This window comes from Poecilia latipinna, unplaced genomic scaffold (assembly GCF_001443285.1).
Source record: "Poecilia latipinna isolate Pla-1442-1.1 unplaced genomic scaffold, P_latipinna-1.0 Scaffold109, whole genome shotgun sequence".
Lineage (NCBI taxonomy): Eukaryota > Metazoa > Chordata > Actinopteri > Cyprinodontiformes > Poeciliidae > Poecilia > Poecilia latipinna.
This window is the reverse complement of record NW_015112725.1, coordinates 41,022-107,814: the sequence shown is the minus strand read 5'-3', so window position 1 is coordinate 107,814 and position 66,793 is coordinate 41,022. Positions and strand designations below refer to the sequence as shown.

General features: G+C 38.7%; 1 protein-coding gene across 2 annotated transcripts; it reads right to left on the bottom strand.

Moving 5' to 3' along the window:
* Positions 1 to 6,079: 6,079 nt before the first annotated feature.
* Positions 6,080 to 40,906, bottom strand: nkd1 (NKD inhibitor of WNT signaling pathway 1). Of its 2 annotated transcripts, XM_015027907.1 has the most exons (10): positions 40,204 to 40,906; positions 40,062 to 40,094; positions 39,737 to 39,876; positions 18,428 to 18,485; positions 14,643 to 14,746; positions 14,442 to 14,537; positions 12,806 to 12,953; positions 11,862 to 11,943; positions 9,713 to 9,840; positions 6,080 to 7,531 (listed from the first exon to the last, which is right to left on the bottom strand). In XM_015027907.1, the coding sequence occupies exons 1-10, from the start codon at positions 40,226 to 40,228 to the stop codon at positions 6,999 to 7,001; spliced, it is 1,347 nt and encodes a 448-aa protein (XP_014883393.1). In that variant the 5' UTR covers positions 40,229 to 40,906; the 3' UTR covers positions 6,080 to 6,998. The 2 variants fall into 2 exon arrangements, with proteins under 2 accessions (XP_014883393.1, XP_014883394.1); XM_015027908.1 differs by lacking the exons at positions 18,428 to 18,485; positions 39,737 to 39,876; positions 40,062 to 40,094; positions 40,204 to 40,906 and adding an exon at positions 16,399 to 18,415.
* Between the last annotated feature and the right edge of the window lie 25,887 nt (positions 40,907 to 66,793).

Here is a 66,793-nt window from a genome sequence, read left to right as displayed (position 1 = left end):
GTACGTTTTTGCCTGTGTATTTGTACTTTTACTTAAGTACATTTTTTGAGTACTTTCTCCACCACTGACTGTATGCAGGGTCCAAATATTTTACAGCAAATTGATTTTAAAAAATCTTCTAGTTTTAATACAGATTGATCGATGACTCATTCGAAACCAGATTTTTTTGTGTATGAATAATTAACATAATAATATGTAATATATTTTCTCTGTGGCAAAATGTCTTATTTACATTCTAAATGTCAACTGGTTTATTTCCAGTTGGTGCTAAATGGTGTTAAGCTGGACGTCGCGCTAATGACAAACTGATGACATACAACAAAAATTTGTTCATTTTGCAAAAACATGAATATAGAAGAAATTTTAAAAAATAAATACAGGATGGTTGAAAAAAAGAGACATTTTCTATAGACTGAAATATAAACAGTTGTTGCAGCAGATTAAATAATCATCTTGCAGCAGATCAGAATCAAAGTTAAAGATTTAAAAGTATTTTGATAAAGAACCAATGATCTTATCAAATGTCTTATGTCTTTTATGTACTTTTTAGGATACAGATTGCAGCAGCTTCCTTACATCCCGACTTACCATACTCCGTCAGTCACAGAGCCCCTGCTCTAATCTGTGTGCAGATGTCAATGCATAGATGCAGCCAAAAGTCATAGACAAAGTCAGACAAAGGTAAGATAATGTATATGAAACTATAGATATAATAATATTGTAGTTAGTGAGTAAGATAAGTATTGCATCAATTAATGCATCAGTGCTTTTCTAAGTAAATATAATTCTAAAGGTGCAATTAACATGAAACTATCACCAGATGTCAGTAACAATCTGTAAAGTTAACCCACTGAAAGAAATCCCATCATAGATATTCATAAATTATGCATTATGAAATGGTATAACACAAGGAAAAACCATGAATCCTTTCATTTCAACGTTTGGCTGCCAGTAATAAAGTGTGGCATGTGAGAAGTGATGCTGGATTTACTCAATGAACATCTGGATCCCAAACATTATCTCAGGCAGTAACTTTGCAGATTTTTTTTCTCCCTCTTTGAGAGAGCTGGAGTGTCTCCACTTTACAGGGAATAAGGGATATTAGATAAGTTTTACTCCAGTTTTGGTAAAACTATGACATGCGGACATCTTAAAAATGAGGCTAGGTTGTTTTGTGTAACAAGATTTATAAATGACTCCTTCTCTATGCCATGTTAGGACCCACACTTTTTTTCTTTTGAAAGATTTTGAGTTGCAATAACACTGCCATGAAGAAATACTTTCATTGTAGCACTTTATTTTTCCAGATATCCATTGAACATAAAAAATAAGTTCTATTCTCTGTAAACTTATATGGAGAAAATATGTTTTCCCTTATAAGCCATGTCTCATTTTACCAATGGTTTCAAGTAAAAAAGCTGCAGGATATAGAGCGAAAGAGGGCAGTCATCCCAGATTCCCCAAAGCTAATGGGTTAACAAATAAAAGAGGATTAGCTCATTAGATTAATGACGACATTAACTGTAAGAGGATCCAGGAGTACCGTAGAAAATGCACAGGATGAAGCCACAAAGTGACTCAAACATGGAAAGGATTGCTGTATAATTAGAAAAAGCTTGTCGGAGCCAAATAGAGAGCGGTACTTAGCTGTTGAAATGGATGGCGTCTCTTTAAGAGCAGGCTGTTTAAGGTCAGCCCGCGTAACCGTGCGTGTGTGCAACTGTGCGTGTGTCAATCAGCATTTAATTGACAGGAAGATTAAAGCTCACATCTGAGGCCCTCTCTTTCTGCTGAAGCATGCCAAGTTGAAGGAGTCTGGTCTCCAGCGTCTGCCCAAGGTTTGGGGTGCTGCGCTCAAGGTTAGCTGGGGCGCCCCGCTGAGCGTGCACTGTCTGAGATGGGTCCTACTTGTTGGACATTCATTATCAAACTCTGTTTGCTCCTTTCATCTGCAGCTCTCTGCAGCACTCAGCATAAACTACAGAGGCACCTTGCAGCTTGACATCTCTCCATTCAGTCTGTACCTTAAACAGCATGCTGCCACATCAAAGAGCCGTGGCTGCCTTTGATGTTGCAAAAAAGAAAGAGCTCCAATGATCTGCTAAAAACCAATGCAACTTTTTGAAGCCTTGTTTTATTCATTTGCTATCTCTAAAGGTCTGGAGTCAGTTTCTTAAAGTCCACACGACAAGCTCTGATTTTGAAGAAGTTGGACAGCAGCTTTTGCTTTATAATGTGAAATAAGAAAAGTTTAGTAGCACATTATATCCCCGGAGTATAGATTTCTTTTTCCATGAATATCCTATTAAAGGCCACATTTTTTCAGTTTAAAGGGATTACCTCAGAGCTTGAAGAATTAAGTATGTGTGAAATAGCAAAGCAAAAGCAGATTTCTTTGAAATTACTATACAGGAAATTTTATTTCACATTCAAATTCAAAGAGTTATTCATATAGTTTGAATTTTGATTTATATGAAGGTTTGACACCTGATTAATTTTTACACAGGACGTTCAGTTAACGGAGTGGGGAGGGATGAAACATTAGTTTGCTTGGTAGGACATACCTCAGAACACTTGCAAGTGTAAACGCAAAATTTTACCAATCTTACTGGTTAAATAACCAAAACTTTTTTCAGTTGAAAAGCTATTTTGATGGGTATTAAAAATGTAAATGCAGGGAAATCTTAGATGAATGCCTTTTTTCTGTACATGAAGCCCTCATAAACACATCTCAACATTCACATAACATCCAGCACTTCACTATACTGCAATGCTTATTTTAAAATACTATTAAAATGTTAGCCATTATTCACTTAAAGTGCGAAGGAAAACAGCTGCCTAGCACCAAATTTGATTAGCAACTTTCAGTGCCAGCATGAACAGAAAGTAAAGTCTACTATGATGTATCAATGGAATAAACCTTGTCTATTTGGAGTTTAAAATACAAAGCAACTTACCTGAAGAATAACAAAAGAAAAAAGCAACAGCAAAAAGTACTGATCCGTTTCCTCATTTGTCATTTTGGATTATAAAGGGGATGTATTATGCAAAATTCACATTTTGCTATTTTCTGTACTGACATTTGGGTTTATACTGCTTCTAAAAACAGGCCAAGTGCTTAAAAAATAAAACACCCAAGTTGAGCTCCGTCCGTCACTTAGCAACCCAAGTTGAGCCCCAGGACGTTTGGTCAGCTGGATTTTCCACTGCACTGTTCAATGGCTGCTGGAAAAGACAAGAATTTTGTTGTTGACTAACCATTCAGAAAGCACTTGCTTCATTCTTGTTGGTTGTCCAGAAGGCTCTCCTTCTGCTTTTCAAAGATGTACCGCTGTATAATTGCACATCTGTTTGCAGTCATATTCACATGCGAGAGTAAATATTGAGTTGGGAAGGCGTGGCAAGGAGCAATTCTTTTGTATTTAAAGTGGCAAGTGGCCCAAAACAGTTAATTCTGAAAAAAGCTCAAAATAGGCAGGACTGAGCAGACTAAAATCTCATTCTTTAAGAATGATTTTGTGCAAAAAATATTGTGAATATATTTTGTATAGCCCATACACCTATCCTAACTTGTATAAGGAAGCACAGGACACCTTTAAATACAAATTAGGTTTTCTTTTGATCTCTGAGCAGTTATTCAGTCACAAAGTAAAGAGTTTCAACAAATTCATCATATGATTGAATCAGTGAATACAACCCATAGTCCAAAACAGATTTAGAAGTAGCCTGTCTCACCAGTATCAGCATGAGGATTATAGGCTGAATTTAATCCTGTTAATTATAATTTCGTCAGATATAAGCAAGAACCAAGTGGCAGCTCAAAGGAACATTTAATGTAAACGGCCACTGGGTCAGAAACACTGAAACTTAGCACTTTGTCAGCTTATTTCCTAATCGTATGAACTTGACAATAATTGAAGTATTTTATTTCTGCCCTTCTTTCCACACATAAAAGGCAGCCACAGCAATTAGTTTTAATTTTCTCTTTCCCACTCTTCCTTTTCATGTTCTTGAGGAGGCTGGAACCAGCGTATTCTGATCATTTGCATTATCCAAAGCAAATCTGCTTTGAAGTTCTAAGATTCTCTGCAGAAAGGGAGCCACTTATCCAGCATGGAGGGAAATAAGCGTTAAAGGCTCATAAATTCGCTGGAACAGATGTACCTTATCACTGGATTTGCTTTTTTTTTTTTTCTTTCTTCAACCTTTCTCAGTCTATATTGGTAAGAGACTATCTCATATCCCCCTGATCCCTTAACATTTAGCATCCTTCCTTTGCAGAAGCTAGCACCCTGCTGTGCCAATCCACACTTCAAAGCTCTCTGCATATCAGCTGGAAACAAAACAAACAGGACACATTATGGCAGTCTCTCATTTCCCCACATTAAAGTCAATATCCCAGTATTCTTTGTTTGTTTATCATTTTAGTTTTTATGCTTTCATATTTGATAGTGGGGAAGTTCAAATTTAATCCATTATTTAATATAACGCATTGTGTTCCAGCAACACAAACATAACAATTTACATGGGATACAGCAAAAATGTATCCTAATAAGGCCCTCTTATTATAACTGCTGAAGTATGCAAGCTTTTCATAACTTGACATTTGAAAAAGCAAGTTTCCAAAAAACAAAAAAAAACAAAACAAATAATAAGTGGACTAAAAAAACATAAAAGTGACACAAGACAACTATATACCAAATATAATCCACATTATGTTCTGGAATATCTTCTGGACTTGAAGTTATTCTGTTCTCTTCTGACTTTGTTTGGACCAATATCAGTGTAACACATAAAAGTATTATGATACTCACCTTAAAATATCTTAAACCATAACTTTGTAAATACGTAAATGCCTTAAGCGGTGAACTGAAAAAAAAAAAAAAAACCTTTAAGATGTTGACCTGACATTTTACAGAACTGACAGGATCCCCACCTAAAATCCTGGTGCAAGACACCAACAGGTCACCTTCATGGGTCAGGAGTGCTTTCCCCTCAAAGGGGGCAAGAACACATTATTAGCCAGGTGGTTATATTTTATGTCATATGTGAGCTTTTTACCATGAAAAATATGCAGCCATCATTATCTGATATCAAAGTTCCCTTACTGGTAAGGAAGTTGCATCAGAAGCAACTGTTTTAAAAATTAAAAATCAGTAGGAGTTTTTTTTTTTTATCCTGGTAATATAAAGGTAAAAAAAAATGTGTTGGTTCTCCTGTGGTACTCCAGTGATCGCTTAGAAAAGTCGACTTTTCTAAGTCAACTTAGAAAAGTTGACTATAAAGGATTAGAGTCCCTCCACCTTCCAATTGCACAGTGTGTTGATTCATCATGACATCCTAAGTTTGTGTCTGCAGCATTACAAAATGTGAACAAATAAAAGTGTGATTTTTTTTTTTTGCTAAAATGACACACAGATGTGCCTAAAAGAGCAAAAATCAATGCACAAATAAGTTACAGCAACATATTATTTAAAAGCGAGGGTACCCTCAACATCTATTTTTTAGGGCTTCTGGGGACGGGATGAATGTTCCTACTGCCAGCAGGGCAGTAGTCGTGAGATATGAGTTATGTGCTCAGTGGAGACTGCAAGCTGGGCTCCGGGGTTAATCGGCACCAGAGGAATGAGACAGCTGAGAGCGCCATCGCCCAGCCGCATCACAAACAGAGTTCTGTCAGCTGAGCAGTGAGGACACATGGCGGCGCAGCGAAAGACCTGCTGACAGGCGTGGGACAGGCTGATGGGGTGGAAACAGAGGGAGCAGCTAGGAGATCATGGGACATGGCGTCAGGGGGGGATGCCAAAATCCAGCGTGCCAACATTCTGCATGCTGAATGAAAAAAATATGTGAAGACAAAAGAGAATGACACATAAGTCAAACTTTATCTGGACTGATTAAAACATCACCTGCTAACAGAACAAGTTTACAGTAAACGCAGTCCTATTTAAACAAATCTGTGCAACGGGTCTGGAAGACTGGTTCCACATCCAGGCTTTTGGGTTAGAGTAATAGACGTCACTCTGTTACAGTTAGGAGTAAAGGTTAGAGCAGAGAGGAAATTAATGGAAATCTGAGACAGGGTTCAATTACATGTTTTACTGAAGTTCCTAGTGGTCATAATAAAAATGTAGTTTCCACAATGAATACATGAATAAAGCTTATAAAATCGATGACAGTATAAATACCTTATGTACAGCAAATGTTAGTTCATAAATCAGAGGAGGCTTTCTAGTTTTCAGAGCTGCAGTTTGTGACATGATTTATCTTCATTCAACAAAGTTTAAAAGTGATTTTGAAAATGAATGCTTGTTTAACGTTTCCATCAGAACAACAATTCGGATAAAAAACAGAGGTAGAAGCGGATCTGGGATAAATTATATTGTTTCAAAGTTTTCCTTCCTCTTTATGCCTACAGTGTATTACGGGTTATTTTATTTTCTTCAAAACTCTGCTGTGGAGCTTGCTTTAAATTCTGAGCACACTTTCAGTGGTTTCCAACACACACAAGTGTCGTAACGCTCCGATGTGCGCACACCGTCATTCTGTTTTAGACACAAATTTTTCACAAATTGCTCGTCGCCCATTTTCCTTCATATATTTTTGTATTACAGTCACAGCTTCCTCGTCGTGTCCCTCCTCTTCCTTTTGACTTAGTGGTCTGGGGAGTGTTGGGATGCTGGCCTGATGGTCTGCAGGTCAGCGGGTCTGAACTGGATTGCCTCCTGAGCCTTTCTTGTGATTTTCAGTTCAACTACTCAACATTGGCTCTTACTCACTGTCCTACTGCATACCAAAGCTTCTGTATGTCAGACCAACATTTTTGTAGCACTGGTTACTTAACATTCCAGCCTTGGCACACGCTGGCTGTCGCCCTCATGTCCTCCCCATGTCCGGTGCCTGTGCTGCCAGGTGCAGCACTGCAGTCAGAGTCTGCTGGCCTGGTTGTTTTCTGTGGCAATGCAGGGGCGCTGAGTCATCCCAGGCAGGCCAGAGCTTCAGGACTGGTAAAAGTGGTGGTAGTGGTGATGGTGTTCATGGTGGTGGTGATGTTCATGCCGCTGGACCACTTGTGCCAGTCCACCCTCATACAGCAACACACTTGGGAGGTCCCTGACCTGCTCTTTCTCCACTATAGGTCCCGGAGAGCCAAGAGAGCCTAAGGCCCGGTAGCCTTGGCTCTCCTTGGATCGCTGTTTGTACTTGCGGTAGGGGGCTGCTGACTGATGAGGGGGCGTCTGGGAGGGCAGAGCCGGGGGAGGCGGGGCGCCTCTACTCCTCATCACCCTCCCACTGTTCTGTGCAGGCGGTGTGCGGCTGTGAGTCTTCGGAGAGCGAATGCCATGCCGCCCGGCGTCCTGGCCTCTGGGCCGGGCTGAGTGGAGGCTCTCTGCAGCAGGAGTGTCCACAGCCGACTGCAGCCTGCGGTGGTGCGCGTGGGTGTGTCCGTTTTCTGGTTCATGTGAGCGAGAACGGGCCTGGTTGGATGAGCGAGCCTGAGCCTCTACCTTTGCTGGTTCTGCAGCAGGACCTGTCCCAGAGAGAGAGAGAGAGAGAGAGAGAGAGAGAGACGATGATATTATTCTAAACAACTCTCAGCAAAACATTTATTTCTTGACTGAACTGTTTGATGTTGGCAGTCAAAACCTGGGAAAGTAAACTAACAATTATTTCAGTATTCAATTATTCTGATGATTAATTGGGTAACAAATTAGTACATTATGCAGATTTTTCATTTAATCACTTCACCCTTTGTATGCAACATTAACAAAACATTATAAAATGCAAATAAACAATTAAATTCCTTTTGAGAAAATATTATTTTATATAATGCCATAACATAGCAGATCCTTTAGCTTTTTGATCATTTGTAGCTAAAAAAAATACTTGTAACATCAACATGTGAAAAGTTCACCGCTTTCTGTTTGACTTAACATCAATTTTGTATTAGCAAATACTGAAATAATTTGCTGACTGAATTTGTACTTTTAATATAACTACAAAGCTTTCAGTGACCTTAAAACCAAAACTGTAAATGCATCACTGTTCATGCTGTTGATTTTTAGGTTTATAGATCAAAACTAGTGAGAGTTCTTCACTTATCTCTATACACTTACAGTAAACTAAGTTAACTCTTCATAATAACATTGTCATGATCCGTGTTTCTGTGTATTTATTTTAAGGTTTTTCTGTGTTCAGTTTCTGTCCTGAGTCTCTGTTTCTGCGTCTTCCCCGTTGATTGTTTCCCAGGTGTGTCTCATTCCTTGATTACCCTCCCTGTGTATTTAGTCCCACCTGTTGTCTCTGTCTCTTGTCGGATCCTCGTCGTACGTCGAATGTCGTTTGTCTGCCTGCCATCACAGTTGAACTGTAAAGCCCTGTGTTGGTTTAGCTCTCTTATTCAGTCCTCTGTCTTTCAGTTGCTACCAGTAATTAGCTGTGTGCTAACTCTCTACCGTGCCGCCTGTGTTGGACTGTGCTTGAGCTCTCTTTATTAAATCATCATCATCATCTGGGTCTCAGCGTTCGCTCTCACTGCCACAAACCACAACTCTTGACAAACATATCGTCAACACAAACTTGCAGATACATTTCAGATTATTTTGAGACATTGACTTTGCGGCAATTCCTTCTCCACAAGCATGTAGTGACCGTGTACAGTTGATTGCATTCACTCCCAGACAAAATGACGACATTCTGTTTTGATTTGAGACTTTTTGCAGATTGTTGTTCTAAGCAGAACCTTTTTTTTTGCCTGGTGTTCAAATATGAAGGTCTTGTGATGTAAAAACACTTTGTGGGAGTTCTGCACTTTACTTTTTGTGAAGTATGAAATGTCCTTGCTAGCCCTTAACAGTAGCTACAAACCTTGGTTTAATTTTTTTTATCACAATTTCCTAGAATACTTCCTAGAATAATAAAAGTATCAGAACTCTCCTTAGATTCCTAAAAGACCATAAAACTATTGATAGATGTTAGATGCTTCATCAGTTTAATAATTACTTGTTCAGTTTCATAATCACAAAGCTTCCTCTCTCAGCAGTAATTAAAAGAGAAAAACCCCCAGAGGTATTAGTTTGATTAATTTTAAATTAAGTTGCTTCTCAAATATTTTTCTTAAGATCTTTGGTTTAAAAAAAGAGTTGTCTGAATTTCCAGATATCTATGCCTTATCATCACAGTCTGCCAAAGTCGCAGATGTTAGAAATTTAGCTGTGTCCTTAGTGTTAACCTGGACTTTTTGTGTAATTCTTCTCACAGACAAACAAACAGGCATTGCCTCTGGAAACACACTGACTCTACATTAACACAAAATAGGTAGATACAAATTAGGTGTGTAAAGCTCAACGCAAAAACTCTCCAATCTTATTTCAGGATCTTTCCCTTTTGAGATCCCAGACACAGAGGATTCCTGTTAGCACTTTTCCTACAACACAATAATGGCATGTCATCACTGACTGGCAGATCAAGGCTGAAACTGTTTCAACTTTAAAAATTTCCCCTCACACCACCCCGTCCTGTTGATGGACTTTCCCCTCAAACACTCGCTGTATTGTGCTTGCCTGAACCCAGATGTTTGTGCTGGCGAGGTGCGCAGAAGGCTGGTCGTCCCACCTAATGGCCCTAAGCAGGTGCGGCAGTAATGACGGGCTTCAAAGAGCCATGGTCTGCCTCCCGTCCTCCCCACCCGTCTTTGCCCCGGTCCACTCACCAGCTCCAAAGCGGGATGTGTAGTTTTCAATGCCTGCAAGGTCCAAGTAGTGGTTCCTGCGTTCCAGGTTCTCGTCCACACAGTGGCGCTGGCAGCCAGACTGGGTGTGGTGGTCGCTGTGGTGGCGTCTGTGGAAATGAGTGGCACCTCTCATTAGGAAGCAGTTTGGGGAAGATAAACAAGCGTTGCTTGTGATCAGGCAGAGACGGGACAACTGTTACAGAGCTGGAACTGTTACATCTCAAGTCGCTGAATGTGGACAGATGAAAAACAACAGAGGTTTTGTTGTGCCAAACAAATGATTGAAGGTTAGAACCTCTTAAAAAACAAAACAGGACATTTATATCTCCAGAAAGAAAAGGATGTACAGGTACTTCATAATAAATAAGAATATAACTTAAAAGTATTTTCACAATTCAAATCAATTATTTAGATTAATTACAGATAAAGTGATATAAGCATAATAAGTTCTATTTTTGTGTGTTTTTATGTGATGGCAATGCAATGGCCTCCACAGTCGTACCGCTGTAACTGGAACTTTTCATGAGCATTATAAATGACAAAACATCTCTCTCTCAAGCACAATAACATGAAATTTGGTAGAAGGAAAAGTGTGGCAAAAACAAATGTGAATCAGCAGGATGGATAACTACACATTAGAGAAGACTGTTAAGTAGTTCTCACTTAAGAGTTTGGGGTACAGGTGCATCAATTTATCGGTCATCCGATTTATCTGTGCCGATTTCCTTAATTTTGGGAAATCCATGATTGACCGATTTTTACATATGAAGCCGATCATGTCCACCAATCTTAGCTACCTCGGCAAAGGTCTAAAAAAGTTTAGGCTTTATAAAATCAGTGAACCCCTAGTTTGGGGGAACTTAGCATATTGGTGACATCAGCTACAGCTGTAACATCACTAGTTAAATCACTCATAAAACACATGCAACATCAGAAGTGTCTTTAGTTTGCTAAAAAGAAAAGTGTTCAGTGTTTTAAAATCACATTTTCTATTTACGGTAAATACAGCATTTGATTTGGACACAAAGCTCCCAAACTCTGAAACAAAAGTGGAGAGCAACAGAATCCAAGGGGCTTGAAGTCCAGGATGAAGTTTCCATAGATAATCTGAGATAGAGGTTTTATTGAATCTGTTTTAATGTTTTGTATCACTGCCCAGTGCGGCAAGTCATCTCTGGCCAATAAACCAGACTTTGGACCCAGGTTAAAGTGGCTGGTAAAGTTCCAGAGAGGAGTCAAATTCAGCTTGTGGACTTTAATAACAAGCTGCTGCCGTGGAAGGCAACCTCTGTCATCGTCTCCTTAAAAACTTACAACTTCTTCCTCAGTTCAATGTCATAAATGATCTTCAGTAAAAACCAAGAGTAACAGACTTTCTTTTTGTACCTGCTCCTTTTGTTATGCTTAGTCGGACTTGACAGGATTTACAGAATTTTATGGACTGCAGATTTATTTTCCATGAAGGATAAAGAAATCCAAACTGATCCCTCTTCTGACAAGCTTTAATGAAATGCTAAGTTCATCTTCCAGGATGACTTGCCACTTCATCGCACTGACAGAAGTGTATAAATATTTCAGTGGTGGTATTTTTATTGTTAATCCTTTTTGACAGGTCTTATACAATTAGTCAAGTATCTTCTCTTAATTTGTTTCATGTTGTTTTGAAAGATTAAGCCATCAACATTAAAACAAATAAATGCTTAATGTATAAATGTGCATTGTATCCAAGCACATTAACAAAAAGTTGAGTGGAAGGAAAAAGTGTACATAAACACCCCAGGAATGCTACTGGTCAGTTACCTAAATGCACTGGTGGAGTAATCACTGCAAAAGGATCACTGACCAAGTATTGAGTCAATTTAATATATACTGTATTACTACTCAGTAGGTCAATAGTTCTGCACTTTTTATAAAATATTTTTAATTGACCTAATGCAATGTTTAAATATCTGATAAACTAAATGTTGTGTTTCATTAGATGCAAACCATCTAATGTATTTCAACTAAATTGTTGAAATACATTAACCTTTTGATGAAACTTGGATTTACAAGGATGCAGATGTAAGGTTTCTATATTGTAGAGATACCAGAAGCTCCAGAACGTGAGTTTACAGGGAGCTGGGCTTACCTAAGGAGCGCTCGAGACTTCTTGTCTGCACTCTTGAGATCATCGATGCACTTGTCATTTTTCTCCCTGGAGTGGGACACGTCTGAGAATGCACAAAGACACAGGGGGCTATTACCAAAGGGAGCAATGCAGAGAAGCCACACACACCCCCACACAACACCAGGCACACAAGACTCGGAAGAAAGCAACCTTTGTTTTAGGGTTTCACTTTGAAGATCTATAGATAAGGAAAAACAACAGTGCTTCATTTATTCTATTTTCAACTCCCAGCCTCTTATAAGGAGCAGAATACCATAAAAACCAGGCTGGTTTCAGCAATAGTATTATTAGGATGTGGGATCTGATGCGATTTGAAATTAGCATGAAGGCAATCTTTTCAAAGCTTCCTCCATCTGAATCTCCTGACAGATATTTATAGACAAAACAATAGGACGCAAACACTCAGGAATATATACTTTTTGAGATATTTTCCTCTGACTACTTGTTTGCCAAGTCGTCAGTGAGGAAAGTTACGTCGAACGCTGCTATATTTTCCCCACAGCTCTGAGAAAGGAGGACAAAGAGAGGGGGAGAAAAGGGGTAAAAAGGGGAGTACTGGAAAAAAGAAAAATGGCTGTGGTTATCAAAAGGACTTGGCACATCTCTTAAGGTTTCTTTTAGGGTATTTGAAGGCGGCAAGGGAGGGGAGGGGGCGCTCTCTCTCTCTTTCTCTCTCTCTCTACGCAGTCACCCCCCATCATTAAAAATGAACCCCATTGAGTGGGAGGGATGGAGCGATGCAGAAACTGCAAGGAAACAAAGCTCTGACAGGCCTGAAGCGACCGCCTTTCTGCATGACAACAAACAAGTCTCTGAGTGAGCTGTCAGCACAGATCCACTGATGGAACTTCAGAGTCGCCTCTTTTCTCAGCAGCTGCCCCACACTGAGTTAACGTGGCACTTACCTGTGGCACCCTGAGCACAGCTCCTCCACCGCTGGCTTGAGTCTGGAGCGACGGAGAGCTTGACCCGCAGAGTCTTGCTTTTGCCAGGAGAGTGGTTGACCGAGGCGTCCACCACCTCGTAGATGGTGTGGAGCAGGCTGGTGATGTCCTGTAGGGAAGAACAGGGGCTAAATCTGAGAGGGCCCTGGAAAAATGTGAAACTTTTCACAAACCTCGATGGACGTTATTGGAAATTTTTTATAATATACAACCACAAAGTACAGCATAATTGTAAAGAGGAAGAAAACAACACCTAATTCTCAAAATTATTTTACAAATAAAAACCTGAAAAACTTGGCATATATTTTTACTCTTATATGTATGTATGCCCTCTATTGTTGTGAATTATGCAAGTGAACCTGGAACAACTGGGGTTAAACTAGAAACAGAAATGTTTATAACTATCTTTCTGACATTATCTGTATAACCCATATTTTTTAGAAAGCGGAACTGTTGGTTTTTCTGTCGACAGAGCTGTGGACAGAGTTACCACTTGTCTCTCGACTTCTCCTTTCCTGGTCTACACATTGTTGTGGGTGGTCATGTTTCACTAGGCTTGCAGTTGTAACATAAGCTTTCCATTTGCACATAATGCATTGAACAGCTCCCTGAAATGTTTAAACTGCACAAAGTTGTTTCAAGCATTTGTTTGCACTGGATGGCTTTCATGGGCAGATCTGAGTGCACTTGCACACCGCACAATTCAGATCTTCGTTTAGGAAACTCAGAAAACCACGTATAATTTGCTTCCACCTCACACTTGTGCTGATCAGTCTCAGTCTAACACGTGACAAACACTTTGAAAAAAAAAAAAAGAAGTCTCAATACTTTTGTATGGAAATATATATGTTTGTGTTAATTATTTTCAAGTAATGCTTTTTGTATCAAGTAATGCTCACATGCTGAAAATCATGAAAGATAAGAAAAGAGTGAAAAAGTTCAATGTTTCAGTGTTTTTTTTAAATTATCTGAAATTTTAATCCACAAAAGCAAAGGACATTAAATGTCTTTTGGTATGGATTTTACAAATACTTTCAGAACACACAAAAAAATTAAACAGTAAAATAAATGCTTCCTGTGTTTCTCATTTTACTTTTTTCTTCAGTGAAGTGACTAATAAAAGCATCATAGTGGAAGAGAAAGCTTTTTCTCCCTCACCAAGTCACTGTCTGCCGTCTCAGGAGCCACAGAGCCACAGGCAGCGCCAAAAAACTGCACAACCAGCCTCACAGAGGAGTGCTGCAGTCTCTCTTCACCGATTCAAGTTGTTCTAAAAAAAAAAATGCTTTTCTGGATGTTTTCTCAGATCTCCATCCGGCAGATGCAGGCCACATTGAGCAGCACCTTCGCTGAATTTAGCTACAGGAGAGTGAACGCCACTTTCTTCTGGCTTTGTTTTATTTGGGGGTGGTTAAGTGTTAATGTTAATGGATGTCTTTATTCTCCAAGATGAGGTTGAATATTGATATTTTTAATTAAATAAAAAAATGCTTCTGTAATGCAGAGGTTGAAACCTAAAACTGAATGCTGGTAAACATTTGGGTGGACTTCCTGTCCCTTTAAAGAGCTACAATCAGCTGTTTTAAGTAAATATTACCTCTCGTGTAACTTTGCCGTTGTTGTCAAAATCATAGAGGGTAAAGGTCCACTCCTGTCTGTTGTCCTCCTCCACAGACACAGCACACTCCAGCTCCTGAAACAGTTTCATAAAGTGCGCATGTGAGTGCACGTCCTGCCACTGCCCCAGTTTTACCCGCAGGGGGAAGTGATAAACCTCCCGCTCTGCGTTGACACTCACTTCAAACTGGAGCTGTTTCTGTGGCCCCGCGGGAGACCGGCTGTCCCTCTTCTGCATCTTCTCCTCCACGCAGCAGCTGTCTGTCTTCTCCGGGGGTAGAGCCACTGCGGCAACACACACAAACGCACACAGCAGTGAGCGCCCGGGCACAAAGATAAAAGGCAGAGCCTGAGGACAGAAACGGTGGGTGCAGTCTTAACCTGAGGACATGTCGTCCCTTTCTAGTTTTACTTGTAAGCTCACGCTTCCACGTTTGGCAGCTGAAATTAAGATGCGGAACATCTTAAAGCCTGCCTTAGAGCAAAAATGTACAACACAAATCTGACTTTTTTCTCCAACTTTTTTATTAATAGTGTGTTTAATAAGCGGAATCGCTGTTCGGGGACTTTTGCATTACTAAACAACTAAATCAGAGGTCATTACTTTGGCTTTGCTGGGATGCTCAGATCCACAAAACTTGTAGTTATTTACAGTATTCATGATCCCGATCAAAGGCTGCAGGAAATCAAAGCACAGTTTGGCTTTCACAGTTCAAAAATAGTTTTCATGTCAGCAATCAGAGAAAAACAGATCTGAGACAGAGTGTGGTCAATCTGAAACACTTTTAAAGATTCAAAAAATGTGATGCCTGAAACTCCCTTCAGGTGCCTCTACCAGCACTGAATTCACGTTTATGCTTCCAGAGTAAATTAAATAACTTACAATATAATGAATGCATCAACAAATATGACTCAATAATTTATATTAGTTATAACCTAAAAGAGATAGAGGTAAATACTTTGCAGTGATTACAAATTTTCCAGTTTCAGGCAGAATTTACAACATTTCTATTTTAAATGCCTTGGTAATTCAATGACCTGGTGGTGTCATAAACTAACAGCCTTAAAAAGCATAAGACACACAAGCCCTCATCATCACCATCCTCCATCATACCTAACAATGAGCATGAGATGTTTTTCCCATATATCCATTCTTTGTTTTATGACAGACCTAAATGTTTGTTGCCTTCCAGTGAAGTTAAGCAAACAGAATAAACAAAGAAACAAGAGCGACAGCAAATGACCCTGACAAACTCAGTCCAGTGTAGCTGGTGCCAATTACTACCATGGTGGAGGTGTCACTGGAAACCAGTATTGAAGGATGGCAGACCCAGAGTCATAAAACACTGATTAGATGGTCACATTACACACAGCATTATTGAGTTAAAGATTTGAACAGTATGTCAGGAAAGAACCCAGAATCTTAGCATATGTGTCTCTCTGATTCCTAATAGAACAACAAATCCTTTGGAGACTCAGTAAAGGTACTGTCTGAAATAAAGTCAAAATAACAATGAATTACATGAATGGGGAGTTAATAATCCAATCTATGAATTTGTGCAATCCTTGTTTTTCTTCATTACAAGGGATTGATTTAAAATGTCCAAAATGACAGATCACACTGGCATGCTATTGGATAATTCAATGTCACACGGATGCCTGTTTATCATGCTGGATCAAAATATTACAAGGATTCCTATATTTCAAGGGTCTTATCATGGTTGGAGTTTGGGTCAGAGCTAAAGGGGGGCATTAGCTGTCTCTTGTATGTGGGTTTCTTCACAAGTCCACATAAGTTACAGTTAAGCAGGAATTTTCATGCTCAATCCTTGCAGATTTCTGTAGGTTTGTCTCAGTCATGGCTGCTTTATCAGCTCCGTTTAACATGGATTAAAAACCTATGCAGTACGTTCACAGTAAACAGAGGCAGCACACACCCATTAAGTCACACAGACCACGCCCTTCTCCCCCATCCTCTCATCCTGCCGCACTTTGAAGTTCCATTCTCAAACCTTTTGGAAGAGGATCAGACCAGCTGTAAAACAGAATCATTAATTAATTAAGCCAAGTCAAATTTGAAACGCTGTTTGTTTGTTCGCCAATAGAGCAGACACAACAGACCAATTTCTTTCCTCCTGATCCAACGAAGATCAAAGCGGACCTGGGCGGGGGAGAATGCCAGAAATGAAAGGCTTCATCCCAGGGAGCTTTTACCAACTTTTTGAAGAGGAGCAACACTTGGGGTCCTGCTGTCTGATCGTTTGAGGTGCTCAAAGGGAACATTGTGTGCAGGGGTAAATATGTTCAGTAGCAGACTCAATATGGCGAGGAGATACTTATCTTGGAGCTAATGAAATTCCGGGCGGAGTAACAGTAATCTGCTATCACCCTCCTTCCTCGCTGACCCCTTCCCCGTCACAGACAGAAACCGGCTCCCTACAAGTGAAACTGCAGCCAAGGAATTGGCCACACATCAGATCCGAGGGGCGAGACGAAAACAGCAGAGGCTGGCACCCGCCGCGCTTTCTACACACGTGCAGGATTATTTTTCACACGCATGCAAACCATGGCAGGTTGGGAGAGCTGCCACGTACTATGAGGAGTCGGCTGATCTGAAATGCCGTGTTAGACATAACTGGGTCTCATAAACACTGACAGCGGTAAATTACTACGAAACTCTCCAGCATTTGAAGAACTTCTTTCAAAATATAACTTTTATTTCAATCACTGAGGTTCTTCAAAGGCTGTTTGTGCGTTTGCATATGAATCCAGGTAGTAATTTTGCAACATATCCTTTGGGTTCTTTCATCTCAGATTTCATCTCATTTCCTTTGCAATTTTAGTAGAAAAGTTCTCTTTTAATCCCCCCAAAAAACTTTCTCCGGATGTACTTCTTTCTGCCTTAAAGAAAGAAGTCTTTCATCTCCCCTCAATGTTCTTTTGTGCTGGCTGTCTGTATTTCCTCCTTAGTTGTTTTTTTAATTTGCTCTACTTTTTATTATCACTGAGTTATCTGTAAACCATGCAGGAGTTCTTCATAGTTCCCTGTATGTGTTAACTAGTATTTGTTATGTAAGAAGTCAATAGAGGTTAAAGGCTGGTTACAGGCATCAAGGTGTAGTAGATTGATTGACTGAGACTTTTAGAAAGACAGGAAAGTTCCCAGATTCTCACTTTGCCTGTTAATCTCATGGGATGAATAGAGCAGTGTAGACTAATTAGCAACATCTGTCTTCAGGGGAGGACAGCTTTTACCAAGACACATTATCTCTCCTCTTTCTGGTACAACCCAGGGAAGCTGAACTAAAACAAAGGTAAAATTTATTTAACTTTTCTTCCAAATTCTGGGCCTGTCTCGTTAAATGGTAGATATCAGCCTGCACCTCACGTCCAGCACTGTCTTTAAATGGGAGGGAGACTTTCTCCTCCCAGAGCACTTAATCCAGGATCACATCAGAGAAAAAGATGGAGGAACTGAAGCACTCTGCCTACAGCAGCTGAAGAGTGGCAGATAAGAAGTGAAGGGGGCCTTTGGGAAGAAGGCAACATGAGAGTTTAAAAGGGGACATTAAAGTAAGTTAAGGTAATTTTATTTATATAGCACATTTTCAGCAACAAGGCAATTCAAAGTGCTTCATTAGAGAGTGGATGGGGAAAACGGATGACAGACTAATTAAACTTAATCAACAACAGAACTGAATAAAACTGAATTAAAGTGGAAATTGATACAATGTTAAGATTTGTATTATTATCGGTACTTGCTCATTTGTTTATTAACTTGCTCTATTTTTAGTTTGCTTTCAGGAGAGAAAAGGGGAGAAAACGTTTGCTTTGGTGAAATATTATATTGATGTTTGCTTTGCTGTAATTTGCTAACTAAAAACTAATGAACATATCTAATTAAAAGTGTAAACTGAAGCGAAACCAACTAAATGGGTTGGTGTTTTACATGAGAATCAGGCTTACCTTCTAAACGATAGTGTTCATCAATGATCCCCTCACCACACGGATCAACCAATGAGTCCTACAGAGACAGAATAAAAACAAGACATACAAAATCACTGTTTTGCACTCATGTAAAAGAAGTCATTACATTTATGTCAAACAAAGAGCAAAGAGCAGCCTTCTCAAAAAGTTGCCCTTACATCACCAACAAAACACCAGCATTTAAATTACAGCTTTTGCATATTTATATATGAACAAAGTTTGACAACTGCAAGCTGAGCTTAAACAGCAGTGGAAAGTTTAAAGGCACAGTAATTGCAGGACTCCAGCAAAATGAGCACGAGATTGGCAGTTAGATTTCAGATGACGAAACAAGCATCTAAATCACCGTCTCTGACTGTACTGGACTCTGAGCGAGAGGTCCGGTAGTAGAGCTATTTCTGTGGGTCACTATCATAATCGAGGGATATGTCCAGGCGGGTTGTTTTTATCCTTACTTGGGACACCATGCCTGTTGGTGCATACCACAGAGACCGGAGGGACATGTGATCCACAGGCTTAGCTGTGGAAAATATCTGGCTCCGGTATCCGTGTGGTGCTACAGTCATTTGGCTGGAAAACCATTACTCACATACTGACAACCACAAAACATTCACACGCAGGCAAAGATCTACCAGCAACATTTCTAATGTAAACAATCGGTCTGCTAGTCCTAGAGTCAGATTGCTGGTTAAACAACGTGCCTAAGCATGTATTTGCAATACGTCCATGCATTAAACACAATTTGCTGCAAATAAAGCATTTTGCACACAAAACATTGAATTTCTGCCCATTCTTCTTTGCAAAGCAGCTCAGATTGGATTCCAATGCTAAACTTATATCATAGATCAAGGATCCTGGTAGCATGATGCTGCCACCATGGCTTGTTTAGGCTGATCTGAAGTATTACTTTTCCAGCACACAATTGTTGAATGCAGGCCAAATACAAAGGAGACTGCTTATTTAACACATAAAATCCCCCCAAAATACTTTTAAAATTCTTGTTGTTAGATAAGGCAACATGTAGAAGTTCAAGAGGCTTACATACTTTTTACAAGATTGTGTAAATGCTGCATCTGAATATAAAAAAATAAGACATTTATTCCCTAATCAACAAACACTGTATCCATTTGCATGCAGGTATTTAAAACAGTGATGTAAATAAAAAATAATTCAAGTTCTAACAAGGTACCACAATAATAATAAATAAAAGAGATTCCTTGTAGGTTTATCTGCATGTTTTTATGTTTATCAAAACATAAACACAAAATAGTTATAAAAATAGTTGATAACAATCAAAATTAAATACTCATTGAAAAATTATAATTATTAACACATTAATAATAAAAACAGGTTTCTACCACTAGCTTTGTGATCTCTAACTATGTTAATGGTGTCCTTGAATGCCTATTTAAGTTCAAAGCCAATGTGGTCATCGTATAAATGCTGGTTTATGTGTCAGAGTGTGAGATCCAGAAAGGAAGGAGGTCAGATATTACTATTATAACCTTCTGGGTTTGATGGTGGCCACAGTGCAGCACTGTGGGTGGCCTCAGTCAGAGAACAGTGCTGAATGAAGACATAAAGGCTGATGCACCAAAACAAGCAGCTGGGATGTTGTATTTCCTGTTTGTGATGTCAAGTCAAGATTTTTATGACCCTATCTAGATTTTAGCACAGAACTGACCTAAATATAAGTGGTGAATAGTAGATAAAAAAATACTTTTACTATTTCTTTATAAATACTGTTTATCATTATAATTTCAGCAATGCTTAATGTTTATCTGCTTCAGTTTGAAAGGCAAATATAGATGCAGATAGAATAGATTGCCTTGCTTTGAATTTGGTTTAACTTATAGAAGTTTTAGCCTCAGTGCTGTGTGTGTCTGTCTGGAATTTGTTTAATTAACAATACTTTTTTTATTCACTCTAATATTTGCACAAAATCATTTTGTAAAGCAAATCTCCAGCGTCACAAAACCCCTCAGTCTCTGATGGGAACCGTGAACCACGCCAAGCCTGCTAACTACCTAAATCATTCAATTAGCTTTCTAAACTTTGGCATACTGGATAACCAGTGTTGACTTTCACAATCACCCAATTCAACAGAAATAATCACATCAGGTTGCCTGGCATCAAAAGTATATATTAGGAATCAACTAATATAGGGGAACATGTAAAACTTGCATGGCAGCTCTGATTGAAAATTCACAAAGAAAAAACACCAAAGAAATTCCCATCTTCAAATTGATTTTTGTGTTTTTAGAGAAAAGGTTTTGAGAGGTTGGACATTGTCATGAGAAAAAGGGACAAGATGAATGTACTAACTGGTTTTTGTCAGTGTTGATGGATGAGAGTTTTATTGTTAGTAAACTGGGGTTACGTCGGGATTTACTTTGGTCATTATACAAATACAAATGTCATTAATTTAAAAAATTATAGGTCAGGATATCACTTGATAGGCATACTTCAAGTGTTTCAAGCTTTTGCAGAGGTTTACCAGAAAAGCACAACAGACCAGACCGCACAAAAATAAGCCATGATTATTTTTAATATTCCTGCTCTTACTGTAAAACAAGAAACAAATATGACTTGTAACAAATTAACTCAATTTTTTAAAGATAGGTTTGTCCTCCAAAATCTCACATTTCTTGAAAACTATACAGAACAAAGGTATGAAAAGTCCAGTTTAAAAATGAATAAGAGCACTGATCAGCTCTTATACTGTGAAACATTGTGGGAATGGTTTGGACCAAATAATAATTCCGTGTTATAATAGCCGAGAAAAATGCTTGAAATGGTTGAAAATCTCTGGCAACACTTGAAATGTAGCTACCAATTCACAATTCAGTCACATGGGAGACATCAATCTACTTCGGAAAGAGTAAAGAGGTAGTGACACACTCCTGTAGGACCCTTGAAAAGTCAGAGGTCACAGAAGTAGTTTCAGTGCCCTGAAAACCCAAACCTCAAAATGTAATAGTACAACACCCGCGTTTTTCTAACACTGGTTAGAAAAACTGAATTTTCTAAGATTTGTTGTCCATTTCTTTCTGCTTTTTGTTTCAACTTAATAAATCTATCCATGAGACCTCCAGCAATGAGTCACTTTGGTCAGAGGTGCAGGGTTGGTTCAGGACACAAACTAACAAATTTCACTACCCATGAGACCAGCTAAAATAATTTTCCAGACATGGCGTTTAATGGCCTGTGGAAAGCAGAGCGTGAAGCCTTTTGCTTTCAATAGCAGCCAGATTCTTCAGAGCTTCTTTTGGGACTCATAAGAAGGAAATGCCCCTGAGTGTTTTAAAGTAGCTAAATTCCTTTCAAAGGAAGTGATTTATTGCTGGACCTCTTCACTGAATATAGAGCATCAGTGTCATTCACAGGCCATGATCTATTGTTGTTGTTAGGGCTGAAAACATGTTTGCTTTGCTGTCTAGAGCTATAATTAATCAATAACCCACTTCATGGTTACGGTTAAGCCAGATGAGTAAATTTTGCAGTCATAACACTGACTGAATTAAAGTCATTGATGGAGTCATTCCTTTCTCCTACAGTAATATCAGTCACAACAAAGTCAAATCATGAATCATTTTTATCAATGAGAAGCTGGTAAGAATCCAGAAGTAGAATCCATCAAAACATTTCTGATAATAACTGAATTTCAAACCTTGGGCTTTCATTTTTAAATCTAGAACAATTTTCCACCACTTTTCAGTACCAGATAGATACTTTATTAGAAAGTCATGAGATTGAGATGTTATCTGTTGTGAGAAGCAACAACAAAACAAACAGCAGCATCAAAAAAATCCTGACTTCGCCTGACTGAAGCAGTAATCATAAAACATGATATAACTCAGAGTTTGATAAAGTTTGACAGATTTACAAAAACAAACTTCCCGATAAAATAGCTAAAGATTGGCATAATATTAAAACACGTATCTCTTTAACCACAGCGAGCAATAAAACACTGCCTTTTTTAATCGAAACAAATTAGTTGAGTGCAAAATTTAACTGGTTTTCTCCAAGTGAGACTTTGACCCCTCATCAAATTATAAGAATGACTAACAGTCACATGGTGGAATACAATAATATTTGAACTTAGGTTCAAAGTTTTCAGTTTTCTTTTAAAATAATTTCAAGGCATTTTCAGGTTATACTGCAGTGCTCACTTTATATAAAGACATCGCAACATAATACAGAGAAATCATTACTAATGAATATGTTAAAAAAATATTTACCATATTTCACTACGGATTCTATTTTTATGTAGACTTAAGAGAACATATGATAGCATACATTTTTCACAAAATCTTAACCCTTTTTTGCATCAAAAGTGTTTAAAATATTCAAAAATATGCACTTCAAGCTGTTGGTAAAAAACAGCATACTCTTGAGTTTGTAAAGATAAATCAGAAAAACTATCTGCTGAGTTCATCCAGAACAAAAACAAGTGAGCGGGACAGCTCTGTTTAAAAGAGAAGCTGCACTTAGTATGGACCAAGAGTAAAACAGAAAGTGAGCCAGACAGCAAGCACATGCTGGGAGGAAACAGACTTGGTGAGTTTGGACACAAAGTTGCTTCTAGCGTCTTTCTTGCTCTGCCTTACTTGTGTCGGCAGACACGGTTCCAGTGGGCCAAGTTTTTTCTCTGAGGCTGTCACTGAAGCAAAAGGGTACATTAAAGTGCAAGTAATAAGTACTTGTGTGTGATTGTGGGAAAGTCCCACAAGGCCTCTCAGTCTCTATGCCGTCTGCCTCCATGACCCACCACACAGTCTGACAATTTATGCGGCCGACGACAGCTCCCCCTGATCGCTCGCCAGGGCTCAGTGGAGGCAGGCCTCCGGAGCAATGGCAGCACTACTGGCACTCCATCAAAAACCCAGGAAAAATCTCATTAAGGCTGCAGCCTGGTGCCTCCTGCCCTGCTCTCCACCCGGTGGAGGAATACACCTTTGGGATTCCAGCGGTCAGAGCAATGGTTAAAGATTAACAGAAATTACGTCAAACAGGCCAGATATTAAACAGGGAAAATTGGGAAACTGCTGCAAAAATACATGTAGTTTTTGCTCGGGTTGCTGACATTCACAAAAACGAAAGGAAAAAAAAGTGTTAAAGAGGTTGAAACTAAAAATTAAATAATTTTCAAGCTGGTTTTACATCCCATCCAGTGAGATAATGTTTGAAAAATTACCTGATAAATATGAAAATCAAATACATGCATTTGTGTAGCATGTTACACCAGAATCATATGTATGCGAAAGCACGTATATCATCATCATTTAGAACAGTGGTCCCCAAACTACGGCCCAAAGTTTGGGTGCCCACTCCCCTCTGCTGCTGCTGCATCGTTGTGGAAAACCTGGAGCAGAAGAGAATATCTGCGGCTTATATGTGTATGTTTACTGTTTTTTTTTAAAAAAACTTTGGGGTTGTGGCTTATAGTCCGGTGTGGCTCATAGTTTGGAAAATAAGGACAATAATCCTTCCTGGATTTATTCTGTGAAGAACCCAGAGAGGGTTGGTTATTATTTATTTCATTAATAGTGTTATTATTTATTTCCTGACTTTTGTTCTGTGAAGAACCCAGAGAGGGTTATTTAATTGTGCTTTCTGGAAAACAATACATTTTTACATTTAGGCACTCCTGCAATCGTCACACTTTTTCTGTTACAAACTGACTCCGGCCCCCACCAGAGAAGGGAAAAGTTATGTGGCTCTCACAGGAAAAAGTTTGGGGACCCCTGATTTAGAACCACATAACAAGAACAGGATTAAGGAGGAACCTAAACTGAGGAAAGAAGATGCAACATAGTTTATGCTACACCTCAGATATTGAGCATCACATAAGCATCTGACCTCAGAGTTTGTTTGTGAGCATAACGTTTCATTTGTTGGAAAATGTTTATCCAGTACTTTTTTTTTTCTTTTTTTGTGTCTTCTGTCAGCATAGACAGAAGACACAAAGATTGTGCCCAATCTTTGTGGACACCTGATGGAATCTGATATCCAAATATTATGTAAGCTCCGGATTACTTCTCTCTCCAAACAATAAATGTATTGTTTGGAGAGAGAAGTAATCTGGCATTAGTTGTCAGTATATTCTAAAACGTGTCATTCTCAATGTTTGAGCCAAAGAACCTGTGCTCTAGCTGTACTTAAAATGTTTTGGTGGTGTGACACTGTGCTTAGAATAATATAATGACATATACATGCTATGTTAAACCCTCATGAGTAAAACCAAACCAATCATGTGTGAAAAGGTGAAGTTAAAACCACCACTCCATTGCTTACTAACATAAAATTAATTTTTATGATGAGTTATTATGAGCAACATGCTGACGTATGACTATGCACATCAGAGGAAAAACGCTGGTCAGAACTGAAGCATAGCTACTGTACCATAAATTACGTCCAAATTACAGGTTTTGTCACATGCAAGGAATTTCAGACAGGCTGATAACAGAACGCTTTTAAATCCCTCCAGGGGGTGTTTGTTAGCTATGTCTCCAAGTTACTGCTATTTAACATTTTGATAACTTTGTTTTCCTCACTAGATAAATGACCATATAATTCTTCCTTTTATGAACACAAATTAAAGTTGGAGACTTTGAGCACTTTCGTCTTGGGTGGCCAATGTGTAATGAATTGATGCCCAAGTTTGGCATGCCAAAAATAACATTGCAGCTTTTTAGTAATTTGCTGGTGCCTTTTTATGACCACTGGGGGTTACAAGTCTGAACATAGTGAAAAGAAATTTTGAAAAAGGATGATATATGGTCTTCAGTATAGACTGAATCTGCCGTTGTGTTTGTTCTGAGCCTAATAATCTTCCGCACCTAGCAAATATAATGATTTTGATTTATTTTGTTTGCTTAATAAAACAAACAGCTGTATTGTATGGGGACTTTTGTACGGTTCAAGTCCACACAAATCTACAAAGCAACAAAAATTACCTCTTATTATGCTCACAGCTGTAAATTAGATTATAGGTTTGCTATACCTCACAAAACTCCTCAACAGAGGAAGTGAGTAAACGTATACACCAGTGGTAATTTCAAAGGAACACGACCCTTGGAATCTGGAGTGGTGCCCATCCTGCAAAGTGTGGTAAGAGTACTGATGTAGCTCAAGGAGAGAGGGGGAAAAAAAGCACCAAGAGTTATCATCAAGCAGCAGTTTAGACCTGGCTCCAGGCTGCTCTCTCACTTCTTTAAGCTGGAGCACTCCTCACCTTCCAGCAACATTAAACAGCCTCACTCAAAGTGCCACGTAGCAGTAAAACATGACGCCCAGAGATGGAGCCAAGATAGAAGGTGTTGATGTGAGGTGGTGAAGCAACGCACTGCCTCTGAGTGAAGCTTCAAAGGGGATCGTTTTCACACATGAAATAAAGATCTCAGATAATCATATAGCGTAGTAAAGCTGACGCGAGACACAGTGGAACAGGAGATTGGGATGATTTTCAGACAACACCTTCACAGTGGCAGCCATGACAAGTCGATCTTTATGCATTTTTCTTCAGCAACACAATATAAATCAGGATTTCTTTTTTTCAGCCTTATTATCATGTGATCCAGTGAGGCAAGGTATTACATTTGCTCAAAATTTTACAACAAACTGGTCAAATGCACAACAGCCATATCATGTGCAGTGTGCAGTTTATTTTATCTTTTCTGTTTCAAAGTTTAATTTTATGCCTTTGATAAGAAATTCAAAGCCTTTCCAGAGGTCACATATTGTAAATCTTTTGATGTTGAGCCTTTAACGCCTTTCAGTTGATCAAAATATAAGATAGATCATTTTATTGTGAAGCAACTTGCAGTACTGTGCCAAAATTAGGTGATTAAATTCCTACTCAAATATCTTGTTGTTTGCTGTTTCGTAGTAAAGTACCATAATTAAACTAAATAGAAAAACAAGCACAGTTATTAATAGACCTGTCCAATTTCCTTCCAATTATAAGATCCAGCAATATGATTTGATGTTGCAACTTCAAAGAGGGACATTTTCCTTCCAGACTTGGTGGCCCCATGCCTGACACCCTTCAGTCACGTCACACTCGCCTCTCTTCCTGCACCCCAGGAAGGAAATTATAGCCATGGAGTTGGGATCCATCACCAGGCAGGTTGGAGTAAGCAGCTCCATGATTAAAGCGCACATGGTCAGCAACACACAAAGCTAAAAGGGTCTGAGGAGTCCACACATGCCTGAGGCCTTATCCTGTTAAGGTCATGCTGGGATGCTCCCCACACACACGCTCACACACGCACACACAAATACAGATGCATGCAATCATATTATGTTATAGAATTTATAAAGGTAAAACAAAAAAGCATTTGCTCCCTCAGATTCCTTCTGTTTTAGGAATTTTTGTCGCCTTTACATATTTCAGATAATTAAACAAATTTTAATGCCACTCTAAGATAGCCTGAGTAAACACCAGAAGAGGTTTATATTAATTATTAAAAGCTATTCAAACCAATGCTGCCCTTTGTGAAAAGTAAATGTCCCTTAAACCTAAGTACCACTCTTAGTGGCAAAGATTCCCATTGAGAATTTGAAACAACTATGGACCAGTCTTTTAAATCGGTGTGGAAGAGTTTGACTCGCTCTAATTTGAGGAATTGTTTTAACTCAGCAGCTTGGGAGGGATTTTGAGGATGAGCAGCTCGTTTAGGGTCATGACACAGCTTCTCAATCAGACCTCTCCAAAAACCTTTGTCTCTTTCTGAAGCCATTCAGTGGTAAACATACCTGATGCAGGTATTGTGCTGATTACTGCTTTGTTGCATAACATCACATTCCTATCCTTTTGTTTGACTGCAAGCACAATGTTCCATGAAATACAAGATGCCAGATGTACCCACAGCTTCCAAAGCCATCCACTTTTGTTTGAATATTTTCAAAAAGTCTTGGGAATCATCAAGATATTTTTTGGTAAAAGTAAGAAAGGCTGTTGAGTTCTTCTTGGTCAGCAGCAGCTTTTACTTTCAAACTCTCTCATGTGTGACATTTTCACCTCGTCTATTTCTTATGGCTAAATCACGAACACCAAGTCTAACTAAGTGAGGTTTGCAGTTCTTCATCTTTTCTCAAATTTCTTTAGTTTGAGTCATGAGAGTCAAACTTTGATCTTTGAATCTACTTTGTATGTATATGTTGTAGATACTTTTATTTAACACAATTATTTAACATCTTAAATAATTTTCAGAACAGTTTAGTCAACATGGGAAATCTGATATAAATGGTTTGGAATGACTTTAAAATTAATACAGCGTGATATGTGCTGCACTAAACATCTTGATGTTGGTTTATTTTTAAAGAAAATGTTAGAAATAGGTTAAACTCCTGTTGTTGTCAAATTTTAGAATGAATTGTCTTTGTAAAAACATTGTTAGCAGATGTTAAACTGTCCAATCCTTTAGTATAGAGTTTAGACACTTTCCTTCTCCTACCAGTTGTGGTATTATTAGCAAAAAGTATTTTTCGCTACTGTGTTGTTCTTGTTGAAGTCATCTCTGCAATGCATCCAGCAAGAATTAAATTAAGCTTGGGATATTGCCATAAAAGAGACTTAGAAAGCATGAGCTGTTTTTCTCCTAATTGATTGTTTTTGTTTTGTTTTGTTTTGTCAAAATGAATATGAGCTGATACTGGATGCCTTCCTTTTGCAGAATGATTGTGCACAGCCCCTAATCATTTCTTCACGTTGAATTTACATTGCAAACACTCCTGGTCACATTACCTCACCCACATCAAAGGCTGCCTCCTGAAAAGCTCCGTGGAATATTAGCAGAGATTTAAAGCTCTCATCTCTCTGTTTCAGAAACATGCCGATTTGAAGTAATCTCCCTCCCTTTTTGCTTTTTTGTGTTCTATGTGTGAAGTTGGCCAACACTTTAATGGCCCATTTACAAAACTTTTACACCTGCAACAAAAACGCTTTTATAGCTCTGGAAACCCCTGAGGCGCTAAGCCCTACCTGTTAGTCAATGTAATAGCCTTTATTAGCCTTTGAAAAATATGTAACCACAGCAATTAAGATTTATTACGCATTTTATCAAAGCTATATATCAGCAGAGAGGTGAAAAGTGAACCTTTGAGATCAAAAGTCTAAAGGCCCCTTGCCGCTGTGCGAACTCAACTATTTGTTTTCCACTGTAGGTTTCTGATACATTATTGACTAACTTTGAATAAGTCTTAATAAAACATGCACCTACTTTACTTCAAATGTACAATGCGCATGCAAGCAGGTGAATACCAGTGCAACTGTTACTCAGAAAAACACTATTGGTTGAATGGTCCTTTAATATCATTGACAAAAATCATGCAAAACGTGTTTCTATATCTACAACTTACAAAACGGAATCGTTGCAAAAGCCTTTCTGTTTGTACAATCGTATTAATCAGGCTGACTAGAAATGTATTCAGTTAGAGATGAGGGGTGAGGATATTGTGATGACAACTACGAAAGTGAGGAATGAGCAAATTGTGGGTTAATAACATCCAATATGGTAATCTCATTATTTAACAACAATGAAACATTATGGCACTGTGTATTTACTGCATGAAATCTCATCTTATCCACTTAAAAAAGTGTCGCTAGTATGGCAATTACAAAAGAATCATGACTCGCTGATGGAAATAAGCTGGCTGTACAAACCATAATTTTGCAGTGTGTCACAAATCGAACAAAAACAGAACAGATCTGAAGTCCAAAAGTTCAGGTTTTTGGGTGTAGACGTCATGGAGTATGATTCTAAAACACATCTGGTTGTTGTGGATGATCAGTCAAAGTTCTCTGTTCTCTCTCAGTTTTCTTGGTGGGGTCAGGCAAATGATTCAAATGGTGTAAAGGGTCAGAGGAACATAAGCAAAGAAAAGTATCTCAAGGGCATCAAGAAAGTGACTGGCACCTTCTACCAAAACCAAATTAGATGACAGACCTCTTTGATTTGTCAGGCCATGCATCATAAGTCTTCCTAAAAGGGCTTCTGTGCATATTCTCACAATTGTTGGTTAACTTTCCTACAATAACTTTCCATTTTAAAGGAAGACACCTGATTGCAAAGTTACAGGCATCTCTTTTCCACTTTATGTCTAATGACACATTAGACATTAGACTAAAATGTTCAAAATAGAAGTTTTTAAGTCTTAGTTTATACTAATTAGTACCAAGGCTAAAAAGAGAAGCAGTAGAGGATCACTGCTGACATAATCAGATGTTCTACAATTGCTCCAGATGACAGTTCACAGTAAAGTTTACACAAAGCCTGCAGCTAGACCCTGTCACTGGAATCAAGATTGGAGAGCTCACTGTGGTAGGTAGCAGTTATGAAATCTCTGAAGTGTTCATGCTAGCCAGATGGGACTAACCTACACACCAAGGTGGCCACATTCCTCCTTACTGCCTGTGCATGCACGCACACGCACACACACACACACGCACACACACGAACACGAACACACACACACACACACACACACGCAGACACGCGCAGTAATGCACTGAAACACACCATGTTTGTAGCAGACGTCCTGCCAGCCACAAACCACCACCTCAAAACATCCCTCACATCTGACCTTCAAACTGTAGATTTAAAATCTATGTAATTACAGAGAATGTTTTAACTTAGCAAGTAAACACAGCAGCAGAAATAGACACATCAACTTCTATATACAAGTGTGTGGGTGCCAGATATGCGTTTCTATTCATAGCTGACTGGAATTAGTGGCTTGTATCAATGTTCACCATAACGAACAGTTGCACACAGCAGTTTGACAATATGAAAGCTAAAACAGGCTTACAGGTGCATCTCAATAAATTAAAAGATCACTAGAAAGTAGTTTAAAGCTAAGTTCATATATTTTACCAACACACAATGAAATAATTAAAACTTTTATTGCTATTAATTCTGATGAATATGGCTTACACAAAGTCCAGTTTCACTAAAAATTTGAATATTACACCTAAAGACACATAAAAAATGATTTCTTTTTTTTATCCCTTGTAATTAGCAATTTCCAAGCTGTTTACAGGTGACGGTAACTGTGTTGTTTCCAAGCCTATCACTGGAAAGTTGAATGGAAGGAAAACTGCTACAGAAAAAATGCATAAGCAAAAGGGATAAACAAAACCTTGAGTAGATTATGAAGCAATGGGCATTGAAAGGTTTGTGGAGACTCTTGAGATGTGACCAAAAGCTGGAGTCGGTGCTTTAAAAGCCACCACACACAGACGTATCCAGGACGTGGGCTACACTGTCACATTCCTTGTGTAAAGCAGAGAGGCAAGAAAATTTCTGTTTTTAATTTCAGATATCCATCCATCCATTTTCTGAACACCCTTGTCCCTCAGTGGGGTCGGGAGGGGTGCTGGTGCCTATCTCCAGCTAACGTTCCGGGCGAGAGGCGGGGTACATCCTGGACAGGTCAATTTCAGATATTTTAGACTCAAAATCTTCAGAAATGGCTGTGAATGTCTTCGGGGTTTCAGCCATTTTTAAAAGTACATTAGAACCCAAAACAGTGAAAAAAAAAATCTGTCTTAAGACTGTGACGGGATGTAGAAAAACCTAAGCGTTCCATTGCAGTCGATATTGATAATTACTGATTGATAATTACTGATGAGTTTTTTTTTGTTTTTGTTTTGAAATACCAAAGTGGTGACATGACCTTTCCTTTTTAACCTATCCTATTCATTCCCCACTATAGTTTTCATTTTTTTATTTTTAAGGAGTTATGAGGCAGGTAAGGTAACAGATTGTTGCTAGGTAACCAAAGAGTGAGTGAGATAGTTGATACCACCAACCTTGCCTCGCTGGCAGTGGAGGTTGATTGGGTAAAGCCTTTCCTCTGTCGACATCTCCCATAATACTGTGCAGTTCTGGATCTGACTTAAGTAAACTTATAGAATATTCTTGCAGACATTTTATCTACTGATATTGATCAGATGTCTGTCACAATATGCTTTATTATAGATTTATTGTCCAGCCCCACTTTAGACCTGGATTTGTAGTTAAATTTAAATTTTTTGGTGAGTTTGATAGTATGACACAGAACCCTTTCAGGAGCAGTGGACTGATTTGCTCTACCTCTTCTAGTGAGGTCCTCTGAAGTGTAAACCCACCAGGGACAGACAGCTTTCCTTTCAGAAGGGCCAATCTTCTATTTAATTTTCCTTCAACTTGAAAACATCCCGTATAAGACAATCCAGACCTCCTCCAAGCTTTGCGCCACAGGAAGAACCAAAACGGACTGGAACCTCTGTCAGGGAGAGGCACAATGCTCTCCAACATCTGTTTACCTAAATTTACTTCCTCCATTCCCTCCACCTCAGGTGGCCTCAAAGCCCTGGTCACTAAAGCATGCAAACACAAGGAGGATGAATACACCAGGGCTCATGGAAACTGTGGAGCACACATCACTGGCATTTCCCTAGATCCTGTTAGTAAAACAAACAAAAGGAGAGGATCCATGCTGGGACTCTGTTAGCAGTGATAAATGGATTCACATATTAGGCTAAACACACGGGTAATGTGCAGATTCAGATTTGGGACTGCCTCCAGATTTCATTGTGCATGCATGCTCCTCTGCATGTGCTCAGTCTCATGAGAGCTTGATAGCAGTTTTATGCAGATGCCCATCTCGTCACATCTGAGAGCCACTTTTGAGTTTTCGGTCCAATTATTCAGCACTTACCGCATGGGCCTGAGCGCGGTCCACAGGGAAGCCAGATAAACAAACAGCAGAGAATTATTCAGGATTTAAACACTTAAAAATCCGCTTCAACAGAGCCATTTATGTGGTTAATTAAAATGAGCACTGCACTCCCAAAGAAAGCCCAGAACTACCATAAGGGCCCCGCTAACCTAGAGCGATTCCCAGACCCACACAAACAAAACCCTCTCCCTCCTTGTACGACCTCCTAAGCTCACACTGATGCATCTGTTATTATTTGAGGAAATCTTATACATATCTGAAGGTCTGAGTACAAATAATAGAAGAAATACCTATACAGAGCATTTAATGCATCTACTAAATGACTTATTCTTTTCCTCCTTAAACTATTTGAACAGTCTTCAAACATAAAATTTTTCAGAGTGCTAAACACATCTCTCAATGGTAAGAAAATATTGCTTGAAAGCTGGAAACGTATGATGGATTTCATAGAAGAAATAACAAAGAGACTATGATGTTACCAACAGACTGCAAGCAGTCATTGTCCTTATTATGGAGCCTATAATATCATATCAAAAGGGAGCAAAAATCAGCATTTTTTTATGTCATCATCACAACCAATGAGATCTGGAGCCAATAAATATTTCTGGCAGCTAAGAACGCTTTTGAAACTGAAATGAAGGTTTAGGCCCCTTCGCACTGAGGAAAAGAGCCAGATGGAAATGGATGTGTTGCCTTTTTGTTCTGCGTCAAAGGCACGCTAGGTCCAAAATATCTTTCTGATCTGCATTGCATTGCAGAACTGGAAAGATCCCTTGCTGCACCTTTTTGACATTTTGTCAGGTTACAACCACAAACTGCCAGGTATTTTTACACAACGTAGTGCATAGCTCTGAATATGAAGGAAAATCTGTAAATTTGGTGTGCATTTGCATTCTGTCTCTCTGAGTAATACATTTCTCAATAACCTTTTGCTGAATTTACAGTTGAAAGTCTATGAAAAACAGATATTTTCCTTCCAGTTCACAATTTTGCACTACTTTTTATTGATTAATCAAATAAAACCACAATAAAACACCTTGGAGTATGTGGTTATAATGTGGCAGAAAATAGAAAGTTTGAGGAGTATGAATTCCCTTTGGCATACTGACTGAATTAACAGCAAATCTATTGGATTAAATGTTTTACACTTTCCTTCCCTTTCTCTTCCTTTAACCCATTGTCTCCACTCAACAAAGGAATATATTATATAAAATAAAAATCCAGTCCAGCCAAATAAATAAAAACATCTTCAGAATGCATCTGTTCTTTAGGGGTTTTGAAATAAACATCACCCTCAAGTGTGCAACAAAATCCTTTAGCTAGGGAGACACTTTGATCAACAGCTATCCGTTGCTCCAAACTGAGCATATATTTGGGGAAACAAAGCACAATCTCAGCTGCTAATCCCCTGAGATTCAGAGCGCATTCCCAAATAAGCCTTTGATCTCTGGAGTGCATCCGGACAGCTGACTTCAGACATACTGCACACTTGCATGCACACGCGAGGAACAGATATACACAAACACAAGCATTCGTCTCAGACTGATAATGTGCCAAAATGCACTTTTATTTTTGGTTGCCACATTTGGTGACAGCTGAAGATTTATTTATTTTTTTCCTCAAATTGAGGTACATTAAGTGACTTCTACAGCTAAATCCAACAGCTTCAGGTCTACATTTCTGTACAAGCTGGTATTTGAAGTACCTTATCTTGACTGTAGCCTATTCTTAATGCTTTAAATGTATAATTGAAAGATGGCACTTTCTAACAAAATCAAAAATATTGACATATTTTACTTTTTATTTATACTGCTTGAGGTTTTTCACATTTTCAAACCACAAACTTCAATCTATTTTATTAGAAATCTCTGTGGCGAACCAACACAAACCATTGCATATTTGTGAAGTAGATGGAAAATGATTTGAACATTTTTTACTCTTCCAAACATTAAAACTTTGGTGTATTTGTTTTCAGCCCCCCTGAGGCAGCACTTCGTAGAGGCACCTTTCACTGCAAACACAACTGGCACTCTTTAGGGACTATGTCTTTACCAGCTTTGCACATCTAGAAACTGACATTTTTTTCCAGTCCTCTTTGCAAAATTGCTCAACCCCAGTCACCTGGGATAGATAGACAGCATCTATGAAGAACAATTTTTAAGCTTTACCACAACTTCCCGTCTGTGCAGAATCAGTTTTCTATCCAAGATAGTATTTAATTTTGGTCTCATTCGACAAGAGCACTCACATGGACTCTATTTACTAACTAGGTGTCTTCTTAGGGCTAATGGCACAGGGTTTTATTTTGGGGTATCAAACTAAAAGGGGATAAAAGTAAATGTACATCACACTTTCCAGATTCCTATTTTAAAAAAGATTTGAAAAGTACTTCCACTTCAAATGTATGCAGTACTTCATGCTGGTCTTTCATGTAAAATCTCATTCCAATGCATTAAAGTACTAACTTGCCAGGCATAAAGAATCTAAATACATGGCTCTTAAACATCAGTGAAATATTTAGTGCAACCCAGTTTTATTTTACACTAAACTAATGTCATTGTTTCATAAGATTTTTTTTCAACTGACAGTAATCCGCTCTGCTTTGTCATGAAAGAGAAACTCCTTCAGCTTTCAGTAAACTATGTGACATACAACGCCTGATGTGACATTAAAGCCACCTCCACATCCTCGACCCTCCCAGTCCTCCAGCTAATTTGATGTCAACCCAAGACCTCAGACACATCTTCTCACGATGGGAAAAAAAAAATCACATAGCTCCTATGGCCAGGTGTTACCCCTCCTCCCAAAGGCTGGCCTTTTCTTCTCTTTAGAGAGTGGCTCCAAACTTTTCTCCCAGCCTCTTCAAAGAGCAACAACAGGTCCTTGGCCCCTTGGGACCACAGAGGGGGTAGAGCATGGTGGGAGAGGGGTATACGTCACACAGCATGCACGGGAGGCCAGTCGGTGGGAAAAGAAACTGCAATGCACTGGGAGAGGAGAAAGAAAGAGGAGAGAGAGAAGAAGAGGAGTCTGAAACTGAAAGGTGCTTTCAGCTTCTAGACAAGAGCCCCAGCTTTGTGAAAATGACCTGGAAAGAAAAAGCACAACACAAACCTGCCATGTGCTTAAAATCTTTAGGAGCATTTCCAAAAGGTCTTTCTACTTAAAAAAAAAAATTGCTTCTAAAAAAAAATCAAAGACAATGCAACCAACTGTGAATCAGGGAAGGTGGGAGCAAGAGCGCCGATGCTATCCGCTTTTGAATTGCATTCTGTTGTCAAATGCACCTTTTGCTCTTTGTCTGAACGGCTCACAAACTTCTGTTGGAAAGGAAAATCTAAGCTTTTGGAACTGCGAGAGCAGCAGGCTGGGAAGCCTCAGTGTGGAGGGTTCTTTTAAACTACACACAGACTGGAGCTTCACAGAGAGGAGGAGCCATCAGTGTCACTACAAACACCTCCCTGCACGGCCCACTTCAAATGCAGCCACATGTCATCAACCGCAACCAACACAGGGCACATGAGAAACGCAACAAACAGATGGAGGATAGGAAGGCAGAGAGGGGAAGAGGGCAGAACCAAAGGGAGTGGGGCAGGGGGAGGTAACAGAATAGTAGAGGGTGGCTTATTAAAACAGAGCCTCTCATGTCAACATCTGACGATTACTCCCAAAGGAAGCAACAAACCGAACCAGCTGAAAAGTTTTCTGAAGTGAAAATACTCAGCTATTTATCCGCCTCTAACGATACACTTCTGCACGCTTCAAATATCAGATTTACGGCTGGGTGTGGATGTGGACACCGTGCCGCACGTCACTGAGGCTCACATGACTCTGATCTTATTGAGCTTCACTGTCCACCTGCTTACACCGCTCACTGCCCAATAAGAGTCTCTCTGGACTTTATGAATGGGAAAGTACTCACACCTCTTTAAGCTTTTCATATTTTGACTGATTGCATCTACAAACTTCCAAACTTACTGGGGTTTTACTGGCATCCCAGCTAGAGGATAATTGCAAAGTGGTTGGAACGTAATAAAAGGTTTTGAACATTTTCTAGAGTTAAAAATGTGAAAAGTGTGGCTTACAATCTCTATTAGTAAACACTTTTTGTTGATTCCGTCTGCCAAGTCCCAATTTTCCAAACCCTGTGAGAGAAAAGCATTTCCACAGCATGATGAAGCCACTACTATGTCCCAACGTTAATGGGGTGTAAATACTTTTGTAACAAAGCCAAACTGCTCATGTGAGCCACATCTCTCAGCCCAGACATTCTTTTAAAGTCGGCATTGTTCCTTTTGGGATTATAGTGTGGCAAAGATCGGCTCAGAAGAATTTCAAGCATGGACACCCCGCTGGTGACACCCGACCCACATTCTCCTGAACCCTGGTCCAACTGGGAGAGGAGCTTAAAGAACAGTGGCTATAAATAACTATCCCACCAGGTATTCCATGCAACACCGACAACTTTTAAAGCCAAGAGAGGACTTGCGTTCATTTGGAGTGAGATTTCAACTCATTTTTCTAACAGCGCTTTTAGGTCTGACTTTTACACATAAAAAGAAAAAAAAATCCTTCACACATTACAAAATGAAAATAAATAATAATTTTGCTACATGTTTTGTTGATAACAATCTTTATATATTTTCCCTAATGAATAGATAATAAAATTAAAACCACTTTATTTACAGGTGAACTGATTAAACTTTTCTGGCTGACAGTTTTTCAGAGGTTTTATCTGCCGATTTTAATTTGACTGATTCAGATTTTTTTTTTCTTTAAGGACTTTTACAAATAAAAGCACTGCACCTTCAAACTGTCTTTAATCTAAAAGAAACTAAAAATAATAGAAAATTAAGGATTTTAGGTATTTAATGATACATTGGTAGATACCAATCAAAGGCTGATGGATTATTGCATCTAATTTTAATTCATTAATCACTAAAAGTAAGGCTGACCCTGCAAATTATATATTACATAGTAGTGAAATGCAGAAATCAATAACTTTTTAAGACATCTGATAGGGAGAAACATAAACTATTACCTGATGTATTACAGATTTAATAACTTTTAAAAAGTATCCTAAGTCTACATATTTAGTTTACATCATCTTGTGAATGGGAGGGATCCAGCAGAAAGTTAGATTGGCACAAGAATTTCAGTCTGTAACAATGAAAATTAATGAGGAAACTTCTATAGAAAGAAATGCCATGCCAACAAGTTTACAGTCGACGCCCCCTCCACTATTGGCCAAAAGCTTTTACACTGTGGTGTTGCTGGAAACAGAAAGCTGCTGAATATGTTGAGGAACAAAGGAATGGATGTTTGTTTTTCCGCTCATTATTTATTGTATGTGCTTGGTTTAAAATGTTTAAATTGCCTCAAGTAATTTAAATAATGTGGAATAATTGTACTGCTGCCAACAAGCTTTTAGAAAGAAAACCCAAAGTTTCTTCAAAATATATCAAAAACTAAGACATAAAACTGAGGTTGGAGATTGATCTTGCTTCAATAACTAATCCCGATTAGTAATGTCAACACCACCAGCAAAAACCTCCTAAAACTATCTACAATTTTACCTCATGATTAAGAACACATGTAATGCTAACGTAGCTTCCAGCACAAAACAAATTAATGATTTTATACTAGAGATTTTTTTTTTGATGTAATGCCCAAAAGAAAAATGCATAATTGTCCCAATTTATTCAAGTTGTGCTTAACTGAGTCATGCATTTTTACTTTAGAACTGACATTTGTTTATAGTTACAAATTATATTTGTTGTCTAGCACATTCTCAATTTTTATGCAGGCAATTGCTCACCAAAAATGCCTCGCACAAGTAGCTGTTTTCACTAACGGTAACTTGTTATGTCTTGTATCTTTGTTCTTCAGCTCCATTTTATTGCATTAAATTACCTTAAGCGAAGAAAAGCTGCAAGCATCAGTTGGTAGGACATAAGTGATGCAAGAGTAAAACAGGGGAAAATCAGATGGTTTACCACATCAAGCAGTAGGTGCTGACATGTTCATGTTTATGGAATGACCCAAAAAATTAAATGATGCTATACAGCATCAAACAATAGTGTGTCATCTATTTAGAATGCAACAGATCTGGGATTTGGCTCTATGTTTAATAAACTAACAGATTTATGATGAAAATGTCTGGATCCTGGGTGGGCGAACTCATTTCCCATTTTTCTACTTAACAGGTCTCAGTTCCTGAAACATGCCTGCCTTTGAGGAAGGCATCTCTAACCAAAGAGGCTTAAAAGCTCCTCTGAAGCAATTCCAAAGGATCTCCCTTCTTGACAACAGCGGCACAGTGTTTACCACACTGCCAAAATACAAAACAAGCATGACCTCCAACATTTCTCCCCAGCCTTTACAATCCACACTTGTCACTGGACTGTCACACAGCAATGCTTTCAACTCAGCCTGGGTCTATTGTTAACTAAATTACAAGAGAGAGACTGAGAGAGGGAGTCTCAGATCAGTTAAAGAGGCTGACATCATCAATGTTCCATGCACGAGTAAATGTGAGTTCAAGCAAGCAGTGTAAGCATTCACTGTTGCAGTACAAAACAACTACAGTGCTAAGCAAAAGTATTCACAGCCCCTTAAATTTTTTTCACATTTTGTGGGGATTTTATGTGATGGGCCAACATAAAGTTGCACACAAGAGAAAATAAACTAATGATCTCAGTTTAACTACAACTGTTCTGTTTAAAACATTAAACAGGTCGAGCTTGGAAAAGCTTAAACATCTCATAGGAAGAGTTCAGAAAAATACAAACCAATCCTCCTAAACTGAGCATTCGAGCAAGAAAAGCATCATTCAGAAAAGTAGTCAAGAAGCCCATGGTAACTCTGGAGGAGCTGCAAAGTTGATCTGGGAATCTAAAGACAGGGCAACAATTAGTTCGTAGAGGAAAACCTGTTAGAGGGTGCAAAATACCTGAGAGTGCAGTCACTGTCTATCTTTCCAGCAGATCAAAAACACTAAAATGATTTGGTTTAAATAAATTGATAATGTGTGGCAGGACTTTAAAATTGATGTTCACAGATCTGACTGAGATTGAGGTATTTTCGAAAGAAGAATGGGCAGAAATGTCAGTCTGTAGATGTGCTCAGAGCGCTTAGGTGTTTCTACAAAATACTATCTCTTAGGTGGGCTTCATAAATACAAGCTGTGGTTTTTATTTTACTTTACTTTTATTTGTCTAAAGGACATGAAAACCATCCCTAGCAATTATTCGCCTTTTTGTGTTGATCTGTGTTACAAAATTCCGATAAAAACAATAAAGTAAATTTAACGTGCAAAAAATGTGGAAAACTTATCCGCCTGTGAATACTGTTGCAAGCCGGTGTATGAGCGTAAAAACCAGCCTCGTGCTGAAACGGTGATAAACTCGATCGCAGTTTCAAAAACCTACATAAAACAATTTTCTAAAAAAAAATTTTACTCAAACATGTTCAAGTGGGAAAATGGGGATACAACTTATTCCGAATTTTCCGAGTAAGTTGGCAGTAAATAAGTGAACGTAGGTGGCCAGGGGAACTCACCCGTGCAGTCATCCCGCAGTTACTCTGATGGTGACAGTCCTGTTGCTCGAGGCGAGAGCTCGTGCAGTAGTATTTCTGCTTCACGAGCCAGTCGTCGACTCCCTTTTTCGCCAAACAGGCATTCACAACAAAGCTGTCGCCTGGAACACAAAAAACACATGTCAGATGCTTAAAAAACAATAATTTATTAAGCAGGACTCATTCTACCGAAAAACGGGACTCTCTTCTCTAAGAGACGAACTCTACGTGCAACGTTTCCATTTACAAACTGACAGAAAATATTAAAAGTGTACTGTGAAGGGGAGAACAAATAAAGTCTGCTTACCTTCTGGACTCTCCCTCGGTTTACAAATAGCGGCTTGAAAGACAGAAAAATGGAAAACAATGAATGTGTTACTAGAAAGTATCAAAGCGCAGTTGGAACAACTACTGCTGTGTTTTTTCCTATCGGGAATAAGAAATCGTACCATGCTTCGAGTGCAGTTTACCCATTTCTATGCATCGAGTTGGAGTTGAAAACCATCAGAAGAATATAATCCAGTAAAATAACAACAGGCTGCGATATCCAGTCAGCGGAGCGTCCGTGGAGACCGAGAGCGCACTACATGGAGTGAAGACCGTGTGACCGAGGAGCAGAGTGAGTCTTTGATCCAAAGCGTTGCCGCCAATAGACACAAGCAAGACTATAGGTTGACCAACTTCCGGTCGGCGCGTTCAAAATAAACCCAGGCACGTCACCGAGCGGAAAGTTAAGATTAACCAGATTTAAATAACAGCATTTCACATTTTCATTTTTATTTTTGAAGGCATAAATATTAATCATAAGCCCTGCAACTTTGAAATGTATTTTAAGCTAACCTACTTGACCTTAAAAAAAAAAAATGGGGCTCACGCTCAAAATCTCAAAATTGACGGTAACAAATCCAAAAGAGTCCAGATTCCGGAACCAGTTGCGTCTCTCACTGTAACTTGATGCCGCTTGTGCAGCTTCGCCCCGCTTCAGTCTCGGTGAAGCGCTGATGAGGTGACATCAAAACGATTACATTTTTAACTGTGAGAATATAATATCAGCCCCGAGTGCGAGCGAATGAGTGTAAACCCGCTGATTATAGTCTTAGTTTTCTCAAAAGGAGGGTCACGTTCCAGCCAGGGGTCACAGTCCTGGGCCCCAATCGGACGTGCAGCCTGTCACGTTTTTTTGTTGTAGTCTACAGTTAATTGTAGACTACAGTTGTTCTCCCCTAAAAAAGGGGAGAACAAATTCTAAAAAAAAAAAATTAAAAAGTATTATGAACCCCCAAACGCTGTTTTTGCACTGTTATCTTATACCTTGATTAATGAATGTATTCAAAAGTACAAGCAAGGCAAGTCTGAGTTATAAACAAACTTTGGCTACAGCAGAGGACTCCCAGTCATGTCTACTCTGTAAGAAAAAATTAGCCTTGGTTGTTTATTTTTCCAAAATAGATTATAACAGAATGACAGGACAAAAGGCATGGGTTTTGGCATAATTTATTACAATTTTCAGAAAACAAGTAGGTGATGACTGAGAGATCATGTGAATAAATATAATTTCAAAAAGAAAAGCAAGAGCTATATTAAAAAATATATTATTATTTTTTAGAAAAAAAGGTTTAAGTGCACCAAAATTTACTTCTTATGCACTGACATACTATTATAAAGAGCTATACTCAGCTTAAAGGGGATATAGAAATAGAACATTATATGGTGAGGCAATTACATGAAAGTAACACTTCAAACATTTTATGAATGTTTGAAATGTTTAATTATATCTTACAGATTAAACAATGAAAAGTGACGAAGACATGACTGATTGTTTCTATATGTCTGCAAAATGCTGTTTGTAAACATGGGGTCAATCTTAGCTCCACCTTTCAAACTTTTATGAATCTATTTAAGGTGTGATGCAATAACATTTGAATTTTTTTTTAAGTCCCTGCATAAAAATATAAAATAGGTCAGTGACTCTTTGCAGTTTCTGGTGGGTTTAACAAGGACCCACCTTCAGCGTCGGGCCTCATAAAACCTTTCACTGGCTCTGAGAACAAAGGAGGATAAGGTTGCATGACGATTGAATTGCATTTGAATTTATAACCCTTTTAGAATTAGATAAATCAAGTCAACAATTATGCACCCATTTGGGCCTCTTGAGGTCAGAATCAAATCAGGATTAGTGCACAGCGCTCATCTCTCTGTTTGAGGTCTCTGACATGAGAATAAGAGTCTTATTGGACTGAGGCAGCAGATGAAAGCAAGCTAAGATGCTTTTGATGTCTTCAGATATACAGCATAAAGATAGCAGCTACTGGGCCATTTCATGCCAGGCTGCCAGTCTCTCAGTGTGACAGTAATATTGCACACAGTGGGTCTCACCCTGCCAACCAAAACCATTAAGGTTCCAGATGTTCTCCCAAGAAGTCTTCTGTAAATTGTATCCGCGGAAGATCAAAAGTTAAAGTTAATCACGCTCAGAAGTTCCGCATTCAAGGATTCCTTTCACCCTTTTCCTCTAAAATACTTTGAATCATAACTCTAAATACAACGCATTTTTCTAATAAAGAAACAGATTACATTAATCCTTCATAGATTAGACTGAATTATATTAAATCAGAGGGACAAGTTACAAAAGAAAAAAAATATTTTAAAAGTAAAAACAACACATTTTTGTATCCGATCAATTAGATAAGAATATATTACTTTTAATTACTTATTTAACTTTGCATGAATTACTCTACTTTTACCAAAACTGATGCCAAAGGGAAAACATTCATAGGAATAGAATAATTTATTGTACTTATTTAAGAATCCTTTACAAAAGCATATTCAACAAACAGGAAGCACCTTGGAGAAATGTATCTTAAGCCTGTTGGATTTGTTTAATCCTTAATTGTACATCTTCAAAGAAAAAGCAAAACTTAGGCAGATCTAAATGAGCCAGTGTTTTATTTGCTCATTTAGGAAAATTAACTATTTTCCATTCATAACTACACTGGGCTCCCAGGAGTTTTTTATTAAGACACTGAAATACTTGAAATGATTTATCACATCTTAGCATGTTTTATGTTATAAAGCATAGCTTGTCAGACAAGATAAGTGAGTTGAGCAATCAGAATAAGTCATTAGACGGAATTGGATATGTGTTCAGCATTACTTATGAGTTTGAAAGAACCAAATAATTCAGTTTCACACAAAACAGTTTCAGACCTCTCTGTTCATGCTTAATCTTGAGCAGTACAATGAGACAGTTGTTCATGTCTCAAGTAGGATTGATGAAGCAGAGACCCATAGAGTTGGGTCAACACTGCACATTTTTTTGTCCAATTTACCCCAAATTTTTAGTCAGTCAGTCTGCTCTAGTTGTGGTCAGTAAGCAAAGCTAATCAGCACAAAAAAACTGGTCTGACTGAGCAAATATTCCTCAAGAGGTTATCCAGGGACAGGGCATATTAACCTTTGTGCGTGCGAGGACTGAGGCAAACGTAGAGGACTGTGGCAAATAATACAAGTTTTACGTGTGTGGGGTCAGTTGGACCCCATTTCTAGACACAAGGGTTAAGACAGTTTTACCAAGGTTTACACCAAGTGGAAAGGGAGTCTGGCTAAATAGAGACACAGAAAGTTTGACCTAACTACTAAGTTGTCACACTTCTCAGTCTCCAGTGAAAAGTTTACTCTAGGGCCAGTGCCCTGCAATTTTTCGAAGTGACAACCCAACACCCCTCAATCAAATGGCTGAATTATCCCCTCAGTATGCAGTCAATCCTCTGCAGACCTACTAATGACCTCTACTTGACTCAGGTGTGTTGAAGTAGAAAGACATCTAAAAGTTGCAAGACACTGGTCCTCAGTGTCTGGATTTGAGGACTGCTGCTCTTGGCTGTTAAAATGAGGCTGTAAAGTTTTTTTAGGATCAGAATTTCAAGGCATAGCAATGAAGAGGAGAGTGTATCTTTTAGGGAACCATAGGGTCTTATCATTGCTTTATGAAGATTTTGAAGAGCTCTGTCAGCTAAATGGATTTGGGGATTCATCAGCAGTAACGCAGACTCTGCTCCAGTTAGGGAGAGTAGAGAAGCAGGGGTAACACTTTATTTGAAGGGGGTTGAATAAGACTGACATAACACTGTCATAAACATGACATAACACCTGTCATGAACATCAATAAGCCTTCATGAATATTTATGACAACAGTCATAAATATTCATGAAGGCTTATTGATGTTCATGACAGGTGTTATGTCATGTTTATGAAAGTGTCATGACAGTCTTATTCACCCCCTTCAAATAAAGTGTTACCAAAGCAGGTTATCCAAAAACCCTTACCATGACCGTTATGTATGGATCAGAAAGAATAATATTCTGGACATGATAGCTGAAATTATCATCCTCTGTAAGAGCTTTATCGTTTATTGGGGATTCAAAGTAAAGTTGTTGCTCCACCACATCAGAATAAGATAAACTTCTTGGGGCATTCTGGGCGTCTTCCTTCAGAGGTTTTCTGGGCCTTCCCTGCACAAAGGAGACCCTGGAACAAACCCAGAACATGCAGAAGAGATTATATTTGTCTTTGGGAATGGCTAGGAAGTTCCAATGATGAGCTAGAGAGGATCTTTGATGTTACTTCCAGATAAAGAACTTCAAAACCAGGCTGACTTAGCTTTATTTGATTATGCAGATTAAATAGATAAACAAATAAATACAGACTCCTCACCTCCCATAAGCTCCCATAGATGACTAGGTGTTGTATGAGTTAGATAAACAGGCTTCTTAGAAAATACATCCAAATAGATGAAGAGCCAGTTCATGGAAAATATAAGTTTCAACTACAGTAAATGAGAGCTGGATGGATTTTTAGTAAAGTAACATTGAAAACTTTATCATGCCTTGTTCACCATAACATCTTTTGTAAAAGTTAGTAAAACTTTAGGAAAGGTGAAAGGTACAATATAAATACAGAAGCTTAATATCTAAGTCTATTCACCGGAAGCATGTTCATAAATCATCCTTCTATGCTTACGACTCAGTAGTAGTCCTAACTTCATCATCACATGTTGTACCAAGAGGAATCTAGCCCTCCTTTGAACTGGACTGCCACAGACACACAGATGAGCTTGTTATTATAGCAACTTGCCCAAATTTGCAGGGAAAGAAGGCCTGTCCCTCTGACACACTTCCTGTCCTTTGAAGAGGCCAACGGAGAGATGGCTTTGCGAGCCCTACTTCCAAGCTCTTGCCTTTGATGCTTGTGAAAGCGGAGGTGGCAAGGGTTTAAAGCCATCCCAAGGATATGAAGATACCCTGGCCCCCACCCCCAGCCTACAATCAATCCCTGTTATCATGGGTTGGAGTTATTTTATACTGGCCCTTTATCAAATTGGAGAACAAATATCTGAGGTTTATTGAGTCATTTATCAAACCCAGAGAAGAGACAAGTTTTTAATTCCTTTGTGTTCCCTTGTCTCCATAGAAAAAATCTAAACACTGGGGGCAGCTGCTTGTTGATGTAGGTGGCCTTGATTGATTAACGTAGATCGCCCTTAGGGAAACTCCTCAGTAGCCAATGCTGACTCATTCCATCATATAATTTGTCATACTCTTTTGAAAAAATAAATGGTGGCAGTCAGGCTTGAGTCAGGGGGGAATCTAATGATTTTTGGTTGTTCCTTCTAACAATTTTAGGGACCTGATGCCTGCCGAGGCCACTGGGGAGAGTGTTTCCTGAAGGTGAAGAAGAGGGTCTGAATCAGAGAGAGAGAGAGAGAGAAGAGCAGCTGCAGGTTGCAAAAAAACTCAGACATGTGACTGTTGCCTTTATGTGGGGGAACAAAAGGGCATGAGCCTTGCAAAGGGCAGAAGACAATTGTGACTGAAGTAAAGTGATGATTCCTGCCATGGTAGTGACTCGGCCTATTATGGTGGCCCAGCGTGTGATGTGTCAGGCCTTTAAGAAGAGGAAAAACAGCCTGCTTGTTGGTGATTGCTTTTCTGCATGCTGTGTTTTGCCCAATATCTACCACTAGTACTTCTCAAATCTTAACATTTTTTTTTTTAGATTTTTGGAAAAGTTCATATAGACTCATAAAATCGGTGAAGCAACATATACACACATAAGCTAATTTTTCTTTTAGCATTTCTTGATGAAAGATATCTCAACCAGACTGCTGATTCGTGATTTTGCATTATTTGTTTGTAGTGTAAAGTAGGGGAATCCATTCCATCCCGCTTATAAATTCCTTTTTATCTTTACAGCGGCATATAAAACACCTCTAACAGAGCCTGAAGCCCACTGACACGTCCTATTTTTTAAAATATGCCCACAGTAAAAGCAAGCTCTCCGGTGGTGTGTAGATAAATGTCCGCATTCCGACTTTTAGGCCTTCTACTAAATTGTTGTAATTTTTACAACAAAGGTTCCTCCAAAATTAGGCCTGTATAATCAATGATTTCTGCTTCTGTACTCCTCTTTACTATCTCCCGTCAGCACTGGCTGCTTTTTTGAAGCAATGGGGGTGTAGCCCCATCCAGAACGAGGACACAATTAGTGTATTGAGCCGAAAACAGTGGGGTTCTCCTTTGATGTGGGGATCAAATGAAAGAGCTGTGTGTTTTTGTCCAAAATGACAGGCTTGCCAGGTTTACTAATGGGTAGCTAATAGAAAGAGAGGTTTATGATGCTCATTAATTACACAGTCTGTCATGTGTTGGAAGGGCAGAATACAGGAGATATAGGGGGGAAAGAAAAATAGTGTGGGGTGCAACTGAGAAAGCAATAGAAGGCTGGGTGGGGGTGGGGATGGGGGTGGCGGTGGCGAGACGGTAAAGGAGAAATTGGAAAAGAGTGGAAAGAAATGGGAAGGGCAATGAGATGATCTCCACAGAGGTCTTTGGACCAGATCTGAGATTTTGGAGAGCAAGAAAGGGAAGAGGAACAAAAAGAAAGAAACAGGAGGAGATAAAATAATCCCTTCCCATAGATAAGAGCAGCCACCAAGACAGGAGCTTCAAAGAGCAGGAGACACTCTCATGGGAGCGTGCCATAAACCGTTTCCTCATCTTCAGAGGAAAATTCAGTCCCTGATCCAAACAAGCCCCTGCTCTCAACACCCACCACCCTGCAGGCGTCCAACACCCGGCGACTCCCGGGGTGCCGTGAACACTTCCAAGCAACTCTCCCTTTGGACTGGTCGGATTCACGTTGAGTGGCGATGGTGATCCGCACATTAGGTGCTAATGTAAATAGCTAATGAAGAGAGGAGAAAAAAATTGCAGCCTGTCACTCCCACTGCAGGGAAGGCCAGTGACCTCTGCTATCAGCTTGGGCCAGCACAACTCCTATGGACCTTCTGTTTGTCATTTCAAGCTGAGCCACTGACAATATAGTCTTACTGTAGCCTGTTCTTTGTGAAGCAGCCAAGGTGTGACAGAAGAGATACTGCTAGTGGATATTTGGGCATGTTTATGTTAAATGAGACTAATTAACATTGGACTGAGACCTCTGAGAGATGCATGCTACTAAAGTTGTAGAGTTGGGACTTCTCAGTTGGACAAGCTTTAGTTGCCAAGCCTACATGCATCTTTCTCAAAGCTATTTTTTTGATAATACTTTAAAGACAAGTATCTTTAAGCTAGGATGAGCTTTTTGTGCCTGATTGTCCTATATTGTAGTGATATTCAAGATCTATCTCTATAACCAGAATTACATGCTTCCTAACAATGTACCTCATGTTTACCTGTGTTTTCAGAGATTCTCCACAAGCTATGCCACAAGCCTTTAAGCTGCTGTCAGTTTAAACCTATCATCCCCACTGGAAGGTATTCAGATGTTTCTGAATATCTACTCATCTTCCACTACTGTCCAAAGAAGATCCTCTATTCTGGTCATAGCAACAGTCGTGTGTTAATGCTTACAAATCCCATAGACAACTGGTTGGAAAAACAGATGTCATCACTACATCTAAAAACCAGGCTGTGAAACAACTCTGATCTTTTATATGTTGAACACTACAGCATGGTTACTACCTTGCTTAGAACCTCAGAGTAAAAATACAATGTTTTGAATTCATTCATACGATCATTTCCCCTTAACAAACCAAACAGACGTCTCAGCCTTTTGTGAAAGGAGATTGTACCACATGAAACCTTTTAGTTCTGTTTAATTTTATTATTTTGAATCTTAACACCTTTGGTTTTTAGTCAGACAGTCTTATTTTTGGCCAGCACTAGCAAAATAGCATTATTATTTTTTTTGATCTGCAGGCTGCAGATTTCATCACACAGATAAAGCACAATGGCAGCTGTTTTGGGACTAACATAAAATATTACTGCCAGACAGTTTTGTAAAAATCCCTCATGAGAAATTCCAATCTATTTAAGTTGCTTTCTTAGAAGAGGTACATTTTATGTCAATAAGTGCATGAATACACAGCATGATTGCAGAACAAATTGATCTTTTTTAGTTTGCAGGGTTTTTTCTTTGTATTCTTTTTATGTTTATTCTAAAAACATGTTATGTTAAAACAAGTCTAAAATTGCAGCTCGCTGTCAGTGAAACCAGGCATGCCAGAAGCACTGTTGTAAAGCAACTGCTTTTAATATTTTTTTTTTTTCCACTGCAACAAAACAATTTTGAGCTGGCTCACAACCAGAGCCACAGAACAATGTCTATATCTGCTCAACTGCAGAACAGCAGTGGCATTTCCAAAGTAAAGCAACAAATTTAATTCTAATTCTTTACAGGGTGATTTCTACCACACAATCCACAAATAAAACTGGCTGATATCTCTTTAATGCAAACCACAATGTTCAAATAAGACAAGTCAAACTTCTGTAGACCTTTCTCTCTTTCAAGACATTTTGTATGATATTGTAACTCATAGGACAGGGTATGAGAAAAGTAATCTAGAACTGCATCTCATTATTCAATATCTGAACTGGACTGTGCAATGTAAATTATCATAGTCTTGCCAACTTCTGTCCATTAATCAAAAGAAGTTGTTCATGCAGGGTGTGAGTCCATCACAAAGACAAACCACGATTTTCATCCATATTTCAAAACAAAAAAAGGACCTGCATATTTGTGAAGCACCTAAAGATAAACTATATGGGAAGATACAACAATACAAAAGATTTTACATTTTGTGTACATCTAATAGTACTACACCAGATTAAAAGGAGCTACTGATATCATGCTCTGGTATGCATTAAACTTTAGAAAACCAGTCCACCTGATTTTATGTGCTACTAATAAGCTGATGATTGCATCTTTACAGCAAGGCTGAAACTGATGGTGGAGAGTAAGAATATTCTTGAAAATGTTAGGAAATTGTGCAGAGTGTGTGAATTGCCTATGTGTTATGGCGGTAACATCATGGTAGTATAGCAAGGAAAACAGCAAGTGACAATTAAATCATAGTACTAAGAACATATTAGCGTCATTACTGCTACACTGGAGTTGGGCTGTAATATAATCACATTTGAATAGTCATGGAGTTCCAAGAGATTTTGTGGTGGTCTTAATCTGATGAGATGGGGGCCTCAGCAATGTCACGCTCAGCAGTTGAGTCCAAGTTTCTGAGATATCCAGGGTTATGGCCTAGCAAGTAAATCTTGTAATTAAACCATTTCTATTTACAAAGAGAAGGAAACATCTGCTTCCTATTTGAACATGAGAAAATGCCCTCTGATCCCATCCAAACCATGTCTACCTACTCAGTATTTTTGTATGACTGCTGACTTTTTTTGTTTTCAAAGCTTTGATTTTTACAAACAATTGGTACTGCTGGGTGGATATAACAGGACAAAAATAGAAAATTTCCAAACACATCACTCTAAAACTCAAAAAAGGTGTCAATTCAACCAGTTAAAGACAAAGGACATAAAAGACACTTTTTGACTTACTTTGTGTTCGTCTGTTGGATAAAACCCTCAATAAAATTCATTGATCTTTGTTGTTGTGAAATGGAAATAAGGTTGATGTGTATAAACACTGCCACAGGGAAGTGTAATGACATTGCTACAGATTGATATCTCCATCATATAAACCTGAAGATAAACTGAACACAATTTTGTTTCAACCGAAGAAAACAGAAAATGTCCTTAGTTCTTTATTACAGGGATTGAAAAACTTTAGGTTTCAGATTCTAAGCAGGAAAATCTACCTGCATGGCCACAGATTAGCTGAGTAGTCACAATAGTTCATATAAACATCAACTTGCATCAATTTGTGGTTGTGAGACAGTCCTGTACATGCAATGCTTTTCCAAACAGTGAGTGTGTGATGAGTGGGTGATATGACCCCTGAAGCCGGGTCACGGCATGATGGCCCAGTGTCCATGTTGCAAGGCACCACCCTCTCCTGCACGAGGGGGCAACAGGGTCTTCACAATAAGGCAATTCTTCTCTGTAATGAATTCTTGTTCCCAGGCAGAGAAAGGCTGGCCAGTTGGAGGCCTGCTGGTTCAACACTGACTCTAAAGTTGGGGGTTGGGGTGAAGGGACAGAGGGGTGAGGGTACGTGGTGGTCAGTCACATCACTCTGCTGAAGGTTTTGCTTTTTGTTCCCTGATGAACAAGGAATAAGACAAAGTAGAGCAAGTGACTGTCACATCGAGGTTACGGACTAAAAATAAATTTTTAATGATGCGTTTCATTTGGCACTTACTTTGTTTTCCTCATATAAACAGCAGAACTAGTTTATATTGTTTATCATTCAGTTGTTGAGAGGAAAAACTAGCGGTTGGAGAGAAGAGGAACCATCCCCCATTCCTGAGGCCCAGCTGTCTTTCCAGCTCCTTGTGATTTCAACAATCTCGTGTGCTGTATATTTTTGAATGCATCTGACTTCATAAAGTGGTTTTTGCCTCACTTCGCTTTGTTTTGTCATCGTAGCTCTGAAATACAGGTAAAACTTTTATACTTGCAAAGATTTATTAATCATGGCCTTTTGCAGACATATTCACACCCTCTTATTCACCTCCTGTCTATGTCTGACTCTCAATGTGTGTTGGGTAACATCTGGAGAGCATCTGGGTCACAACAACCTCTGATGCTCTGTGAGCGTCACCATCATCTGCTAAAACTTGAGTCCCTGCTCATTACCACAGTGAGCTTTAACTTTAAAACTTACAAACTGCTGCAGAGGTCAATAAGTTTTCAGTGTTTTTGTACAAAGGGGAGTTCAAATAGCATGTGGTTTAGCAAACAGTTCTAAAGATATTTACATACTGATAGGTTTAATATTATTGCCGTTTGCATCAGTGGCTGATTGAACCAGGTGAGACCAATCAGCTGAATGAAGAGTACCTGAGTAAGAGATTAAACTTAGGTAAGAATGTAAAAGAAAGTGACCAAAACACATAAAGAGCTAAGGATACCAAAACAAAAACCAAATGTGGAGGCAGTGGATGGCAAAAACTGAAAAACAGAAATTATCCAAAGACGAGAACCAAAACTCAAAGACCCACAGTTGATAACATGTATGTTATAACTGAACTCTCCCAAAAACGAGTCGATTCCACAATTTAATGACTAAAACTGGCATTATATTCAAGCACATAATGTACTCTTCAACTTGGATATGTATAATTTTATATTTGATCATTTCAAACAGACTTTTGAAGTTAAAATAATAGCACAGTGTACATCAAGTTTAGACACGGCTTTTTATTAAGTACAAATCAATTTCCATCTAACAAAGCTGGAAGGCTTTTGAAAAACAAAAAACACATCCGTCCATGTTAAGCCCAAAATAGCAGGTTTTAATGACACTTTTAATTAATTTTTGGGTTCCTTCCAAAATTAGTGAAACAGGTTTGAAGCATTTTTATGATTTAATGACATCTTTGCTTGGTCATCAGAAGATCTTACATTTACATATCCTCATTGCTGCCTCACATAAAGGACTGCTGCTCATGCTCTAACTTGATTATCATACACAAATCTTCACCTTGTCACACACACTGCTGGCAAGCTTTGTCGCCAGCTTGTTTTGTCAAGGTCTCAGGTTGCTTCTCTTAGCATCATAGCAGTTTGAGGTTGTTTCCGCTGAGGAGTTTGCAGGACTTTAATTGAGAGCAGATGAAGAGGCCCCTGCGTGCCTCCATAGTGATGTCAGCGCAGGCTGAGGGAAAAGGGATCATGGGATAGGGGGCGGGGTGGGTTTTGGAGTTGGGAGGGGGAGGCTAGGAGTCTGATAAATGGCCGAAGCTCAGTGGGCATTCAGGTGGACAACAAATGTGGAAATATTTTGTTGATAAAAAAAAAGTGGTGGACCTCAGTGAAAGCTGCAGAAAATGGGCCGGTATCTTTCAGAGTGCTCCCACCAGCAATGATCTAATCAAGAAGATGTTAATGAAGCCTGTATTTCCAACTTAAAGCATCAGTATTGCTTCTTTTTGTCGTTCTGTGCTTGTTGACATTCTCTGATCTGAAATGTAAATCCGTTAACTGCTTTGCTCTTATCCCAGCACACACAAGCCGTGCCCACCTAGTGCTGCCCTGACCCACTTCCCCGCATGCTGGACATTTGCATGAAAGGAACGAAACTCGATGCCAAAACAAACATCAATTAAAGCTGTCAAACACCACCAAAAACAGCTGCAGCTTTGAACAGCTCGACCAGCAGGCTTCAAAAGAGAGCCGTCTTTAAAGGGCTGCCTCGAGTGTACCAAAGGCCAGGCTGGAATTAGCACAGCCCTGGTAAAAGCAGAAATTGCCTCCGTTTATGAGCTGAGACAAAACACTATTGAAGTAAATGCTCTTTAGAAATAAATGTTTTATCTCATTTAAAGCTATTTAAATAGGTAAAGTGGTCAATGAAACAATACCTTGGTTTTCTTCTTACTCTAGCCCTTAGAATAAAGCAACAAATAGGCTTTGTTAATGAAAACAACATCAATAGCTCCATCAAAATAGCTATATCTCTTTAGTATCATCATAGTGATTTGTTCATAAAGGATTTCATCTGAGTTTAATCCATTATGGCTCCTCTTCTCTTGTCCATTTGCTCATACAGGGCTCCCACTGAGTAGCTGCCATGGCTCATTACAGCCATAAGACCAACCATTTTGTGCCCGTACAGACTGGCTGAAATTGTAGCCAAAATCTCACTCCTGTTCCTCCGGCCCCCGTAACAGGTGTTGACTGCTCTTAAACATTGGGGGGGAAAAAGTGAAAAGCTGAGAGCGATAAACATTTAAATCTGACTTTAAGCTTAATATGGAAAAGATCAAACTGATTTCCCTCTTAACCCACTGGTAACACTTAAAGCTGTTTATCATTTCCATGTCATTCCCAGTAAATCCTTCTAAAGTGATTACATTTTCAAAAAGGGATGATGACTGTCATGAAAAATAAGACCTTTTGACATGTCTTTACCATGTTCCATAATGCAGCTGCAGATGAGGTCACTGCTGCAACTGCCTTCATGATTTTAGCCTTGAATCAATCCTCTGAGATTGCATGTCCCTTTGTTTTTAGAACAGTGCTGCGTAATAACACACATTGTGTTTGTCTTCTTAAAATACATTCATATTTCTCCATGTTAGAGTTGCAACATCACATTGCAACAATACATGTTGTTACAGTAAAAACACATTTAACAACACGTATTGTTACTGAACCACCACAGTTTTTCACCACTCGCATCTAAAAATGATGCTCACTTGTCTTTTCATTCAATTTGGTGTTAATCTGATCTGATTTAAGGTATTGGATTACTGTCTCGACCACTGTATTTATAAATGATCAGTACTAGACTCACCTCCTGGTAACTGGTTGTAAGTAAACTTCCTGTCATTTTATGTCAGCTGCACTCCCAGCTGCTTTCTTTTACATGGCATGCAAAACTGATTTACAAGTTTTATTGATTTAATCTGGGGTTTCTGATAATAACTGTAAGAGACACAGAGAGCCTGAAGTGACTCCCTGTCTGTTTTTCTGTATCATGTAACCTACTATGCTTACTGCGCTCACAAATAGCTCTTGGTGCATCTGGCAGGTAAGAGAGTTTCTAGGAAAAAAAAATAAAATAAAAAAACATTTTGGCCTTGCACAATTAGCTGTAGCCACATGAGCCAAAATGATTAATGAATAGATAGGAAACAATGTAAGTACCAAAGGGCACAGGCGATAATGAAAACGCCACATCAGCAAAAGTGTGACTTGGTATTGACCATTGCCTACTCTTAAATATTGGCCAGGATTTACCTGAATACTGCTGATAAAAATCCCAGTTGAGACATTCCTGGTTTTCTCTCTTTTGTTGTGTGCCACACAAAAAAAATGTGCAGATAAAGACAATACCAAAGCACTCCACACCAAAGCAATGCAAGACTGACTGAAGATGTTACAACTCAGAAGATTAAAGACTCCATGCTTGTCTTTACCCAGAAGAGGAAAACAAAGCTTTTGGTTTCCAAAGATCTGCGACAGCAGTGGAGACTAAATGGTTTCTGTGTGTGTGTGCAGATTGATTAGTAGTTTAAATATTCCAGAAGGGATAAATAAGAATTAAATTGATTTTTTAAAACAAAAACAGAAGAAGAAAAGAAAAGAAAATATCACAGTGGTGGATGTTGCTTAATGCTATGTCATGGTTTAATTTTAAGTGAAAGCAATGACTGAAACATTTTTATAACAATATAGAAATCTTTCCATTTCTTTATTTATTCACACATGTGAATTAAGTAGTTTTGATTTCAATTATCTAAAATGCTTTTTTTAATTCAAATCTTTATCAAACCACTAACCTTCAAAGCCATTAAACATGATTTATGTGTACCACATACATATTCATTTTATCATAAAGATAGCAGATTGTTTCAAATGTTGTGGATTTGTAGATGTGTCCACATTTAATAGACATTTACTGAATTCTGTTTTACGTCCGTCTCACCCAATGACTGCTGGAGATTGTAAAGACAATGCCAACTGAAACCAGATTGTGTTGCAGCCATTACTAATTTCTGCTTGAAGCTATGTGGAACATTTCACATTGCAGGTGCTATTTAACAAAATAGTCATCCTAAAAGCCAAAGTAGAAATTATTTATTTCAACATTTTACACATAAAAGCACCTTAGGAACCTAGAAATCTTTCAAAACACTTAAAGGAGGTTAAAACATTTTTGCTCTGCTACATGCGATTTACTAAATGAACAAAGTCGACATAACTTTGGAAGAGGATAAATAAAAGCCGTGCTCTGCTTTGATCTCGGGTCTTTGAGAAGAATCTTCTTTGCAAAATGTTAATCTACTTCTACATTGCAGATTACCCCCACCCCTCCTCAAAATGTGACTGTTCTCTGATGGTCAAGGTAGTATTGACCCACTTAGGCATCTTTGATCCACAGCCTCTTCTAACAGATCCTCCACACACGAGTTCAAACTGATTTTGTCACTGCCGACCACTTCTACTTTGCTGAGATTCCCAGTCAAAGCCAAAAGCTCTGCGTAGCTGCCAGAGTTGCTGACAGCAAGCAGACTTGAAAGCACTTTCTTATGCTGATGTTCACTGCGAGTGACTTGCTGCTAATGGGTTGCAATCTCATTTTACTCCTTTCTTCGTCTTCGTTTTTGGGGTGTTTATGTGTTGAGGGTTCGGAGGAAACAGACTGATGGAGACACAAATAGTTATTTTTTTCCCCCAAGCAAATAATGAAAATTAACATGTTTTCAAGAATTCCACGTTTTATGACAACGACAGCTTTATTTTTATTCATGTTTTGTTGTTTTTCTCACTAAGAGTCAAACCACTCCGATCTGATGGGTGAATTGCATCTGTACTCTGCCGAAGCAGCAAATCACTGCCATAGCAGCATCAACAAAGAAACATAAAGGTGATTAAACAATCAGATAATGGGAGAGAAACAGAAGAGAGTGCTGAAAGACATGTTGATGGACTCCTCCAAGGTAATCTGACAACCGCTTTACTTGTACACCCGTTCCCTGTCAGCACCACTCTCCTGTTTTCAGGAATGTGTGAGCAGCACTCCAAGTTTACTCAACTCAGACACTAAAAGCCAAAAGCTTTACACCTAAACTTCACACTGTAGTTGACTTAAATTCTCATTCCTCGTTGATGGACTGGTCACTTTTTCCTGCTTTGCTGATAACACTGTGGTGCACGTTGCAGTTTGTAGACCCATTTCATTTGCTGTGGAAACATATTTGACAGTGAAGTATTACTTTGAAATTAGGATAGAAACTTTGACACACACTGAGAGCAGGATGGGTCAGAAACTCTGCTTAGATCAGTAGTGCTCAAACTTTTGCACCATGAGCCAAACAAATGGTCAAATCAAAATGATGCTTTACAAATAAAAAGCAACAAAGGACACAATACATATCACAAAAAATCTGTCCTGATCATTCTTATCTGCTTACAATAACACGAACCACATCACAGTACAGGTCCAAAACCTAAAAAGTCATTTTTTTTTATGTTTCCATATGAGAAGAAAGCATCCAGAGTGTAAATTCGTTTGGGCTCAAATTTTCAAAAAGGATTGGGATCAAAGATCTGCAGAAGCTCAGTGTTCGATTGCTTTATTCAGTCAACAAACTGTTTTAATGTGTTTGTGACTATTGTTCTCAGATGTGTAAGGCTCATCTGTGTGCAAACATTAATTTCTACTTGCTGATTTATTGTTAAGTTTAACAATTTGGAGGTAGTTTTCCTGTTTCAGTCTTCTTCCCACACTGCGCAATGCATCAGTACCGCTGACAGAGAAACAGCCCCACAGCATGATGCTCCCACCACCGTGGATGACATTTGGTGCAATGTGGTGTTTGAATCTCTCATCTTGACTTCCTCCCAACATTCTTCTTGCTATTTTGTAAAAAAAATAAAATAAACATTAAACTTTGTTAGCTGACTCTTTAATCCCCAACATCAGCTCTTTTGAGGACGTGTGCACTTTCCTTAAAAGCAGAATATATACCAGCAGGCCAACCAGTCTAAATAAGCTCCATTATTTCTAATTTGTTGGAGGCTACAGAAAGTGTGGTGTGTGGGGTGTCTGCAACTTATTAATGGACATTTCGTGAAGTATTAGTTGGGATTTTTCTGTATATATTTGAGCCTAGACAGATATTGCTGGAAACCTATTGTTTCAGAAAATTTTATTCATAGACACTGAGACATATATTATGGCATACATAGAAAAACTATTGAATATTGAATGTTTATTCAGTTCCAACTGAAAAAGAAGATCCCATCAAGATTACAGCTTGGTTTCTCTGACATCATCGCCCCAGAGTGAACACTGTCCCAGCTCTCAATGAGGTGAACGAATGAGCCTTTTAACTTGCACACACAAATGCAAGAAATCTGTAAAGAATGCATTTTGCGCCTCTGGGAAATATCTTCACATTTATGGCTAATAAAAAGCCATTTGCTCTCTGTTTCACTGCGCTCTGTTTTTGAGCCCTAACGGTAATTAATTAGTTCCTATAGCTCTCATCTCAGTGGCAATTACCCAGTTCTTGGAAGAAATAAAAAAGACTGCCAACAATTTTGCATTAGAAGCATAACCTTCATTTGGACTGTGTTATCAGGCCCTTTGACTTCTAATCAGCAAAATGAAAAAAAAAATAGAAAAATAAAAGCACTGAGTTGCTATGAGGAGCGTTTCTTCCTGTCGTGTTTTCACATGTTCAGTCAACAAAGTGGACACAAAAACTTAGTTTACTGACCTTGCACAATATTGAAACTCAAAAGCAGGCTATTCTGGTGTAAATAGGTGTCCATTAAAAAAAAGTCTTTCATTCTAAGAGAAAAAAAAAACTTTAAAAGCTGGTTTATGCTAATGTCAAGCTTAATTGGCATTAGAAAAATTGCTCTGGCAGACAGAGGGGCTCCAAGATTAGCCAGAAGAGAAAGAACAAGATAAAGCCTTCAAAAGGCCTATTTCAGAGGAATTATAGCATCCTTTGAACATCATCCAAGTTTTAAATACATTAAAAGCCTGTTGGCAAACATGTAAATTGAGCAGTACCAAAGAATTCATGGTGAATCAAACCGAGGGGTGCAAGGATAAAATGCCGGGGAAATGTGTCCCAGAGAGAGACCAGGAGGAACCCTGCCATGTCCCACAAGCCTCTCTGTTTGTCCTTTCTTCTCCATGTCCATTCTGCTGCAGGCCAAGTGGCTTAACTTGGATGAAAAGAACAACAGCCTGAAGCTCCCTTGGCAGCAAACTCTCACGCTGTCCAACGTGCCAGTGGTGAAGTATTGTGCACAGCACATACAAAAGCCCGTTTCGTGGCACTGTGCACAGAGGACCCCATAGGTCCTTTATTCCATGAACTTCCTGGCATCTCTTGCTCACGATATGTGTAGGTGCAGGAATGTTTGGTCCTCACTGTCCGGTTCATCAGTCTTAGCTAATTATTGGTCACACTGTCATGCAAAAGTATTAAGACCCAATTTTCATATTTCACACATTTTACAACCAGAAATTTCAATATGTTATACTGGGACCAGAACTGGGTAACAACTAGCCTGGCTATTGCCTTCCTGTTGAATTCCTCTTGGAAAAAATTCTCACTTCCAGTACAGTCTGGGCTTTCTCCTTTTGACTAGAATCGTCTCTGGTTGATTTTTGACTGGGCCAATCAGCGAACAGAAGGAGAAGTTATGAACGATGATATCAATTTTCTGCGTTTGAAAGCAAATGGTTTAGAATAAGAGGCTGGTTTTTAAAAGGCTACATAAAAGACAGATGCATTTACCTGAGAAACTTATTGGGAAAAAATAATTTTGACTAATTTTACCACACTGTACTCTTTATTTTTACTTCAGTTATTTCATTATGAAGTATTGTTATTCTTACGTCAGAAAAATTTCTGAATGCTTTGCTCACTGAGTGACTTCTTCACTGAACGACAAGCAACAACAAGCTTGTTTTAACCAAAAATTCAGACACATGCCTGCAGTTTTTGTTTAAGTTTCAGAAGCTTTATAATGAAAGAAACTGATTTGGATTTTTTTTTTCTTTTGTCTAATTTTGTTAATTTGTAATTATGTTATTTATATTACATATTTTCACTTTAGTCCTTAAAATGCACAATTTTCACATAACTTTATATTTTGGTTCATCTGATGTTATTTTTAAATATTAAATGATTAATGTTTTGATCAGTTACTCTGTACTTTAGTAGCATTCTTACTAAATACTCTCTTACTTGAATAATTTCTTGGCTACTTTTTGCCAAGAAAGTAGCCACAATATGTTCAAATAGTGCAACTCTTCCTTGAGTACATTTTTTGGGGTACTGTACTCACTCTACTTAACTGTGAAGTGGACGTAAAAAAAAAAAAAATCTAAGTTTTTAACACTGTTCCTTTTTTTTTTTCCAAATAAAGAATCGGCCTTTCCTTAATGTTCAAACAAGGTGGTGGCAACGTCATGATGTGGGTACAACTTTCCTCAGTAGATACAGGAAAACTAAGTATATTGAAGACAACTGGGTTGATGCTACCAAGAACTTGACACTTGAATATTCATCAGCAATCATATATAATGTTTCAATTAAAATTCTCCAAAAGTAGAGATTGAATCCATATTTCGACTAACCCTCGAAGTCTGGAATCTCAAACTCTATCAAACAAATGAAAAAAAATCTTTAAATCAACTCATCAAAAATGTTGTATCACTTTTTTATTCAAACTGTCCCACTGTTGCCTCTTGTCAGTGCATACTTCCACTTGTTGTAATCAAAATAAATTTTCTTTAACCTTTTTAATCAGAGAAAGCTTGGATGTCCACACTTAAGCTCTGACCGCGCTTGAACAACATGGTCAAGTCGTCACATCTCCAAGAGGATTTACATCTTAAGACGAACAGTGACATGAAAACTCTGACTCACCAAGAGGGCGAAGCACTTCATTTAAAGTTAAGAAGATTTAGATCAAAAGGTTGGAGACGAAAAAAGGACAACCCGCTGAGAAAAAAAGAAAAAAAACCCATGGCCCTCATCGTGCTAAGCTGTACAAGTTCACAGAAATGGCAGGACACAGTCCTTTCGTGCGCAGCCTCAAAGAGATGAAAGAGAAGATTGTCCACTCGCTTTGATACAGACTTGGCCAAATAAAGTGTAAGAATGCTTGGAAAAGTTTGTGTTCTGACAAATGAAGTTTTTCAGCACTTCCAACCTTTCTTCTCCTGAGTACAACGACCATTCTGATTTAGGTTACTGTAGTTTGTATTGAGCTTAATCCAAGGTTTTTCAGACTTAGGAGATTGTTTCAATTGAACAAATTGCTGGTGAATTCTCTGAAAACTAAATGAAGATGGACAAGTTGGTAACAAATTTTTAAAAAATCTGGTTGTATCTAAAAATTGAGACACATGTCTAAATGGATCCAAGATGTGCTCTCCAGTTAAATATCCAATAAATTCCAAATCAAAGATGAACTGTGATGTTGCATTAAAAACGTAAGGAGACCAGCAGAAGCAATCCCAAATATACTTGTGGACTCTGGAGAGAAGATGTCTAAAAGGCCAACACGTGTCTGGCCGAAAGTTTGTGGAAAGTTTGAGCTCAGTCTGGTTTGATGATGGCTCTGAAGAGAATTGTGCATTTCTAAAATTCCAAAGCTTTAGATCAGTTTGACAAGAGAATCTGTTTGAAATAAATCTCTCAAATAACTTTCCACGAGAAAGCCTCAAAAAAACCAAAAGCATTTGATTTCAAGCTTTCCCTCTGATGTGCGCCTCAAAGTGATTTAGTGTGGAAGACTCTCTGAATTAACTTCAGAGAAATTCTCAAGTAAACAATAATAGGAAACAATATTTAATCACATGCATTTGCTTGTATTCATGCCTGCACATCAGAGGAACTGCTCTCTCTGTAGTGGTGGGTGACGCGAGCTTCAAATGTGGATTACTTTAATTGACACAGCGCTTCATCTTCAAACTGTCATTGACAATCCACAATTCATGAGGATAATAATTACACAAATAACACATATGAAAGCCCATGCGAGCCTGCAGAGGGTCTGAAACAGCATTATCAGAGAGTACACAACTCGCTGTGATCAGAGTCCCTCTCGGCTTGGACCGTTTCATGGAGATATGAAGAAAAAGATTGCAGCACAATGGTTTTAGGCAGCCTGCAGCTCTCCGCTGCGCATTTCTCCAAACATATTTCAGTGCTTTAATTAAGCAGAAAATCAGTCGTACGACTTCAGCTGCGGAAAAAGGTGATATTTCAATCTTGCTGCCGCTGTCAAGGGACTTCAGTACCACCATCAAGCCACTGAGAGAGCTCCCGTTGTCACTTTACTGCTCGCATCCCACGTGTGTTTTTATCTTTGCTGCAAAATAAAAACAGAACATTCAAAAAGTGAGAGAAGCCAGGTGAGATGAGATGAAAATGTTGATTTATATGCACGTGTGTGTGCGTGTGTGTGTGTGTGAGAGAGAGAGAGAGCAAGAGAGAAAGCAAGAGAGAGAGAGAGAGGGAACACTCTTCACCCCACTTTCTGCCAAAAAAGGATGTGCTGAAAATGTGGGAGTATTTTACAGATGTATGTAAGGATTGGGTGTGTCCTGTGGAGTTTAACAGCAGAAAACATCCCTCAACTCTTTGGATCAAAACCAAACAAATTATTGCTTTACTTATAGCACCATAAGCAGACAGAAGGCAACCAAAAAAGGAAAAAAAGAAACAAGTGTTCTCTGGATGACAATGGTCAAGATTGCAAGCCAACTAAATACACTTTACTCTGACATGAGGGTTTTTAAAAAGAAAAGCTCAATCTTTCTGACATGTTTGTGTTTTTAGAGCTAAAGCTCAGAGGAACAAGCAGCACTTTGGCCTAAAGGTTCAAAGTGACATGGGAAAGAAATGAGGCAACTCGGCATCACAAATCTACTGGAAACAACAATATAAAAATGTTTTAGTTAATAACAGCCGTCATTAACTTAACTAGCAATAGCTATTAGCTATCGCACAAACAGTAAGCAGTGATTAAGCTTAAACTTGAAAGGTCGCCACAAACATCCATGCAGCTATTGAGAATTTAAAATCTGATTTCCAAGAAAATGAAACGTAGAAGTGACACAAAACATGTCACATCTGCTGAAACATAATTTGAAAATAGAGTTTTAAAGATAGCTGAAACAGAAGTTAATGTGTAGCTGGAAAACACTCATTGAGTTGTGAAATTAATTCATCTCACCTGCAACAATCAGTACCATTGATGGTATCTAAGGTTTTCCCGCTGGTACGCATGCACTTACCACAGTGGCTCCCACTCTGTATGAATCTGTGCAGGGCCGCCAAGGCCACATAAAGAGAACAGTAACTTGTTTTGCATTTTCTATATTCTTGTTTGAAATCCACAAAAACAGCCATACAAAACAGGATAAAAGCACGTTTAAGCCCTTTTGAAATATGCTAATTAGTGACTGTTGTGTGTTTATACTTTTGTCCTAATGCAAACTGTCCCCCTTTCAATAGTTTCTGGCATATTGCCCTCTCTGGGTAAAACGCCGACATTTTAATGACTGTTTTTGCTATAGCTGTGCAGGTTGCTGACAGATTTGCAAATGGATTTCCTCTGCACAGCCATGTTGGTATTCCACGGCGGAGTTGTGCCAAAGCCTGAGGCTATAAACAACACCCCACTAAGTGATCTACAACAAATAATGTTCACTGGAGGTCACTGTTGACGGGCTTTCCTCCTTTGCATGAGTAACGTGATTTAAGGCATAGCAGGTGCCTGAGAGTGTAAAGAGCTGCTGCGCAAAAGCGCCGCTGCACAAAGAGCGCTGCTGTCCGGCCTTTGTATACGGGATATCCACAGATGTGGAGCCAGACCAGATGGCGTGTATATCTCAGACAGAGGGAAAAGCTGGAGACAGAGGGATAAAGACAAACGGGGTCTGAGGGGTACAGGGACAACAGCCAGACACAGGCCTGCATTAAGACATGTGAGCGTGGTTACATGCGTCTGACATTTTGCTGGCCCCTGACTCGCCATTGGCTCAGTCTGCATAGCTACAAACATGCCTGCAGGCCACAGAGGACAATGCCTGCCTTTTCCTGAGGCCATCATCAAACGCAGCAATGGGAACCAGCCACACGATAGGACACCCGTCACTGGTGGGAAAACAGAAATACTGTGTGTGGCTACAGCTCCGTGGCACGCCTTATCCTGAACTCCAGCCTTTAAACAAGCTGGCCTTGTTCCGTGTTATCAACACGACATCTTCTGTAGCCACTGTCACTTCTCAAGAGTAGCAGAGATTAGATTCTCTGTAGGAAAAAAGGAAAGTTGAGTGAGAAGAAATAAATGTGTTTTATCATAAAACTCTTCCCTTTGTGCTCTTTGTGTCTTTTCCATCTGAGCGCACAACAATGAGACAAAGAGAATATAAGATGAAAGAATTAGAAAGATTTAAATAACTTTGTCAGCTTGTGAAATAGAGAGGGGAAGTTACAGTGAGAGACAGAGCAACCGGGAATGAGTGTTACCCATTAAAGGTTCAGCACAGCCCCTGGGAGAGGCGCACAGAAACTATTACTCAGCTGTAGTTTCAAAGCCAGCACAGAGGGCTTTAATCTGTAAAGATGATTAGATGACCTGCTTTGCCCCTGCAAGTGTTAATAGGTCAACATTTATTTATGAATCTTTGGAAATAAAAGGGTTGAAAATCATCTCATTAGATGAGATTTAAGTTTACGTAACAAAAAGCCTTTTAGGATTGTGATTTGTGAGCTCTCTTTGGTTTTATTTGGCTTAGTTTTTATCACTGAGCTGCAAACTTTACTGGTGTCAGTGTGTACTTTAAGCTTTAGGGAATTAGAATTCATACATATAATATAACGGTATTAAATGGCAATGGGACAGCGATGTAGTGATGATTAATATGAGAATCTTTTAGGACAGTTGATTTCAAACAACCAGACCATTAAATATCAACGTTCAGGGAAAAAACAACTAAATCTTGTGATTAACCACCAAACAATTTACACTGCACTAAAGAAAAAAATGTTATAAATTGTTGTAATCTAGTCAACAGCTGTCAAAGGAAAATTTTGTTGACTTTATCCATCGTACAATGAAATAAATACTATATTAAGTGTAAAACTCTCATAACAAATCCAAAATGTAAAGGGGTTGAATATTGATGAGCCTTTAGTTTGGACTTTTTTTTTGCAAAAGCATTAAAACCTGGTTTATTGAACCAGATATTTGATCATGTCTGATTTAATAAATACAATATGGAGATTGATCAAAACTGAACTGGATAATTTTACATGGGACAGAGATTCTTTGAAACACCATTTGAGATTTATTTTCCAACTTCTCTTTAGTTTTTATTTTGGAATTGAAACCAACCTGGAATTAGACAAGCATAAAACATACAACACCTTTTGTTTATTCAAAAGTAATACGCTCCTAATATTACGGAATGAATCGTTGACTTGCTGCGCTGTTCATAAGAAGACTACTTTTGTTCAGTCTAGTTAAAGGATTTGGTGACGCTGAACGAGGACAGACGCTCAGATCCGTGGGCGAACGACTGACGAGACTCAATTCTGGTTTTGCATTTACGTAAATCGTGCAATTCAGCGTTAGTGACAGCGTTGGCTAAATAAAGAAATAAGCAGATGAGAGCTCAAAGACAGCGACAAACAGCTTAGGCAGACATACTGAAGGATGGGAGAAAAACAAGGCCACGCTCCCGCAGTGTTTAATAGTGCTGTTAATGTGACTGGCCATCGCTCCCTTGACTTTAAACTGAGTTCTATTGAAAGGAAGATCCATTAAACATGGAATTTCAGTCCAATTTGTCTTCAAAAGGGGTAAAACAGCTCATTATGTGGGCTCTGCTCTTTCTTGACTATTAGAAGGAGACGTTAGTCATGCCTGCTTATCTCACAACCTTATGAGCACAGGATTAAAAGATCAAAGGCTGACTTAGGTTCAGTTTTATAGAAAATGTAAGCTCCTCTTTCAGATGTGCCTTGGACTGTGCCTTTTATCCCTTCTCAATGCTGAGATCAAAATACTGAAAATTCATATTCATTTCAACCACTGTCCTATGCAGAAATTTGTGTCCACACCTCTTACACCCAGGGATGTAAGTGAGCACTGATCTATTTCATACTGGGCTCTCTAAGACCTTCAAGTCAGTTCTTTGTTGATTACACGGGCTTCAAGACTGACAGAAATAAAAACAGGGCAAAATTTCAAGAGAACTTTGAAGTTGCCTAAGCCGAGAACAGAGAGAAGCGGCTCGTCATGGCTGGACAGCAGCTTCTGGCTTAATGAAAATATTCTGTAACCACTCCATTACTCAACTGAAGGTTTAATGTTAGAGAGTGATGCAAATACAATGGATGAAAACAAGCGAAGTTGGAAACTTTCTGCTCCCAGTAGCTGTGGACCAGGATAACGAGGATGTGCATTTCTGGCACAAACTTCAGAGGGTGGAAAACAGCTTTGCTGTCTGATCGCCTCACACTCATTATTCCCAGAGGAGAGCAGACCCAACAACAAAAGAGGATCTGACTTGCAGCAGACAGTTCACTGAAAACAACGGCCAATGCAAACAGTTGTTTTTCCTTTTTTTTTTTTTTTTTACTGTTTTAAACTGACACCACTCTTAAAGTAAGTGAAAATTCAACACATTTTCTGATTTCTATTGCAGGGTGTTAGTGTTTACCGACACCATTTGTGAATATTTTCTCTGTGGGCTTTAAACAAGACACAGTACTGAGGCAGTGGCTTAAACTCATGACACTTTATTAATGTGAACAAATTAATGTTCTCTGACACGCAAACAACATTCTGCCTGAGGTTTCCATCCCCATGGTTGTCTTCATGGTTTTGTGGATGAATTTTATTTGTCAGCTGAAAGCAGCTGATTCTCTTACAAAAATAGAAAAACCACACAGGAACCTTGCAGCAGTGTAAAGCTGTCTGTAACAGGGTGTCTGTGTGCCCAATTCGCTCATAGAAAGTGAGTTATGTCTTTTAATTACATGTGAAAATACTAATTAATGGCATAGGAAATCATCAATAAAAATAAAGTTACTGATTTGTTCTTATTTTTGTCTTTTTGCCAACCATCACAGTTGCTTTTAGTCTATTTTCAGGTTCAGTTCTTTTTTTTTTTTTACTGCAAACTTTCAAATTTGAAAAAGGCTGCATGTGTAAAACTTCTTCTTTATATATATTCTGGATGCACCAATCAGAAAATTTGAGTCAATATCAATTTTAGACAATATTTCTACTATGGCTGATACTATATTATTCCCGTAATCTGTTGACAATGTGGCAACAGATTACTATACCACTGTTAATGGTCATATACTGGGCATTTTTTCACTGATCTCCTTGCCCTGCTGCTGCAGATTATAATTGCAACATTTGTTTTTAGTGCTTTGGTACAAACAGTTTTTATTAATATTATTTATTTTTTTTTTTTACTGAACATTTTGGCCTCTTTCAGCTTATTATGACTTGGCATATTGTAACTTTCCCGCTTCAGTTCATTATTTTCATAATGCTCATAATCATTTGATCAGAGTGAGTGGCTTTGTCATTTTAACAATCTGCAGACTAATAATGTGCAGGCATTTTTTTCCCTTATTAATGTAGCTTGCATAAGCATTGATCTCTCTTGATATCAAACATCAGTGTATTATATTTGAACACGCATTTAACAAATGAATGCCAAAAAATTAGCATTCACTATAGCTTTAAAATAAAGCTATAGTTTATATCAAATTATGGCCCAGTCAAAGTCTTTCAAATGCTCTTCACACTTTTTACAGTTTTATTTGGAAAACATTTTAATAGTTATGTATCCTTATACGTCAATGTGACATTAATGCACTAGTTTTTGTTTTTTGTTTTTTTCACATAAAAATTACACAAGGTGACAAAAAGTGAAAAGGTTCTTAGGGTATAAATTCTTGTGTAAGGTAATGTATACACCGACACTTATTAATTTGGTATAACTGACATGAATTATTTTCTTCACCACTTTAGTTTGGAGTTATGAGGATATTTTATG

Coding starts and splice junctions, on each gene's coding strand:
- nkd1 (XM_015027907.1), bottom strand. CDS start 40,228: ATGGGTAAACTGCACTCGAAGCATG. Junction 39,877..40,061: donor ACCGAGGGAGAGTCCAGAAG/GTAAGCAGACTT, acceptor TTTGTGTTCCAG/GCGACAGCTTTGTTGTGAAT. Junction 14,747..18,427: donor TGAACACTATCGTTTAGAAG/GTAAGCCTGATT, acceptor GTGTTGCCGCAG/TGGCTCTACCCCCGGAGAAG.